General features: G+C 38.4%; 2 protein-coding genes across 3 annotated transcripts; one reads left to right on the forward strand and one right to left on the reverse strand.

Moving 5' to 3' along the window:
• Positions 1-5,657: 5,657 nt before the first annotated feature.
• LOC133553411 (tectonic-1-like) lies at positions 5,658-33,897 on the forward strand. Its single transcript, XM_061901573.1, has 14 exons — positions 5,658-5,977; positions 9,725-9,842; positions 10,709-10,842; positions 10,933-11,078; positions 11,187-11,289; positions 13,882-13,994; positions 24,590-24,610; positions 25,390-25,524; positions 25,601-25,726; positions 26,873-26,961; positions 27,034-27,165; positions 27,248-27,401; positions 28,322-28,453; positions 31,169-33,897. Exons 1-14 carry the CDS (start codon positions 5,722-5,724, stop codon positions 31,313-31,315), a joined length of 1,806 nt encoding a protein of 601 aa, XP_061757557.1. The 5' UTR covers positions 5,658-5,721; the 3' UTR covers positions 31,316-33,897.
• hvcn1 (hydrogen voltage-gated channel 1) lies at positions 29,360-44,076 on the reverse strand. 2 transcript variants are annotated; one of them, XM_061901574.1, is made up of 6 exons: positions 43,914-44,076; positions 39,914-39,983; positions 36,224-36,328; positions 35,928-36,159; positions 33,145-33,257; positions 29,360-32,077 (listed from the first exon to the last, which is right to left on the reverse strand). In XM_061901574.1, the coding sequence occupies exons 1-6, from the start codon at positions 44,039-44,041 to the stop codon at positions 32,021-32,023; spliced, it is 705 nt and encodes a 234-aa protein (XP_061757558.1). In that variant the 5' UTR covers positions 44,042-44,076; the 3' UTR covers positions 29,360-32,020. The 2 variants fall into 2 exon arrangements, with proteins under 2 accessions (XP_061757558.1, XP_061757559.1); XM_061901575.1 differs by having other exon boundaries at positions 39,914-40,096; positions 43,914-44,047.
• Between the last annotated feature and the right edge of the window lie 13,516 nt (positions 44,077-57,592).

Below are 57,592 nucleotides of genomic sequence, written 5' to 3' on the forward strand. Positions count from 1 at the left end.
ACTAGTAGAAAGTGTACTCTTCAATCACAAATTCATTAAATAATTTTTAATACATGTAATACTTCCCAATGTAATCATGTGTAGTTTATAATCCAGTCACTCACTTAACTTAATGTGTGTACTAATAATATTCAGAATAACATCCAAAGTTGTATGTTGTGGATACAACTTCAATGTTTATTTATGTTGGCAGAATAAAGAAACTATAAACCACGATAATTGTTGCTAATGATCATAGGATCTATTTAATCAACTATTTGCTAATTGATTCATGCGCCAATTAGTATTCTTTTCAGTGCCTCTGAAGAAAGCTGAATTTTTCCCGCTCTCTTACACACACACCCACGCGCAAGCACACACATACAAACACACACACGCATAGAGTCGTAAACGTGTGATGACCTGTGGAGTCAGTGGAGCTGAAGAACCTGACCCTCCTTTGGGACCACCTTGACTTTTCCTGGTGGTTAAGGCAATAGAAATGTGCTGCTTATTTTGAGAAAAAAAATTGCAGTATTACTTTTAGTAATACTGGTTGTTAATTCATACTACTAAAAATACTTAATGAAGTAACAGCATTCTTATCTGAAGCTTTGGAAGCAGGTACACATAGTACAGGGAGAGAGAATACAATATGCAGCATGTGAAGTAAATCTCTATGATTACAATTAAGACATTTAAAAGCAAATCATTATATGTGCTAAAATGAAATATATAATTTCAGTACCCATCTAGTATGCAGTGACTATGGGTACTGAATTTGGAACTGTATTGGTACCGACCAAAATCTGTCAGCACTACAGTGTAAGATAGATTTAAAATCAAAAGGTACCATATTTCAACACCTTTGTTGCACGTGATATCACATCCAGTCGCAGACTCGGCATCGGCTCAAGCATTTAGTGGGCAAACAGTCGTATTTGTAGTACACTGTCTTTAATTATTGTTGTATTTTTTCATGCCAACAAAGCATGCATGCTTGATACAAAATACTCAAATGTAACGCTTCACCTTTCAAATTGCGTTAACTTAATGGTTATTTACATTAGCTATGTCAAAACATGCTACTGATTAGCATTAGGGATTTTACAAGGTGATTTCAACAATCCAGAGAGGGACAAGCAGTAGAAAATAGATGGAGTGATGACATTGATGACAGTACATTTAAACAGCTGTTTTTTATTTAGAAAAATACTTACAGTATAAACACTGTTTAGGACTCAACAAAAAAACAAGACTGGCCCATTCAACTTAATGCCAAAGATTACTTACTGACTACGTCAATGCACATGGGACCAACTAAAATTAACTGTATACAGGTACTTGCAAATGATACTCAGAAGTGTAAGAAAACAAACTATAAAAATTGGACAGCAGAGCTTTAATGCTATTGGGTCACTGTTAAGTAATACATTAAAAATAGTAATAAACAAATTAATATTTATTATCACATTAACACACACAAAAGAGCAGAAAATGTGTGCCATATTGTCTCAAAAGTGAAAGCTAATCATCCTTGTGAATTTCTTGTTCCTTGTCCGTTTAGAAAAGACAACTATCATATATATATATATATATATATATATATTTTTTTTTTTTTTTTTTTTTCAAAAACTAGCATTCAATTTTAATGCTTTATACTTTTACTGGTATCATATTTCTAGTACAGTTAGAAATTACTCATAATTCATGTCCAGCCTGTTAAAGGATTGTGCATTTGATGTTTGAACATTCAGTGGGGACTTGATAACAACAAACTATTAACACTTCCCGGTGTCACGACTTGGACTTTGGGATGTTTAGTTTTTCCAACGCAAAGGATGATTGGCTCGAGCCAGGCGCGATTGTGAGTACATTTTTAATTATTACTACACAAGCAAACTACAACAAAGGCAAACAAATGGTGCGCACAATGGCGGAGAACAAACTTGACTAATGAAAACAAAAGACTAGCACAGAGGCTATAACTATAAACATGAAACCAAAACACTTGCTCAATGGCATAAATAACAATAAACTCTAAAAAAAAACTTACATCACATGGAACTAAGAACGAGACATGGATCTTTGCAAGGTGTGTAGCAGGTGGTAGGCATGAGAAGGAGGTGTAAGTAGGTAAAGTAGCCAGGACGAAGAACAGAAACAGAATGGCTTAAATAGTAGTGACATAATCAGTGATTGGACAGGTGCTGACATGACAGCTGAAACTAATGAGTTGGCATGGTAACGAAAACAAACCAGGAAGTGCAAACCAGGAAACAACTGTCCAAAAAGATAACCGAACATAACCAAAACAAAACATGACCCATAGGCGTGACACACGGTTGTACTTTTACTGTAGCAGCCTGACACTGTTGTTGTGTTGTTTTGGGGTACTGTGGTTTCACATGTTTGTGTGCTAACTGTGTAGTGATGAAATGAGAAAAGAAAGAATGGGGAAAAAAGTGCTCAAAATTGTATTCAAAATAATGAAGTATAATAAAAAGAAAATAAATGATTGCAATAATAATAAGTGTAAATAACCTTAAGTTTCAAAGCAATACTTCATTGACAATTAGTTAAAATACAAATATATATTTTAAAAAATCAGACAAGATAGTGTGTTTAGCAGTAGATAAAGTACCATATACCGGTATATATTTGTATACTGTATATACACACACACACATATATATATATATATATATATATATATATATATATATATATATATATATATACCTTTTGAACTTAACTGAACTATCTTTTGAATTATTTATTGTAAAGCAACACTAAATTGACCCTAGTTTGTGAATATTGTCTGTCCATGAATTGATTAACGTGGACCCCGACTTAAACAAGTTGAAAAACTTATTCGGGTGTTACCATTTAGTGGTCAATTGTACGGAATGTGTACTGTACTGTGCAATCTACTAATAAAAGTATCAATCAATAAATCAAACCATTTGTGCTGGCTCTGCGATAAGGTGGCGACTTGTCCAGGGTGTACTCCGCCTTCCGCTCGAATGCAGCTTGAATAGGCTGCAGCCACCCTCGCAACCCCGAGAGGGACACGATGTAGAAAATAGATTGATGGATGGAAATTAAGAATTACATTTACTCTCTGTAAGATCTTTAATCAAAATATGTTCATCTATTCAACCATACACAAGTAATATCAATGTTATCTGGAAATGTTCTAATGTACTTTTTTATTTTTTTAAATAGTAACAACCATTATTTATTCATTTATATTGAAATATATTCATGTTTTCTAGCATTAATATTTATTAAGACTAAAACATGTTTGTTATCATTTATTAATGACATTTCAGTTGTATGTTATTATATAATCAGGTAAGTAGATGTATAACCACTGCATTGAATACTACATCTTTCAGGAAATATACATTGTATATTTGTATTATGAACAAAAGAACATCAAAGTTCTTATGACATTTTTCTGTAAAATAATCAAGTATTTTAATTCTCATGTTTTTTGTTGTTTGTTGTCATTATTTCCAGCAGTCATGTGATGCAAAAACCATTGCAACATCATTAAATGACTCTGTGAACAAGATATGGATGTCAAATGACGGAGGTCATCTCAATAGACAGATTGTATTTTTCTTGTATATTTTTTATATATTGTCTTTTTAATATTATGTCTGCTCATTTTTTGAATGATCAAAAGTGTAAATGTTTATTTTCTTTCAAAGCATACATTTCGAATTCTGATTGAAGATTCTTCATTCAACATTACATGGCTATTAATCTCCAAACCCCATTTAGCGCCACCTATGCTGAGAAGAGCATTATCTTCTGCTGCCATCTTGTGGACAAAAGCAATAAAACAAAACTGATGCCTTTGCGCTCTCCTATCATTAAAATAATACATTTAAATTTGATCATCACGAGATTATAATAAATACGACTATTAAAGTTATTACCATTACAGACATTGTGATTACATACACAATAATTAGTCTTGTTAGTAAATACATAATAATGGTGGTACATGAAAACCTCCAAATATATTGTGCTCAAAAATAAAGTAAATATTAAAAACATAGCCTGGTTTATGAGGGATTATTGTGAAGGTAATATTTCGGTGTAATAACTGACAAGAAAGTAAATGTAAAATAATGTATTAGTATGTGTAGAATATTGACAAAAAGTTAACTTGAAAATATAAAAAATGATGAAGATCTAGAAGATCACAGGTACAAGCCCTAGAGAGGTGTTTAGGGCACGTCCGACCGGTCAGAGGCCACGGGGAAGACCCAGGACACGTTGGGAAGACTATGTCTCCCGGCTAGCCTGGGAACGCCTCGGGATCCCCCGGTAAGAGCTGGACGAAGTGGCTGGGGAGAGGCTCAGTCTGGGCTTCCCTGCTTAGGCTGCTGCCCCCGCGACCCGACCTCGGATAAGCGGAAGAAGATGGATGGATGGATGGATGAAGATCCAATGTGAGGTGGACGCAGGTAAACGACACAATGTTGGAAAATTCTGCTCCAAAAGTTTTTATTCAAAATTACTCAAAACACAAATTATAAATGGTGTTGTACTTATGAACATCTGAATATTCACACATGCAGTTTACAGAACCTTTTGGAAAACCCCAAGAAGGTTGATTGATTGATTGATTGAAACTTTTGTGAGTAGATTGCACAGTACAGGGGACGGCGTGGTGAAGTTGGTAGAGTGGCTGTGCCAGCAATCTGAGGGTTACTGGTTCAATCCCCACTAACTACCATCCTAGTCACGTCCGTTGTGTCCTTGGGCAAGACACTTCACCCTTGCTCCTGATGGGTTCTGGTGAGCAGCCTTGCATGACAGCTCCCGCCATCAGTGTGTGAATGGGTGAATTTGGAAATACTGTCAAAGCGCTTCGGGCTCTTTAGAAAGGGGTAGAAAAGCGCTCTACAAGTACAAACCATTTACAGTACATATTCCTTACAATTGACAACTAAATGGTGACACCCGAATAAGTTTTTCAACTTGTTTAAGTCGGGGTCCACGTAAATCAATTCATGGTACCTACTGCTCTAACTGCATTATTATTGTTTGCTTTTATACATACTAACAATTAGAAAACTAGAAAATATTTAAATTTGTCATGGATTATATGAAAGATTTTGTGAAGTGAAATGAATTATATTTATATAGCGCTTTTCTCAAGTGGCTCAAAGCGCTTTACATAGTGAAACCCAATATCTAAGTTACATTTAAACCAGTGTTGGTGGCACTGGGAGGAGGTGGGTAAAGTGTGTTGCCCCAAGGACACAACGGCATTGACTAGGATGGCGGAAGCGGGAATCGAACCTGCAATCCTCAAGTTGCTGGCACGGCCACTCTTCCAACCGAGCTATGCCACATGTATTATGTAACAGAGTTATATAATACATGTAATACAAAAAAAAAAAAGGCTAACAGTAAGAAGTTATACCACAGCAACACCCTTTAAGTAGCATAGAAAAATATATTTTTTTAAATTATATAACTCTGTTGTATAGATTATATAACAGAGTTATATAATCAATCAACAATAATAATGTATTTATTTTTTAAATGAACCGCTAATGTAAAGGTGTCATGGTTGCTTTTACACACACTCCATTACTGTAAGTCGCGGTAGTCATCTTGACACTCGTTGCAACCTACCGTAAAAGCAACGAAGAAGAAGAAGGAGGCGGAAAAGAGGAAAAGAGAGATTTAAACCATAGTAACGACTAAACAAACATGGCGGCTTGTGTTGCTATCATGTGGCTTCTACTATTTATATTATTTACTGCTGTTGCCTCAAATGAAAATACAACTTCTTACAACTTCAACCTCACGACAGTTTTCTCCGAGAATGAGACTTTTTATAATTTGACCTCGAACGTCACGGAAACCAGCACCATTCCTGACGCTCTGGTTGGAGAGTCGGTAACTAGTGTTGCTGGTTGGGATCCTCTGGCTGTCTCCGGGCGTCTACCAACCCCCGTCACGGATGGTAATGAAACATTTCAGTTCAACTTTTAACATGTAAACACACACAACACGGAATACATCCTCTTTGGGTCCCAAATTAACCTTGAGAAAGTCAGTGACTTCACTATAAAAGTGGGTGACATTGTTATCACCAGGAAAGATGAGGTCACCTACCTAAGTTCCATTCTAGAGGCTAATCTTTCCTGTGATAAAATGGCAACCAAAGTCATCAAAAAAGTCAACCAGCAAAGAAGATTTCTCGACAGAATCTCCTCTCTGGTCAACAAAAGCACCATGAAGATTCTAGCGGGAACTCTCATTCAACCCTTTTTCGATTACGCTTCCAACTCCTGGTACCCCAGCACCTTCAAAACCCTCAAATCTAGACTCCAAACATCCCAGTACAAGCTAGTCAGGTTACTTCTAGACCTCCACCCCAGATCACACCTCACTCCTACCCACTTCTACAAAGTGGGCTGGCTCAGGGTGGAGGCATACTTGCCAACCTCTAGACCAGTGGTCCCCAACCACCAGGCCGCGGACCAGTACCGGGCCGCGCCTCGATTGGTAACAGGCCGCAAAATAATTTTTTAATATATATATATATATATATATTTTTTTTTTTTATTAAATCAACATAAAAAACACAATATACATTTACAATTAGTGCACCAACCCAAAAAAACTCCTTTTTTCATGACAAAGAAAAGAAAAGAAAAAATAATCACACACACACCCCTCCCCACGACGGGCCACGGGACAAATTATCAAGTGTTGACCGGTCTGCAGCTACAAAATGGTTGGGGACCACTGCTCTAGACCTCAGATTTCGGGAGTTGGGGGTAGGGGAAGAAGAGGCGCGGTTGGGGCGTGGTTTGGGCGGGGGGCGGGGGTAAGAGGGGGGCGAGTATAATTCACCAACTTGAGTATTTCATATACATATTTCATATATATGAAATACTTGACTTTCAATTAATTCTAGCTATATATATTTATTTTATTATATATATAAATAAAATAAATAGTTGAATTTTAGACGGCACCTATCAAATACACAGTAATAAAAACACACTTGTTCTACTAACCGTACTGTGCTTGCTGGTTATTAAAAAAAAAAAAAAAACACTTACCTTTCACTATTTGAGTAACCTTTGTTCTGCCATTTGCGTGCCGTACTGGCGAGAGTCACTTGCCGTCAGGTGCACAACACCACGTAAATCGTTGGCCAATCAAAAAGCAACCCCATAACGCTATAACCAACATTCACCAGGAGATGGCAACAGACAACATAGAATCACTCTATTACAGACGGCGTCGCCATGGCTATAACTTCCTCGTTCTTCTGCTTCGTCTCCTTGTGTGTGCAGTTTTTTATTAAAAATCCGTAGAGGTTGTAACGTGATTGGGCAGGCAAGCGGTTTGTATAACAGGAAAGCGGACGTGAAAACAGGCTGTCCCCACTAATGTCCGCATGGAACTGGAGGGGGCGTGAATTTCGGGAGATTTCCGGGAGTAAAAATTTCTTCCGGGAGGTTTTCCGGAGAGGCGCTGAATTTTGGGAGTCTCTGAGAAATTCCGAGAGGGTTGACAAGTATGGGTGGAGGACAGAGTAAAACAACTCACACTGATCCTAGTCTAAAAAAATTGTTACACCTCCCTGATACCGTAATACATGTCAAACTACTTCCATAATGTAAATGACCGCCATAGCCACAACACTAGGGGGAACTCCACAAACCACGTTAAACCCAGATTCCGATCTAACAAAGGTCTTCACTTACTCTCCTTCTATGCCACATCAATATGGAATGCACTCCCAACAGGTAAAAAAGAAAGTGCATCTCTATCCTCCTTCAAAACCGCACTAAAAGAACACCTCCAGGCAACAACAACCCTTGACTAACACCCTCCCCCCACTACATCCCACCTCCCGGGATTGTAAATAATCAAATGTATATACTTGTTCTTATGCTTTCTGAGCTCAATATGTTCACCGCTTGCTGTACATATCTTACGAAGTCAGACCCTCACTGTTTCAATGTCCATTTCTCAGATGATATGATTGTTGATGACTGAAGCGCTGATATCAACCAAACCTAACCCCCCGCCCCAACCCCCTCCACATGCTACCCCCCGGATTGTAAATAATTCAATGTATATACTGATTAACTTGTGTGATGACTGTATCATGCTTATAGTATATATTTGTACCATGAATTGATTAACGTGGATCCTGACTTAAACAAGTTGAAAAACATATTCGGGTGTTACTATTTAGTGGTCAATTGTACGGAATAAGTACTGTACTGTGCAATCTATTAATAAAAGTCTCAATCAATCAAAACAAAATGACAGTAGTATTTGATTTGGCAAACTCAATATTCAATATTTGAAACAAGGAGTACAACTCTGGATAAGGAAAACTTTAACTTACATTGTGTGTTGGACTTACTAGCATAACTGTTTCATTGTTTTATACCACATGAATAACGTTTTAGGATATTTGTTTGAATAAGCACCCTCCGTGACCTTGAAGGGGACAATCGGTAGGAAATGGATGGATGATGCTTTCAGTTCGAAAATGTGGTGAGCTTTGTAGAAACCATTTTAACTAGATTTGCTCAAAGTACGGCTATGGAGCGCTGCCCTTTGCGGTCCACCACTCAAATAAAACAAGACACGACTTGCATTAGAACGTAATGAAAGAAGATTTGGGCCAAACAATTAACAAACTAAAATGGAAAAGGTATACACAAAATTTTAGCAACAGACCAGAATGGCCATCTGTGTGTATTCTCATGGTCCTGTCTTTTTAAGGCAGGTTAGAGTGTCTGTCCTGAGATCGGTGGGTCGTGAGTTCAAACCCCGGCTGAGTCATACCAAAGACAATGAAAATGGGACCCATGCAGTGAGCATCAAGGGTTACAATTGGGGGTTAAATCACCAAATGATTCACGTGCGCGGCCACCGCTGCTGCTCACTGCTCCCCTCACCTCCTACGGTGTGAACAAGGGGATGGGTCAAATGCAGAGGTTAATTTCACCACACCTAGTGTGTGTGTGTGACAATCATTGGTAATTTAACTTTTAAACTTTTAAGAACATGTGTACGGGATTTGGTCTCAATCAAACACCCAGTTAGAGTATTAGTAGTGCAGTACTGGTAGTAGTTGCACCCTGTGCAACTAAAGAAGCTAATGGGGTGGCTTTGCGCTATCAGGGCAGGCACCAATAAAATAAGTACAGTGTGCTCACAATCTCACAGCATGTTTTTGGTACATCTAATTTGTTCTAGTGTGTTTGATTATATGAATTAAATGTGAACAATATGAAACCTTCCGCCCGAATGCCGCTGAGATAGGCTCCAGCACCCCCCGCAACCCTGAAAGGGAAAAGCGGTAGAAAATAGATGGATGGATGGATTACATTTCTATTGTATGTGACACTGATATAAATCACCGTGTCACATGGGAATGCGTAAATCAAGTACATCCAGATACAGTTTATTTACAATAATAGTACATCCTTCTGAGAAACAGCATACTCTTGAGTTTATTGATTTGTTTTGTCACTATTCCACATTTCAGTCAAAAATAGCCTTGTTATGCAAAACACCCAAATATCGACTGCAGAGGATGTTAAAATAGAATAGAAAGTACTTTATTGATCGCTGGGGGAAATTCTCAGGATGTACTACAATACTACATGTGTGTTTAAAGTGTGTCTTTGTAGTAGTTCTGATTTCATGTTGATATGTTTGCATGTTCTAGTTGGCAGTGTGTGTTCCTGTGATGAACACGAGAATTTATGTGACATCAACTGTTGCTGTGACATAGAGTGTCATAAAGACGTGGCCTTGTTCACCGCCTGCTCACTTCCGACCATCAGGCAAGTGGTCATCTCATACGCCAGTAGTGTTTCCCCCTCTTTACACGCAACATGTGTGTGCTTGTACATGTTTGACCTTCAACAGTCACATTTGTGTGTGTGTGTATGTGCGTGCGTGCGTGCGTGCGTGTGCGCGTTTGTGTGTTTGTGTTAGAAGGAAGATTGGGCTGATAAAGTAATTAATACTCTTTGACAGTTTGTTCCACGGGACTAGAATGTACCTGTGGCGTTAGATTGCAGAGGTGGGTTGCTGTAGAATTATCTTCTAATTTGCATAATTGGCATGACACAAAAGTAGTGTTTGTGCATGAATAGAACTGAGTTATTTTTCTTGTGTCATAAGAAATGAATCATCATAAGAAACATAAAATGAATTTGACTTACAAGTGTTTCTTTCATTACACGTTTTGCCTACTCATTGGTGGTTTCTCAAATTGTCTACAAATATATTATTAATACTAACCTTTTTCACAATCATTGATAGCATATGTTTGCAAAGCTAATCAGTTGCCATTTATTTAACATGGTGAACTCCTCTACGTTATAAATGGTGGTTTGGGGCTAAACTCTCAACTCATGGTGTTGTTCTGGCCTGTGATTTATTGGCACATTTTCACTGTAGCAGCAAAAAGTTTGAACACTCCTGATCTCGTGTGACACTAATTGTAAATATTCTTTCAATCACTAAAACTTTATTTATAAGGCACTTTTCATACAAAAAATGCAACAAATAGTGCTTGTAGATAACAGATCTATGACTGAAAAAGGAAATGTTATATGAAGCATAGCAGTTTGTAAAAAAGTGCAAACAGGCCATGAAACATATCTGAGAAGATGTTTTAACTTTCTTTTTGTTTTGTTTCCAGTGGCAACAAGCATTTGTGCAGCGATGATTCAGCATCCTATTCTTTACATTACACCAAGGACGGATACTCCCAGCTACGGTCATCTGTCCACAAGGACACCTATTATCACACTTTCTGCATTCAGTCACAGAATCGTAAGAATACAACCATCTACATGTTTATGAAATTAATTATTGTACTTCCCATCCAAGTGTGTCAAGTTTCTTATTCATTGTTTTTCTTAGGAGTTGATGGATTTTCTTTTCTGGCTCCAGTTCTTCCAGTGGACACAAACTTTGACTTGCTCTTCAAACAATTTAAACGTTTTGTTTTTAGCTCACTGGAGGATAGCGCTCAGATCTCCACTGCTGTGACAGACAACTTTTATCAGGCAAGTATGTTTCAAGTATGTGTCAATGCTGAGCTTTTTCTGCCTTGACCTTTTACAGATTAATCCATATTGTTGAAGATTACATGATTTTTCATGTTCATGTTTCAGTACGGAGATGTAATTGTGAGCGCTAAAGAAGATGGACAAAGAGGAATACTTTGGCTGCCAGCTTCCAGTGTTACTGTTGATTGTGTTGACCACAGTCCTGCAGGCAAGTAATACTCTTCACACAATGTACATGTTCTCTCTCAACAAATCAAACATGATTCCATTTAATTTCAGTTATAATAACACCAGCACTATACTAAACAAAATATTGTTAAACTAATGGTGTCGTTGTCACTTATCACCAGCGATTGTTCCCTCTTATATTTTACAGTCGTAGTTGTGTTGGTTATTTGTTCCAAAGGTTCACCACAAACCGAATTGTGTGAAAACCCAATAGAAGAAATACTGGTAATCCAATTAATGGGTTCCAGAAAGACAATAATATGAAGCTAAAAATCTCTTATAGAGAATTGATAGTTTTACGTGCAGACATCAATGTGAAATATATATATAAATGATGAATTGAATCACTGTTCCTTTTATTGAACACTCATGTTGACAAACACGGCAATGAGAGGAGATGGAGGGATTTAAGAGGGAGCAACAGAGACGCCACCCGTGTACGAGTTATTTCTTGAATCCAGTAATGTTAGTTAACTTCTTTATAAAAGTGCTGGCTCTCACAACTTTCTTTGGTCTCATGGTAAATGATTTTTCAGTCATATTCAATAAAAAACAAAGTACAGAGACTGAATCACCGACACCTAGATAGATGGATTATCAAGCTAACACACACACACATGTAACTGTACAAGCATGTGCGTGTTTAGATGATACTGTATATTTTTACAAGGCAGCTTTTGGTCCAGTGGTAAAGTCTAGTATATATATATGCAAGGTAAAACAGGACTAAATAAGCTAAACACAGCATGGTTCATATTCTGGTTTGGTACAGAGCAGAGAAACAAATGAGTCTTCTATAATAATCATCCACCTATCCATTTTCTACCGCTTGTCCCTTTCGGGGTCGCGGAGGGTGCTGGAGCCTATCTCAGCTGCATTCGGGCGGAAGGTGGTGTACACCCCGACAATTCGCAACCTCTTTAATAATATTAATATTAATGTATGTTGTTTCTATAGCACTTTTAAGTGTTCAAAAACACTTCCAATGTAATCGTAATAACGAGGTAACATTACAAGAGTATATCAATATCAAATAACGCACATATATTGTAATATGATTGGTTTAGTATTAAAATCAGTTTTAAAGTGGTAGCTTTTGAAGGTTTTGACTTTGTGAAATGTGTGGATGGGTAAGAAAGAGTTCCAGAGGAAGGGGCAGGAATGAAAAGCTCAGTCCCCCGAGTTTCAGCTGTGGTTTAGTAGAACACGTGTTTCTAGGAGGTCATAATAAATAAAAAAGAGGGGGGGGGGTCTTGAACTGAATACACTGCAGAATATTGGGATAAGCGGTAGAAAATGGATGGATGGATGGTCTCAATCTCGCAAAACCCCCAATGCCAGCTTCTGCCAAAGGGAGTGAACCTTGGTCAATAATTCATCTTTCTTCTTATAGTCCATGAAACATTGGGTCCCGTGAGACCTTTCATGGCCATACAAGTCCTTCCAAAGGTGGGGGTGAATCCAAGAAAAAAAAAAAAAAATCCATATATAACATAACAAAGCCATCGAGAGATGCCCGAATAGAGCCATTGGTTGGGTTGATAAAAGGAAGTTGTGTATCTGTTTTAAACTATAGGATGACTATAGGGACGGCGTGGTGCAGTGGTAGAGTGGCCGTGCGCAACCCCAGGGTCCCTGGTTCAATCCCCACCTAGTACCAACCTGGTCACGTTCGTTGTGTCCTGAGCAAGACACTTCACCCTTGCTCCTGATGGGTGCTGGTTAGCGCTTTGCATGGCAGCTCCCGCCATCAGTGTGTGAATTTGTGTGTGAATGGGTAAATGTGGAAGTAGTGTCAAAGTGCTTTGAGTACCTCGAAGGTAGAAAAGCGCTATACAACCCATTTATTTATGTAATATTATTCAAAAGTTTGGGTTACAGATTAGAACACAGTCTTGCAGCGCCATCATGTTTCCAAAAATGAATAAGAGTGGAGTGGCTGGTTGGAAGACCGAAAAGACAGACAGCTTGTGTCTTGTTTAATCAAACAGTATGAGATTAAAACTATATCTCTAAGGTTCTCATAGTCATCATTGTCACCGACGTCCCACTGGGTCATTATTGTCACCGATGTCCCACTGGGTGTGAGTTTTCCTTGCCCTTATGTGGGCCTACCGAGGATGTCGTGGTGGTTTGTGCAGCCCTTTGAGACACTAGTGATTTAGGGCTATATAAGTAAACATTGATTGATTGATTGATTGATATGGAGTACATTTAAATGTATATTTGCTACAATAATCTAACAAATCACATATCGCCACAATGGGTCTTGGCCACCGTCTGTCTTGTCTTTTATTGTCTAATTTGGTGTATTTTATAAAGGGTGATGTTTTCATTGCTTTGTTATGGAGTTATATACTGTAGAGGTATTTGAAACAAATCCCTAAGAGTTATTTCAGTATCCTCCTCAGTTTGTTCCTGGGACCCAGAGAAGAACAAATTGTCCTTCATGCTCTGTGTCTGAATGGGTAGAATAGACTTTAGAATAGACTCATCATTTGTTATTACCTATCAAAATTTTACTGCAAGAAGATGGATTTAATTTTATGACTACTTTTCCTTGCTTTCACAGCATTTCTAGTGGACATGAGAAGTCACTGTTCTCGGCGAGTGGACCTGGAGAAAGACTGCATTTCTCTACCAGCCCTTAAAGCAGACACATATACTAAGATCAGTCTTTTTGCTGTAAGTACAAACTGCAGCAACATAATCACTCTGTGGTTGCTGTCAAAAACATGCACAAATACATGTGTATAGTGTTCCCTTAACTTATGATTACCCTAACCTACTTGTATTTTGAGATATAAGTTGTCTCTAGGCTTTTCGTTATGCTTTAAGTTGGGAACAAAATATAAATTACGAGGCCGCGGGCCGCTAGATCGTGTAGCAAATGCCACAGTAATTGTGGTAAGATTCGCCTAAAAAGATCAGGTTTTACTTGCTAGCATTAGCTCATTACTAGAGAATTTTCAACAAATGGAAACCAAACCTTTAGCAGCGGTCCATTTTCAACAACCTTCCAGCCGGCATCCTCCTGCTGAGGCTTGCTTTTTTACATGTGGGTCAGCTTAAAGGGGAACTCCACTATTTGTTGGAATAGTTCACAATCATTCTGAATTTTGATTTTTTTAATGCCTTCTAACTCGTAAGTTGGCACGGCTTAATTGTAGTCCACCTGTGGTAAATTCAGTTGGTTGGACATGATTTGGAAATGCACACACATTTCTATATATTAGGTCCCACACTTGACAGTGCACGGCGGAAACCAAGATTGAAGTAGAATAAATTGTCTGTAGACCTCTGAGACAGGATCGTCTCGGGGCACAAATCTGGGGAAGGGTACAGAAAAGTAACTGCTTCCTTGAAGATCTCAATTAGTACAGTCGCCAATGTCATCCCTAAATGAAAGAAGTTTGGAATCACCAAGACTCTTGCTTGAGCTGGCCGGCTGTCCAAACTGAGCGGTTGGATGAGAATGGCCTTAGTCAGGGAGGTGACCAAGAACCCGATAGTCACTCTGTCAGCGTAACAGCATTCCTCTGTGGAGAGAGGGGAACTTTACTGAAGGACAACCATCTCTGCAGCAATCCACCAATCAGGCCTGTATGATAGAGTGACCAGAGAGAAAGCATTCCCTTGTAAAAAATTGCCAAAATCCAACCTGAAAGAATCTTATACCATGAAAAACAGAAATCTCTTGTCTGATGAGACAAAGATTTAACTTTTTAGTGGGAATGCCAGGCGTAATTTTTGGAGGAAACCAGGCACCGCTAATCACCAGGCCGATACGATCTCTACAGTGAAACATTGCGGTGGCAACTTCATGCGGTGGGGATGTTTCTCAGCGACAGAAACTTGTAGACTAGTTAGGATAGACGGAAAGATAAATGCAGTAATGTACAGAGACACCCTAGATTAAAACCGACTCCAGAAGGCTCTTGAACTCATACTGGGGCAAAAGTTAATTTTTAGTAGGACAAAAACCCTAAGAAATGTATCAAAGGACTGGCTTCAGGACAACTATGTAAATGTCCTTTATTGGCCCAGACTTGAATCCAATTCAAGGTCTCTGGCGAGATCTGAAAATAACTGCGCACAGACGTGTCCCATTCAATCTGATGGAGCTTGAGAGGTGTTGCAAAGAGGAATGGGATAAACTGCCCAGAGATAGGTGTGCCAAGCTTGTGGCATTGTATTCAAAAGACTTGAGGCTGTGATTGCTGCCAAAGGTGCATCAACAAAGTACAAACCCTGTTTCCAAATGAGTTGGGAAATTGTGTTAGATGTAAATACAAACGGAATAAAATGATTTGCAAATCCTTTTCAACCCATATTCAATTGAATGAACTACAAAGAAAAGATATTTGATGTTCAAACTCATAAACTTTTTTTTTTTTTTGCAAATAATAATTATCTTAGAATTTCATGGCTGCAACACGTGCCAAAGTAGTTGGGAAAGGGCATGTTCACCACTGTGTTACATCACCTTTTTTTTAACAACACTTAATAAACGTTTGGGAACTGAGGAAACTAATTGTTGAAGCTTTGAAAGGGGAATTCTTTCCCATTCTTATTTTATGTAGAGCTTCAGTCGTTCAACAGTCTGGGCTCCCCGCTGTTGTATTTTACGCTTCATAACGCGCTACACATTTCTGATGGGAGACTGGTCTGGACTGCAGGCGGGCCAGAAAAGTACCCGCACTTTTTTTTACGAAGCCACGCTGTTGTAACACTTGCTGAAATAAGCGGAGGCGTTCATGATAACTTTGCTTGGATGACAACATATGTTGCTCCAAAATCTGTATGGACCTTTCAGCATTAATGGTGCCTTCACAGATGTGTAAGTTACCCATGCCTTGGGCACTAATACACCCCCATACCATCACAGATGCTGGCCTTTGAACTTTGCGCCTACAACAATCCGAATGGTTATTTTCCTCTTTGTTCTGGAGGACACCACATCCTCTGTTTCCAAATATACCGTATTTCTTTGAATTGCCGCCGGGGCGCTAATTAATTTAAAACCTCTTCTCATTCCTGCGCTTATCAAAAACATGCGGTAAAAGTAAGCATGCGCTAATTATTTTAAAACCTCTTCTCACTCTGGCACTTACCAAAGGTATGCAGTAAAAATTTTAGTGTGATTTAAGCTTGGACCTTAATTCCTACAGAAAAGCTCTTAATCTTTTTCCCTTTATGTGATTTCAAATTACCGGTATTGAAATCAGCCTTCTCCATTTTGAAAATGATGACAGGGGAAGTGTCACTCGTGACGTCACAAGTTTGACCAGGCGGTAATACTAAGCATGCGCTAATTATTTTGGGAAGCAAGTTTGACCCCGGAGTAATTCAAGGCAGGCGCATACTATATGCCCTGCGGCAATTCAAGGAAATACGGTAATTTGAAATGTGGACTCGTCAGACCACAGTTCACAGGGGCGGAATAGCTCGGTTGGTTCAGCGGCCGTGCCAGCTACTTGAGGGTTGCAGGTTCGATCCCCGCTTCCGCCATCCGAGTTACTGCCGTTGTGTCCTTGGGCAAGACACTTTACCCACCTGCTCCCAGTGCCACCCACACCGGTTTAAATGTAAAAATTTGTTATTGGGTTTCACTATGTAAAGCGCTTTGAGTCACTAGAGAAAAAAGCGCTATATAAATATAATTCACTTCACTTCACACCTTTCCACTTTGCATCAGTCCATCTTAGGTGAGCTCGGGCCCAGCGAAGCCGGCGGCGTTTCAGGATATTGTTGATAAATGGGTTTGGCTTTGCATAGTAGAGTCTTAACTTGCACTTACAGATGTAGCGACCAACTGTAGTTACTGACAGTGGTTTTATGAAGTGTTCCTGAGCCCATGTGATGATATCCTTTACACACTGATGTCGGTTTTTGATGCAGTACCGCCTGAGGGATCAAAAGTCCATAATATCATCGCTTACTTGCAGTGATTTTTCCAGATTCTCTGAACTTTTTGATGATTTTACCGACCGTAGATGGAAAAATCCCTAAATTCCTTGCATTAGCTTGTTGAGAAATGTTGTTCTAAAACTGTTCGACAATTTGCTCACCCCATCCTTGTTTGTGAATTACTTAGCATTTCATGGAAGCTGCTTTTATACCCAATCATGGCACCCAAATGTTCTCAATTAGCCTGCACACCTGTGGGATGTTCCATATAAGTGTTTGATGAGCATTCCTCAACTTTATCAGTATTTATTGCCACCTTTACCAACTTCTTTGTCACGTGTTGCTGGCATCAAATTCCAAAGTCAATGATTATTTGCACACAAAAAAATGTTTATCAGTTTGAACATCAAATATTTTGTCTTTGTAGCATATTCAATTGAATATGGGTTGAAAATTATTTGCAAATTATTGTATTCCGTTTATATGTACATCTAACACAATTTCCCAACTCATATGGAAACGGGGTTTGTATTTCGCAAAGGCTATGAATACTTATGTACATGTAATTTCAAAGTTTTTTTCTATTTGTGATAAATTTGCAAAACATTCTAATAAAAAAAGGTTTTCTCATTGTCATTATGTTACAATGTGTGCAGAATTTTAAGGACAAATTTGAATTCATTCTATCATGGAATTAGGCAGTAACACAACAAAATGTGGAAAGAGTGAAGCACTGGAAATACTTTCCAGATGAACAGTCATTTCAACAGAAATAGATCAAATTAGAGATGGCTAATTGATTAGTGGCCACTAAGCCGAAACACTATCTTGATCCTGTTTAGTTCTTTAAAAGGTTGACAACATAACAATGTCCTGCCAAAACACAAGGGAGAGCGAGCGTCTTTGTGAGCAAACACAACTCTGGTTGAACTAGTTATCTTCCTGAGCTAGAACTCTTCCACGTGTAACCTCACTCTTTTTTTATTCTACTGGCTGCTCCCAATCAGTCACAGCTCTACAGTCTGCAGTTTGTCGGTGATAATGTGAGGTTAGAATTTTTGGAGGTGCACTGTTCACATCAAAAGGGGAATAATAGCGGCATGACACTGTAAAAAATGTAATGTGTTAAAGCAGTGATGTCAAACGGGTTCAATCCAGACCGCAAGATGAGTTCGCAAAGAGTAAAAATGAGTTTAATTTATAAATGAAAGAAACTGCTGTTCTCAGTGTGTCCAGTGGATGTCTCTATAGCAATTATGTTCCGTACACAGTAAAGGCTCATGCACAGGCACTTGAATAACATCCTGAAAGTGTCTGCCACTCCACACCTGATATTAGACTTAGACTTAGACTTCCTTTTTATTGTCATTCAAATTTGAACTTTACTGCACAGATAAGAACAACATTTCGTTACATAAGCTCATGGTAGTGCAGGATAAAAAAAGCAATAAGGTGCATATATAATTAAATAAATATATATAAATAATATATAAATATATATATAAAATAAATAAATATATATAAATAAATAGATTACTGTACAGATAAATATATTGCACTTTTTTACATGCGTGCAGGATAAAAAAAAGCAATAAGGTGCATATATAATTAAATAAATATATATATATATAAAATAAATACATATATATAAATATATATGAATACATAAATAGATTACTGTACAGATAAATATATTCTCTTTTTCACATGCGTCCACATTTATGGATGTATGTTATATTGTCCAGCAGTGAAAACAGTCCTTGGTAGGGGTGGGAGGAGTCTTTGCAGATTTCTGAGCCCTGGTCAGGCAGCGTCTTTTTGCGATCTCCTGGATAGGAGGAAGAGGAGTCCTGATGATATTTTCCGCCGTCTTCACCACTCTTTGGAGAGACTTTCAGTCTGAGGCATTGCAGGCTCCAGTCCAGACAGAGATGCTGTTGGTCAGCAGGCTCTTTATAGTGCCTCTGTGGAATGTGGTGAAGATGAAGGGAGGGAGCTGTGCTTTTTTCATCCAACGCAAAAAGTGCATGCGCTGCTGAGCTCTTTTTACAAGAGCTCCGGTGTGTAGGGACCAGGTTATTTTGTCAGTTATGTGCACCCCCAGGAACTTGGTGTTGCTTACCATCTCCACTGCTGTACCGTTGATGTAGAGTGGAGCGTGGCTGTACTGGTGCTTCCTGAAGTCAACGATGATCTCCTTGGTCTTGTTGACATTCAGGACCAGGTTGTTGGTTCTGCACCAGTCAACCAGATGTTTCACATCCTCCCTGTAGTCCATGTCATTGTTGTCACAGATTAGGCCCACCACTGTCGTGTCGTCCACATACTTCACAATGTGGTTAGTAGTGGACCTGGCGCAGCGGTCAGGAGTCATCAACGTGAACAGCAGCGGACTCAGGACGCCGCCCTGGGGGGAGCCGGTGCTCAGGGAGATGGCACTGGAGGTGTTGTTGCCCACTCTCACAGATGGGGTCTGTCTGTGAGGAAGTCAAGCAGCCAGTTGCATAGGGGAGTACTGAATCCAGGGGGGGCCAGTTTGCTAACCAAGTGCTGCGGGATGACGGTGTCGAATGCTGAGTTGAAGTCCAGGAACAACATCCACATGTGTGTGTCCTTTCCTTCCAGATGTTCTAAGCTCAGGTGGAGTGCAGAGGAGATGGCGTCCTCTGTGGAGCGGTTAGGGCGATAAGCAAACTGGTATGGGTTGAATGTGGGGGGAAGTCTGGAGACAATATATTCCTTTACCAGCCTCTCGAAGCCCTTCATTATGATGGGGGTGAGTGCAACGGGGTGGTAATCATTGAGGGAGGAGATTAGGTTTTTTTTAGGCACTGGGATGATTGTGGCCGCCTTAAAGCATGATGGTACCACAGCCTGGGTCAGCGAGATTTTGAAGATGTCTGTGAGAACCCCAGTCAGCTGGTCTGCACATCCCTTAAGCACCTTGCCCGGAATGTCATCAGGTCCCGGTGCTTTCCGGGGGTTTACTCTCCTCAGGGTTTTCCAGGCATCCGCTATATTCAGGTTGAGCGGCTGCTCATCAGGGCGAGGGATGGATTTTCTCGCCAGAGTGGTGTTAAGTCCTTCAAACCTTGCAAAGTAGTTGTTAAGGTCATTTAGGAAGCTGATACTGTTGTCATAGGGACAGAGGGGCAGCTTTATAGTCCGTGATGACTTGTATGCCCTGCCACATTCGTCTAGTGTTTGTAGGGTTCTCGAAGAAGTCCTGCACTTTCTGACAGTGAACACGCTTTGCAACCTTAATGGCACGGTTCAGGTTAGCTCTAGCTGATTTTAATGCCACCATGTTGCCGGACTTGAAAGCCTTGTTCCGATCCTTCAGCATTGCACGTACCTCACTTTTCATCCAGTGTTTCTTGTTGGCCCGTGTGGGGATGTTCTTGATCACACTGACATCCTCCATGCACTTCTGAATGTATGCAGACACAGACTCTGCATACTCCTCCACACATATGGTGATTTTCAGGGGCGGCTGCTTGAAACATGTCCCAGTCTGTGGTTTCGAAGCAGTCTTGTAATGCTGACATTGCTCCCTCTGGCCAAGTCCTCACCTGCTTCCCTGTAGCTTGCTTCCTGATCAGCAGGGGCTTGTATGCAAGAATTAGCATCACAGATAGATGGTCTGAAGAGCCGAGGTGGGGGCGTGGTGCAGCTTTACAGTAGGGCAAAAAGTATTTAGTCAGCCACCGATTGTGCAAGTTCTCCCACTTAAAATGATGACAGAAGTCTGTAATTTTCATCATAGATACACTTCAACTGTGAGAGACAGAATGTGAAAAAAAATCCAGGAATTCACATTGTAGGAATTTTAAAGAATTTATTTGTAAATTATGGTGGAAAATAAGTATTTGGTCAACCATTCAAAGCTCTCACCGATGGAAGGTTTTGGCTCAAAATCTCACGATACATGGCCACATTCATTTTTTCTTTAACACGGATCAATCGTCCTGTCCCTTAGCAGAAAAACAGCCCCAAAGCATGATGTTTCCACCCCAACGCTTCACAGTAGGTATTGTGTTCTTGGGATTGCAACTAAGTATTCTTCTTCCTTCAAACATGACGAGTTGAGTTTATACCAAAAAGTTCTATTTTGGTTTCATCTGACCACATGACATTCTCCCAATCCTCTGCTGTATAATCCATGTGCTCTCTGGAAAACTTCAGACGGGCCTGGACATGCACTGGCTTAAGCAGGGGGACACGTCTGGCACTGCAGGATTTGATTCCCTGTCGGCGTAGTGTGTTACTGATGGTAACCTTTGTTACTTTGGTCCCAGCTCTCTGCAGGTCATTCACCAGGTCTCCCCGTGTGGTTCTGGGATTTTTGCTCACCGTTCTCATGATCATTTTGACCCCACGGGATGAGATCTTGCGTGTAGGGAGATTATCAGTGGTCTTGTATGTTTTCCATTTTCTGATAATTGCTCCCACAGTTGATTTTTTCACACCAAGCTGCTTGCCTATTGTAGATTTACTCTTCCCAGTCTGGTGCAGGTCTACAATTCTTTTCCTGGTGTCCTTCGACAGCTCTTTGGTCTTGGCCATAGTGGAGTTTGGAGTCTGACTGTTTGAGGCTGTGGACAGGTGTCTTTTATACAGGTAACGGGTTCAAACAAGTGCCATTAATACAGGTAACGAGTGGAGGACAGAAGAGCTTCTTAAAGAAGAAGTTACAGGTCTGTGAGAGCCAGAGATCTTCCTTGTGTGAAGTGACCAAATACTTATTTTCCACCATAATTTACAAATAAATTATTTAAAATTCCTACAATGTGAATTCCTGGATTTTTTTTTTCATTCTGTCTCCCACAGTTGAAGTGTACCTAAGGTGAAAATTACAGACCTTTGTCATCATTTTAAGTGGGAGAACTTGCACAATCGGTGGCTGACTAAATACGTTTTTGCCCCACTGTATATATTGATATTGATGCACTTGTGAAAGCTAAAAGGTGCCAGGATTCCGGAGTAAAATATACAATTGGTAACCCCACTTAAAACATTGCATGAGACACTGCACCTTAATAAATAGTTGTTTGAAAATTGTCTTCTGTAGAAATTTAAAGAAAGAGTGTGCGATTTACTGCAATACTGTTAGTTTCTAACGTTCATACGTTTGTTTTGTTGAAATTGTTCATGCATTGCACAGTTTTTATTTTCTATCAATACACAGTGATGCCTACAAGGCAGGGAGTAACTCAACCCTATTGAATAGTTTCTATCTCAGTTTGTTGAATTTTCACAGAATTAATATGTGGAAATGACAAATTGTTTATTTGATACCTAGAAGAGTTTTTATTCATCATTTATTTTGTATTTTGTTCAATCCCAGATAGCATGTGTTTTACAATTTAATGGCTTTGTAGATACGCAGAGACCAAGTCTAAATTCATTGCGTTCTTCATGCACCAATTTTTCCCTCACAATTTGTTGACTAACTTGAACTGTTTTGTTAAGAGGATGATATGTACATTTTCAGAATGTGCTTGTTTTATATTGGGCCACACAGAAACACAGAATATATTCTTAAAGGGACTGTTTGCAGCATTTACACAGATGCCGAGAGTGCTCCAACTTTCCAATATATTTTAGTCAGTATATCCCGCCCTCTTACGGCTTCTTGTACGTAATGACGTAAACACGTATATAGGTAACACATGCACGCGCGTTAGCTTAGTTAATAATAGCAATTTTGATAGCCAACATTAGCTGTCATTGAATGTATATTCTATCATAACAACAACATGGCTGCACAGTGTCTGTTGCTTCTCTTTAACTGCTTTTTTAAGTTTGCATGCACTCCGTGCACATACGTATTGACGACACCGGTTGAGTGTCTGCGGTAAACACAAATTATTTTATTCGGGCCAGTAAAAATGTTTATCACATAAACTTTGTAATTGTTAAAAGTATAGAAAATTGTCAAACAAATGTGTTCTGTTAAACCACCACTTGTAAAAGAAGCTTGCCTGTAGTGTTCTTGTTAGATAGTTTGCTTTGAAAAATGTTACTGTGAAGAAGTTGCAAACAGCCCCTTTAAATTGTCGTGGTTGAATTTTTAAGTTATCATGCCACGATTTTTCCAGTCCGGCCCTTGGGGGAACACATTTTCTTCCGTGACAGCTCTACCTCAGAACATTCACACCAATATTACTTTTGCCTTTTGCTGTTGTAACAGCACAACATGCAATTTTTTGTATTCTTCCCCAGTATTAGAAATAGATATTCACTGATACACACATCTATTCTTCTGCTTTTTTAATAATATTTTTGTAAAGTTGTAAAGACACTTTTATGGAACTATTAATACTGAACTTCAACCAAGAATGTACTTTATGACAAATAAAATAATCTAATCATTTACACTCTTTAAACACATACTGTTGTACTTGTCTACATCCTTTCACTTCACTTAAGAGAAACATAAAATAACATATTTCATATTATTATTATTTTTTTTAATCTGAGAATTACATTTATTAAATAATTACCTGCCAGCAGTTGCCATCTTTTTTACGTTTGATTAAAAATGTTTACACAAAAGCCAAGCATTTTTGTTGCATTTTGTTTCCTGACTGTAGCAAAGTGAACCAAATCAGGATCCAAGATAAAACTAAGGCTACAACTCTACTGAAGTTTGCAGTACAGGAGTATGCTGATGAATAATGAATAGTACTTTTTTGTGGTTTATCTTGTATTTCTATGTCTTGTAACTGTTGACTGTTTGCAACAGAATGTTTTACTTTCAAATGTTCACTTCTCAATAGTTGAGCTGTTGCAAACGTTGTTGCATCCATTTGACAACTATTTCTTTACGGTTGACTTCTCCTTTTGATGGATTCTGTTTCCTGTCACATTTACCGAGTCAATGAACAGTATTCATGCACACCCTAATGTGGGTGTTCATTAAATGAGCCACACCCTTCCTGATTACACACAATAAATGCTGGAATACAAAATACCTTGCAGATTACGTGCACAACGTGCATAATTATAAGTAGAAGATGTACTCACCTATGTACTAATTGTGCAGTCAGTGTACAAGATGTTAAAAAATGCACACCTATGCACAACTCTTACGTACAAACATTTGACTTGAGTACCCTATAGTTGTCATGCTTGTATTGTATCCATCTATTTATATTTATATGTACAAACTTTCAACACATGGCCAGTTTAACAAATGAGTGATCGTAATAATACACAACTTGAGCGCTGACATAGATTGGTTTAGTTGGTTTATTGCAACTACTGCAAGTTTTAACAAATACATACCATTTACAATGACTTAGTAATGTTTTTATGTGAGAAATAGTTTCACTCTTGCAACAATTGTATCTGTCTTGTCATTGCAGCACAAGAATGAGGGTGCCGAAGTAAGTACGCCTCCTTTGTGGTCAAAAGTTGATGCAAAGAATAACCTGCTACTGTCCTTAGTTTGGATAGATAACTGGATTCAAAATATGTGTGAAATGAATTATACTTTGTAAAAAATATACATTAATACAAGGTGTCCAACTGCAGATGGTTTTTGATTGGACCATGTTATAATCTACAAAAACAATTAAACATAGAGAGCATTCGAAGATTAGACTCCAAACAAAGAACTAATTGCCCATATCCCCACTGAATGGCACCCGCTAACCAAAATGGCTGACTTTCTGTTCGTCTTCCAGTTTACGTATGTTGTTCATGCTTCCTGTCTTAAGGACAATGAGTACCACTTGTTATGTCAATCAGCACTGATGCTTGGTATCTCTGTCTCTAAGGCAGGGGTGCTCAAACTTGTTTCACTGAGGACCGCATTTTGAAAAATCTAATGATCCGAGTGCCATTTTGAAATGTTTTATTTCAAAAAAAAATTCAATTTTTTAAAGCTATAAACATATTGCATGCCATCTTTGTGTTCAGATTTCTTTTTTATATTACTCCTGTTTGCTATTTTATCCACTTTTTACAATTTCAATAATAGTGTTTTTCGAATGTGCCAGGGGCCGTTAAAAATTATCTGTGGGCCGCAAATGGTCCCCAGGCTGCCCTTTGGACAACACCACTGTTTTAGGGCTGAATTACTAAAATGCATTTTTACATGCGTCCCTCAGTCAAAGAAGTTTGCATTTTCCAAACATGTCTGTGGTTTGTGTGTGATTGTTAGGTTGTACCTGTGGAGACATCTTCAGTTGTCTTGCAATCTTTAGCTGGCACTCAAAATGAAATCAACCTTAATGAAGAGGAAGACATTAATCCACATCTGATTGATCAGAACGTATGTGCTAATGTTGTCCTGAAGGTAAGAGCAACACTACGATTTGACCCTTACTGAATATACAGTATGTTGAAAAGGATGTACATGTTGTTTGTGTCAGGTTGCGTACATGGTGACGTACAGTGCTGCAGGTCAAGTAATGAAGGCTGCTGTGCAACTGCTCCTAGCACACCTTCATGCAACATCACTGTCTCTGGAGCAGGAGTTTACTCTCACATTTCTTCAGGTATCATCCACTTCATTCTTACCATTTACTATACTTACCTTTTACTTTTACTGTTTCCATGTCTGATACGAATACCAATACTACATTTTATGTCTGCTAAAATGATCAATACCAGTCAGATACATTAGCCCTTCTTTTTTGTTATAGTGATCATTTGTATCCATGTACTTTGACTTGGGAAAAAGACTCAATTTTCAAACATTTCTGCTTCTGTTAAAGAACTTAGTACATGACTGAAGTTGTGCTTTTTATTTGTTAAATATAGCATTTTTACTTGAAAGTAGAACACCTGCACAGTTAAGGAACTATCTACTTTGCCACATGTTTGTGTTCGACTTCACAGTACGGCACATAATGCTGAAGGAAACATAATGGTTTGGGCTTTTGGATCTTTTTATATATATTTTCCCAATATTTGATCCAGTAAATTTGGCCAGTATCAAATGGATACTGATTCTGAAAAAAAGACTGGGCCATTCAGTATTTGCACAAATAATTAATGCGAGACAACAAAACATCATGTTTATGTCCACCAGTTTGTTTCTTTTATTTACATATATTTGTTTAATTTATTCTAAATGCAAATTTAAGAACAGTTGTGAGCCAATTAGAACACATGCAGCTCTTTTCACATAAGCCTTGTCAATATTTGACAGCTATCAGTCATGTGCTCTGGCATTATTTAAGAACACATAAAGCATGTTTTGAATGTCCTTACATATATATTAGACACTCAAATTCAAGTCTGGACACACGGTCAAAAATGTATGATAGGTGGTAGTCGGAGGCAGCCACGCTTCTGTTAGTCTACCCCAGGGCAGCTGTGGATACAAAATGTAGCTTACCACCACCGGGTGTAAATGTGTAGTTAATTAAGTTAAAATTAAAGTACCAATGATTGTCACAGACACACTAGGTGTGTCAATGATGGGATCTCACTTCTTTGTGAGCGCTTTGAGTATCTAGTTGCTAGAAAAGCGCTATAAAAAAAAAAAAAAAAAAAGAAGGTACAAGCGGTAGAAAATGGATGGTTGGATGGATGGATGGATGGATGGATGGATGGACTTAATATTAATAATGCACCGGCTGATGATGCTGTATATTTCATGTGATAATTTCAGTTATTTGCTGTCCTCTCCTCCACAGGAGAAACATGAGAACATGGCCTACCAGAACAGTGGGAATCCAGGTTATTTGAAGGGACAGCCTCTTCTGTCTGGTCGAGCAACTTCTGAATATCCTTTATTGGCATGAGCAATCTTACAATTGTCCTAAAAAACTAGTGTTTCCTTGACAGTTGTGCCCACAGGAATTGTGAGAAACCTTGGAGATACACTGTCCATTCCTCAGAGCTCATCACACCACAACTGTTTGAGCAGTCCACAGCAGCGCTCTTCTGTCCTGTTTGGTGTGGAATCAACATCTGGCTGCACATTAAGGTAGGACGTCCGGGCCATAAAGCCTTTAGTGTCAAGATACTGGTATATGCAGTACATGTACAAGATGTGTGCTCTTCTACAGGCTGGAGGATGCAACCAACTGCTCTCTTGTTTCCCAAATCATTCTTGATGTTCTGCAAGGACAAAACTATCCCCAGTTTGTTGCCGCATTTGGAAACTCTCCATTAGAAAATGCACTTGACTGGGTACCCATCCAACACACCTACCATCTCAAGGTAAGCACACTTTGAAGCTGGCAGCATATCAGAGGCCCAAAAATAATATTATCAATAATAATCAACAAGTTCATAAAGTCATGGCCAAACATTTAGGGAGTGACATAAGTACCTTTGCTTCTCTTTGTAATCACAGCAAATATTGCTTATTTTTTCAGTATACAGTATAACAGACATGTAAAATGTTTGTTTAAAGAATGAATTTAAGTCACTCACAAAACGTTTGACCTAAGTTAGACTAATTAGTTCATTCAAACGTGATGATTCCCCTTTTCTCTCGTGGCCACCACTGGTCTGCATTCACACTGATTATTTGTGTTACATGTTATTCATATTGTGCAAGAAGGCTGATGTCATGAATGACTTACAAGAAGAACTACCACAAAAATTAAAAAACACATGTTTATATCACAAATCGTCACAGCTGAACAAGTGTGTCAATTATCATTAAGAGTTTGAGAGGAGCAATCACACTGCAATAATTCTATGACTGCTGCATTGTTTGTGTGCATATAATTGTGTCAGTCCTTAGACCACATCCTCCAATCGAGGAGTGAAGAGTAACATACTGTTTCAGTCAAACTTGCTGTGCTGGAGGTGTGGAATATGTTCCCAGGGCCAGTGCACCCTAAATTATTGTGATGGCTTCTCTTGCAAGTAATTATTAATAGTGTCAAGTTTGCACAACATACACATTTAGAATGGTTCCAAATAAGACTATGCATAGTCATAGAAATTGCAGTGTTACATCGGTATAGAAGTGATGGGCCCATTGAACAAGTATGGATGTGAATAATTGGTGTGATCACGTCAGTCCATCATGGTACTACTAATGGTTTACTTAGTGGCCCAAGAGCTTTGGAAAGTACTGTGCAGTATACAAGATACAGTTATGAGAGTGAATTTGATTTCATTTGCAGGATTCCCAGCTTTGCAGTATCCCCTTGTCACTTGATTTACAGATTGAATGGACTAAATATGGACTCTTGTTAAATCCACAAGCTCAGATTGTAGGCGTCAAACAAGTTATCCAAACCAACAGCAGCAGTTTGGTAAGTAATACTTTAAAAAATATTTACTCATACTTACACTATATAAAGCAGGGTTACATTTGGGCTGCTGTGTGTGTGTCCACGCATTTGCGTGTTAGCATGGTGAGGAGGATTGTGCGGATAATCAATACTCCAATCCAAACACAGGCAAGCGTGCAGCGAAGCCATCTGTATCGCAGTTGCTCCTCCATAGTTACATTATACAAACTCTTAGTTTAAAACAATAGAAACACTCCAAAATAAACCACAAAGTCAAAATAAAGACATTACATTAATTAAATTATGATTTCATTCTTCACTCATGATACGAAGAAGACATTACTAGAATAAGATTAGTACATACATATATATCTAAATAGTTCATTGAAATTGATAGGGAAACATACTACATGACTGTGTGAGTGTTGGCCATGTTTTAATACATTGTAGGAAATACAATAGAGAAAGGGAAATACTGGAAAGTAAGTTGGCGAAAGAAAATATTAGGTCAGTAGTGGAAGATATATTAGGATTGAATTCAGAACGCATAGGACATAAAGCAATATACACATTTAAAAAACACTGTGTAAAATAAAAGAATATAGGAGTAGGGATCCATCTCGGTCCACACTCCATTACAGTAGGTGGCGGTAATGCACACCAGAAAGTTGCTTGCCAACCGCCATAAAAACATAAGAAGGAGAAGAGGAAGAAGGAACACACATGATACAGAGAACAAATGATAAATTGTAAAAGTGTGGATACGAACATGACATGTCGTCATATTAATAGCATAAATAAGACTACACTGTAAATATCAGTTATCATATGCTTAACCATTACATATAAAAAAATACAGTAGTCTGTTTGTTTGCGTATCATTCGGTGGAATGTAGTGTCCAAACCAAAAAATCCACACTTTGGCGATTCAGTCTCTGTACTTTTTTTATTGAATTCAACTGCAAAATAATCCACCATGGGGTAATAGAAAGTTGTGAGTGCCAGCACTTTGATAAAAGAAGGCAAGGAACACTAATGTTGTCAATAATGAACCCGTAATAAAGAACAAAGGTGGCATCTGCGACCCCTTTGCTCCTCTCTCTTTGCCATCTTCTTGAATTAAAATAAAAGTGAGTGTTTAATTAAAGGCCTACCGAAATGCGATTTTCTTATTCAAACGGGGATAGTAGGTCCATTCTATGTGTCATACTTGATCATTTTGCGATATTGCCATATTTTTGCTGAAAGGATTTGGTAGAGAACATCGATGATAAAGTTCGCAACTTTTGGTGCTGATAAAAAAGCCTTGCCTGTACCGTAAGTAGCAGACGATATGCGCTTGACGTCACGGGTTGTGGAGCTCCTCACATCTGAACATTGTTTACAATCATGGCCACCAGCAGCGAGAGCAATTCGGAACGGGAAAGCGACAATTTCCCCATTAATTTGAGCGAGGATGAAATATTCGTGGATGTGGAAAGTGAGAGTGAAGGACTAGAAAAAAAAAAAGAATAGAGGGCAGTGGGAGCGATTCAGATAGGGAAGATCCTGTGAGAGGCGCCGTGGCAGCCATGGGGGTGGCAGGACCACTCGGCCAGGCTCAACCGCAACAAGGGATAGAGCCAAACCGCTTTGAACCTGACGGTGATGGTCAGGAGGACGCTGTTGATATTGATGCTGGAGTAGCACACGACATAGATCGCCTTCAGAATACAGAATGGTAAAAATGATCGCTGCATTATACACTGTACTTTGTGTGTGTGGTCCAATCCAACCGTGTTCCCTTGACATCTCTGTTTCATAGTAAAGCTTGACTGTCATCTTTCGGGAATGTAAACAATGAAACACCGGCTGTGTTTGTGTTGCTAAAGCCGACCGCAATACACCGCTTCCCACCTACGGCTTTTTTCTTTGATGTCTCCATTTTTCATTGAACAAATTGCAAAAGATTAACCAACACAGAAGTCCAGAATACTGTGGAATTTTGCGATGAAAACAGACAACTTAATAGCTGGGCACTATGCTGGCACAAAATGTCCTCTACAATCTATGACGTCACGCGCAGGGGTCATCATACCGAGACGTTTTCAGCAGGATTTTTCGGCACGAAATTTAAAATTGCACTTTAGTAAACTAACCCGGCCGTATTGGCATGTGTTGCATCATTGATATATAAACTATCAGACTGCGTGGTCGGTAGTAGTGGGTTTCAGTAGGCCTTTAAAGTAAAATTACATATAATTTTAATTTATACATTTCCTTCACCGCATGTAAAACTATCAATCCCTGGAAAATGTGTTTTGTCCTCATGTTTTGGGATTAATTGGATTTACATTGTTTTTATGGAAAAATATATTAGGTTTTTGTAAAATTTGTTTTTCGTCTGACTTTTTGGAACCATTGACTAAGAACAACAGGTACTACTGTATTAAGTTGAATGAATAATGTACACACGTTTTAAATGAAATTTATGTATAAATGACTTGTATTGTCATTAAGTAGTATATACAGTAAAACATACAATGAAGTCCATGCATGTGTGCACACAACACACACAGCTGCACTTACACTTGCACACTCGTAATGTAAATGTAAAGGAGTGATCGCACTACAGTCACTATGCTGCACGAGTGTGTGGTTGTGCATGTGTTTTGTGGATAGTCCCCTCAAACTTGTAAACCTAGGGGAAACATTGTCAGCACAAATTCTTAACATACATTTTGGTGCTTTTCATAGGTTCTGATGAACAGAGGCAAGAGTGTGGTGTTAATCAGGAGCTCAGTGAGCTTCTTTGAAGTTTCTGCTTCTGCTCTACCTGGTTACAGAGCCACGCCTACTATCAACGCCCAGCTGCCTATGGACTTCTTTTTTCCATTTGTTTGAATCAGTGATTGTCAACTTAAGATCCATCCATCCATCCATTTTCTACCGCTTATTCCCTTCAGGGTTGCGGGGGGCGCTGGAGCCTATCTCAACTACAATCGGGCGGAAGGCGGGGTACACCCTGGATAAGTCGCCACCTCATCGCAGGGCCAACACAGATAGACAGACCACATTTACACTCACATTCATACACTAGGGCCACTTTAGTGTTGCCAATTAACCTATCCCCAGGTGCATGTCTTTGGAGGTGGAAGGAAGCCGGAGTACCCAGAGGGAACCCACGCAGTCACGGGGAGAACATGCAAACTCCACACAAAAAGATCCAGAGCCCGGGATTGAACCCAGGACTACTCAGGACCGTAATTCATTTCTCCTTTTTAAAAATGGACGTTAGTACTGGGGGAAGCGTGGTAGCATTTGTGTTGCTACGGTAACTACTTTGCAACGCTTGTATCAACATGCTATACATCCATGTATCCTCAACAATGCAACCCTTACTGGAAAATATTTATACTGTTTTAAGAGTTTACAAAGTGGGAATAGTAATAATACCAGGAGTACAGTATCTAGTACTGGATACTGTAGCGTGTTCAGGTAACTAATACAGAGCAAGTGCATTAAGAAATAGGAATTTCAAATAGTCATGCATGATTAACTGATCCAACAAATAATCAAGGAATATATTGTTGTTGATAATAATAGTAGTCAGAAGTCGATGCCATGTCTCTTGAGCAGGGCTTGAAGCTTCTGGTTGTCTTGTTGCTAGGACACATGAAAGCAAACAAAAAAAGTTAGTATGAACTTTGATATCAGACATCAGTGCAGGACTAGAAAACATGAGTATGAACTTTGATAACAGGCATCAGTGCTTAACTCGAACACATGAATATGAAGCTGACTTTGAGTATTGTTGTAAAGTAGTTGTCATATATTCAAAGGAAGTGAAAGGGAAAGTAAGCCAGAAGCAGCAGCAGTGCAGAAGAAGTATGCGAGACACCATCCATGCCATCCATTCTCTACCGCTTGTCCCTCTCGGGTCATATGTTTCTTTATTGGAAAACACAACATGTGAGGAGACAAGGTTGCGTATAAAGTAAAAAGGTTTGAAAGGATTTGTTAACCATCGGGAGTGAAATTGAACCACACAAACTGAACGTTCAACTCATTGTCTAAGTTGCTAAACTACAAGATGGATAAAGCTAATGCACAATCTGCCGCAGGAATGCAAGTACCACACTTTGGATATGGAATGCCACTGTTATCACCGGTGAAGCATTTGAACATGGGAACTACAAACTGGTGTGCAAAATATAAAGTTTGGAGGGAGTCCTACAACATTTCTTAGAACACCAGTGGATCAGTAAACAGCCCAGATGCGGTAAGAAGTGTTACTACACTGCATAGAAACATTGGTGCACAGAATATTGGCACACCTGCCAGGTGTAAAAGGCACATTTGTGAAACTAAGACTGCTCTTGATAAATAATTAACACCACAAAGAAGTGTTCTGCTAAAAAGGCATAAGTTCAGACAAAGAAGGCAAATGCAAGACGGAACTGTTAATGCTTATGTTCATACACTGTGTGAATTGGCTGGATCATGTGGCTTTGCAGCATTAATTCGAAATCAGATTGTGGAGGGATGCAGATGATGGTAAACTCCTCCAAAAAGAGGGATTAACTTTAGAGAAAAGGTTAACAAAAAGGGCAAACTTTCAATCCTAAAAAAATTAACTTATTGATCCAACATAAAAAAATAAATCCCTCGGTAATTCACAATTCAAATTAGACATTAATTTTGAATTGTAGAAGAGAGTCGTGAAAACTTACGAGTTGATCAGCTTGTTTTTGCAGTTCTGTGACTCTTTGTACAAGATGGTCGTAACTTCCCTTCAGCTTGTGCATCTGCTGGTCTGCACGAGTTTTTACCGACACGAGAATCCCTGCAATTCATTACCACCAAATGTTAGAATGTGTTTTCATGTCATCAAACTTCAGACATACTATGTCAATGTCTCAAAAATGTACAAATAAATGAAGTTACAGTTTTGAACACACTGGCGAACAGATAAGTAGCATGTTTGATGTAGAAGAGCAGTGCTATGTCAGCATAATCTCCATCTGGCATAAGCAAACTATATCCTGCGGGCCAACTACAACTCGATTTTACATCTAAATAATTTTTTGGAAACTCAGAAATCTGTAATCAGTTTTCTAATGTTACTTTTTAATGTAGCATTATTATCATGCTTTGTAAAACTTTCCTGTGATATGTCACTGCAAAGCACACATATTTTCAGAAGGGTTATTTAGTAGTCCGATGACCCTTCTAATGACTTCTAATGAAAGTTGAAATGTTTCAAGGTAAAAAAAAAAAAAAACATCTGCTGCAAACAAATCTGTTTTTGAAGGAAGAAACCGAAAAATAAGAAAACATGATACATTTATTTGAACTGTTTGTATTATTGCTTTTTTTTGTTTAATTGCGTTTCATGTTTGACTGCAAACAGGAGGAGGATACACAGCTGATTCAAAGAGGAAATAAATCATCTGAATCCTAGTAAATAGGGATGTACTGACCAACATTTTTGGCCTACAACTCTGTTCCGATACTTTGACAATAGATTATAGAACTGAACATGTTTTATAGAGAGTAACTTAAGGTATCAGAATACATTTTTAAAAAGTAAATTTTTTTAAATTTAGAATTTGCTAGTATTCTTCTAAATAATTTGGGTTTTGTCCAAAGAATTACTCTTTGACCTATCAATTCAGTACAATTAACATACTGATATTAGATATTGATCGTATGGACATCTGGATCGATCACCCCTTTTTTTACATTGAAGCTTCATCGGTTAACTTCTTGTGTTGTCTTGCTTGGGGTGCGTGTGCTTGTCCATGTGTGCACGCGGCATTCTTAGCCATTCCTTTTCTTCTAGTAAATCAATTTATTTTATTTGAATCATGTTAAAACTTCACAAGCACACTTTTTTGATCAATTGATCTACAGTCCACAACGGGTGGGAAGAAGCCGTTTGTCTGGTATCCCCCTGTGTACATTAGCAGAATTCCAAAGAGAAAAAAAAAGAACCAACTGAACGTCACATGAGCAAGCACTTGGAAACTCCAGTCCTCCAGTTACAATGACGCTTGGAAGAAACTTAGTTTATTTCCCACTATGGTGGTGAGGATAACTTAATATCTTAAAAGGGGCTTCACTCTGTGAATCGACAAATTGGAACCAGTGTTCATGCAAGACATGCACCCTCCTGGAATTCACACAACTCTTACATGTGTGTAACAAGGAATATGGAAATGTAATTGTGTGTCCCTGAGCGTGCATCTCTTTGGAAGGAACCTTTCACGTGAGTACAATTTTTAGCCAAAGAAACAATGGGACAGTGCTGTGGTGAAGATTGCTGGGCCAAATCAGTTAAAAAAAATATCGGCCCCGATCCTATCACGGGATCGGATCATCTCTACTAGTAAGTAATAGGGCTGAAGCTATTGTTCATTCCAGTAATCCAATCCAATCCACTTTATTTATATAGCACATTTAAACAATAATGTTTCCAAAGTGCTGCACAGCCATGTTAAAAACAATATTATACTCCACCAATGACTGAATAAAAACAAAAAATAAATAAATATAAAACCAGTATAAAAAAACTATATAAAAATAAATAAGATTAAAAACAATTTTAAAAGGGTAAAAGCAATTAAAACAGTAAAATATAAATCAAAATGTATTAAAAAAAAACACAGAGGACCGACCACACAACTCACATAGTGTTGAAAGCCAAAGAATAAAAGTGGGTCTTAAGACGAGACTTAAAACACTCCACTGTGGAATCTATCAGTTTGTTTTATTAATCGAGTAATTGAATAAAACATGCTTTATAGCCTCAATGGGTATTTTAGAGAAAATAATTGAAATAGACAACCGTTTTTAGCTTTCCATAACCTTGATTCCTTTTTTTCAAATGCATGCACATCATCAACAATAGATTGCACTTTTAACATGTTTGCATTTATGAAAAATACAAACAACTCTGTTAGCTGCCATACAGATAACAGCACCCACACACCACCAGTCTTGTGTGTGCTATATTGCAGAAGCCATGCTATTTAAAGTTCTGGCCACTATTTCCATTACCCTCATCAATTCAATTAATCAAAGCAGGATAACAAATTGAAGCATTTTTCTAATAAAATAAATGGATTCAATCGATTCATCGTTATAGCCTTTGTAAGTATAAAGACTGCTCCAAAAATAAAATGCTACCCCAAAGTTCATATACTCTTTGTTCAATATTTTATAGTTCAAATTGTAAATGTTTTAATCAATTAAATTGTATAAAATGTGTGAATTAAGTACATTTTGAGTGTCTTATTTAGTTGGCCTGCCATGAATGGTCTGCAGTATTAATAAAATACAATCCATCCAAATTACAACCCACTGAGGCCGGCAGGAGAAAATGTTTAAATTGTTTGAATGTTGTGATGCAAGTTAAAAGCAGCAGACACAGTCTCACACTACAACAATGCTAATATGAGTGTAATCATCCATCCATCCATTTTTATCAGCAGTCCAATATTCCAGTACTGACCATTGATTATTCTAGCCACCCTCCACAGACGCAGCAGGATGAGCAGACCCATTCCGTCAAAGACGTCATCATGGAAGAGGAAGACGATGTCCAGAATAAAAGACAGCACCACCACCAAGCCATCAAACACCTCAAACTTATGTTGGAAGAACTCAAGGCGATATGCAAACAGCTTGCCAGCCAGCTCCACCATGAAGAATGTGAGAAGTGCCAGGCTCAGGTAGTGAAACACCTGCCAAGTCACTTAAGTCATGACATCACACACACTAGTGGATAGTGGAATGAAATACACTTACCTCTGTTGCAATGTGTCCATGTTGCAGCTGGATAATTGACAAATCTATGAGAAGTTCAGCCAGGACAAATATGGCATCCAACACCACTAAACACACCACCAGCACCTGTTGGTTGAAGTCCAACAATTTGCTGAATATATTCAATAACAACACAAATATTTAGGATCATTCAAACAAAATATTGGATTCAATTTACTTTGAATTTTTCTCATTAAAAAAATATATTCCTGTTTTTATAAGCAGTAGGTATATGACGGCACTCTACACATAAGCAGGTCTACAACTACGCTACTTGTACTTTAAACCTCACAAGCAAACAGTTGGTAATTGAGGCAAGGAGAAACCTCAAACTGAACCCAAACTCTGTGGGTTTGCCACAGAAACAGAGTAGAGAAACAGAAGCAGAGACAGATTACAGCATAGACGAGAACACATTCGGGAAATAAAGTATTACATTTATTGACATGTTGGAGAGGTTAACACCTAACAATGGTTTATTGTTGTTTAAATTATAATGAATGTTATGATTGTTTCTAATTACAGTATGTCTATGGATGTTTTCATTCGTCAAGGTCATTGTAATATCAGGACATTCAATCAACTGCAGCTACATCTAGTTCTAGATCTGACCAATGTAAGTCCATAAGCATGAACTGATGAAGCCTACTTGAATGAGAAGCAAAATGTCTTCTTAGACAAACCAAACAGTCCAGTTGTGATCGATTGAGTGCCCTGAGATTTCATTACAGTAGTTCGGTAACCAGTTTTACATGAACTAGTGCTGATAGAAGCTGTTAATTATCTTTCCATTGTAACATTTCAATTATTGTATAATTTTATTTTTCATGGTCATACACTGACTGGAGTGCTATAAGTCACTCAATGCACTATTGTTAACCACAAAATAGTGTACTTAGTAGGGGTGTGGGAAAAAATCGATTCGAATACGAATCGCGATTCTCACGTGGTGCAATCCAGAATCAATTCTCATTTTTTTACAAATCTATTTGTAATTTTTTTTGGTATTTTTTTTTATCAATCCAACAAACCACTACACAGCAATACCATAACATTGCAATCCAATTCCAAAACCAAACCTGACCCAGCAACACTCAGAACTGCAATAAACAGAGCAATTGAAAGGAGACACAAACACGACACAGAACAAACCAAAAGTAGTGAAACAAAAATTAATATTATTAACAACAGTATCAATATTAGTTATAATTTCAGCATAGCAGTGATTAAAATTCCCTCATTGACATTATCGTTAGACATTTCTAAAAAAAAAAAAAGAACAATAGTGTCACAGTGGCTTACACTTGCATCGCATCTCATAAGCTTGACAACACACTGTGTACAATGTTTTCACAAAGATAAAATAAGTCATATTTTTGGTTCGTTTAATAGTTAAAACAAATTTACATTATTGCAATCAGTTGATAAAACATTGTCCTTTACAATTATAAAAGCTTTTTTTTTTTAACTCTACTACTGGGGTAGATCCTGCTGAAATCCTATCTATTGAATGAATACAGAATTGTTTTGAATCGGAAAAATATCGTTTTTGAATTGAGAATCGCGTTGAATCGAAAAAAATCGATATATAATCGAATCACGGCCCCAAGAATCGATATTGAATCGAATCGTGGGACACCCAAAGATTCGCAGCCCTAGTACATAGTATACTATATTTACATATTTTACTGTACTGTATGTACAATACTATATGTATGTATTATACTGTTTGTGGTATTCTGCATGCAGTGATGGGCAGTAACAAGTGTTGCGTCAGACCAGTTCTTTCTCCCAGGGAATTTAAGTTACTGGTCCATCCCAAGTTTTTTTGATGACATATATGCTGAGTAAGAAGGACCATCGAGACAGAATTGGAATATTTTAAAATTTTACTAAAACTTTAAGAGAAGGACTTAGACCAATACATTCATACCAGCTTCTTAAGTTGTTCTAACATTCAAACGGGAAGAGACTACTTCTTGAATCTGCAAACAGCCCCCACCCTCCCCAAATGGGACATACAGGTTAGACAGGATGAGATAAGAAAAGGAGTACTAGGGACGGTGTGGCGCAGTGGTAGAGTGGCCGTGCGTAACCCGAGGGTCCCTAGTTCAATCCTCACCTAGTACCAACCTCGTCACGTCCGTTGTGTCCTGAGCAAGACACTTGCTCTTGATGGGTACTGGTTAGCGCCTTGCATGGCAGCTCCCTCCATCAGTGTGTGAATGTGTGTGTGAATGGGTAAATGTGGAAGTAGTGTCAAAGCACTTTGAGTACCTTGAAGGTAGAAAAGCGCTATACAAGTACAACTCATTTATCATTTACTTCTACTCCCTTCATTCCCAAGCTCAAGGTAACTAACAGTGCACAATCGGACATGAGATTAAAAAAATAGAAAGAGTACAAATGGAAAACACTAGTTATTTCAAATATGACGATAGAAAGAAATAACTCCTAAATATGTATATATATATATATCTACGTCACAAGCTACATATAGCGAAACTACGTAGTTTAACTACATTTTCAAGTAGGTTGGCGGTAGTGTCACGACTTTTTGAACGAGTAGCAATTCTGTAGCTTAGCTATTTATAGACCCATGTAGTGAGGTAGCTTACATCAAAGCAACAAGAAAAACAAAGAAATAAAGTAAATAGACTGTGAATCCAGGCCAAAAAAGTAGAGAAAATACAAAGTTAAAGTTAAAGTTGCAATGATTGTCACAATGACCTGGAATATTGAGAACATCCATACTTATAGATAAACAGACAATATGATTTGCCTGAGCGGCTAGGAGACAAAGAGAGTACCAAGCGGTAAAAATAATTGAGGAAGGACAGATTTAAAAAAATAATGATAATTTTTGGAATAGTCTGGAACACAATTGATTTACAGTATATTATGTATTTCGCCCGATTGCAGCTGAGAAGCAGTCAAAATTTTAGTAAAAAGTGTAAAGTTATACCTGGAAACTGTCAGAATTGTAGTAAATAAATACACAGTTATACCTGTAAGTGTTGTAAAAAGTATGTTATAATTGGAAGCAGTCAGAAGCGAAGTAAAAAGTACGTAGTAATACTTGGAAGCGGTCAGAAGTGTAGGAAAAGGTACACAGTAATACCTGGAAGCGGTTCAGAAGTGTAGGAAAAAGTACACAGTAATACCTGGAAGCGGTCAGATGTGTTGTAAAAAGTACACAGTAATACCTGGAAGCGGTCAGATGTGTTGTAAAAAGTACACAGTAATACCTGGAAGCGGTTTAGAAGTGTAGTAAAAAGTACACAGTAATACCTGGAAGCGGTCAGAAGTGTAGTAAAAAGTACACAGTAATACCTGGAAGCGGTTCAGAAGTGTAGGAAAATGTACACAGTAATACCTGGAAGCGGTCAGATGTGTTGTAAAAAGTACACCGTAATACCTGGAAGCGGTCAGAAGTGTAGTAAAAAGTACACAGTAATACCTGGAAGCGGTTCAGAAGTGTAGTAAAAAGTACACAGTAATACCTGGAAGCGGTCAGATGTGTTGTAAAAAGTACACCGTAATACCTGGAAGCGGTCAGATGTGTTGTAAAAAGTACACAGTAATACCTGGAAGCGGTTTAGAAGTGTAGTAAAAAGTACACAGTAATACCTGGAAGCGGTCAGAAGTGTAGTAAAAAGTACACAGTAATACCTGGAAGCGGTCAGAAGTGTAGAGTCTTTTTAGGGAGTCCCTGAAGGTGAGCGTTTCAGGCAGGTTGTTTCTAGAAGGTTCAAGATCATCAGAGGAGGTTAGCTGTTCTTCGTCCTCCCAGCTTACAGGCTGCTCATCACCTACTGTGGTGAAGAACCTCAAATACCGAGCCATTGCAGTTGTCTGCAGAAAAACGCTACATTAGCGAAATATTTACTACCTCATACAGACCCATCTGCTTTCTGCTTTTGAAGTAGTCATAGAAAAACATATATAGTACTTTCTACGTACAAACCCCGTTTCCATATGAGTTGGGAAATTGTGTTAGATGTAAATATAAACGGAATACAATGATTTGCAAATCCTTTTCAACCCATATTCAATTGAATGCACTACAAAGACAAGATATTTGATGTTCAAACTCATAAAGTTTTTTTTTTTTTTGCAAATAATAATTAACTTAGAATTTCATGGCTGTAACATGTGCCAAAGTAGTTGGGAAAGGGCATGTTCACCACTGTGTTACATCACCTTTTCTTTTAACAACACTCAATAAACCTTTGGGAACTAAGGAGACACATTTTTGAAGCTTTTCAGGTGGAATTCTTTCCCATTCTTGTTTTATGAACAGTTAAGTTTTTCAACAGTCCGGGGTCTTCGTTGTGGTATTTTAGGCTTCATAATGCACCACACATTTTCAATGGGAGACAGGTCTGGACTACAGTCAAGCCAGTCCAGTACCCGGACTCTTTTACTATGAAGCCACGCTGTTGTAACAAGTGACTTGGCATTGTCTTGCTGAAATAAGCAAGGGCGTCCATGATAACGTTGCTTGGATGGCAACATTTGTTGCTCCAAAACCTGTATGGACCTTTCAGCATTAACGGTGCCTTCACAGATGTGTAAGTTACCCATGCCTTGTGCACTAATGCACCCCCATACCATCACAGATGCTGGCTTTTCAACTTTGCACCTAGAACAGTCCTGATGGTTCTTTTCATCTTTGGTCTGGAGGACACGACGTTCACCTGTAACTTGCACTTACAGATGTAGCGACAAACTATAATTACTGACAGTGGTTTTCTGAAGTGTTCCATAGCCCATGTGGTGATATCCTTTACACACTGATGTCGCTTTTTGATGCAGTACCGCCTGAGGGAACGAAGGTCTGTTTTATGATCGCTTACGTGAAATGATTTCTCCAGATTCTCTGAATCTTTTGATGGTATTACGGACCGTAGATGGTGAAATTCCTAAATTTCTTGCAACAGCCCGTTGAGAAATGTTGTTCTTAAACTGTTTAAATATTTGCTCACGCATTTGTTCACAAAGTGGTGTCCGTTTCCCAATCCTTGTTTGTGAATGACTGAGCATTTCATGGAAGCTGTTTTTATACCCAATCATGGCACCCACCTGTTTCCCAATTAGCCTGCACACCTGTGGGATGTTCCAAATAAGTGTTTGATGAGAATTCCTCAACTTTTTCAGTATTTATTGCCACCTTTCCCAACTTCTTTGTCACGTGTTGCTGGCATTAAATTCTAAAGTTAATGATTATTTGCCCAAAAAAAAAGTGTTTATCAGTTTGAACATCAAATATGTTGTCTTTGTAGCATATTCAACTGAATATGGGATGAAAATGATTTGCAAATCATTGTATTCCGTTTATATTTACATCTAACACAATTTCCCAACTCATATGGAAACGGGGTTTGTATTTGTAAATCCATTGTGTCGTCATGAAAATATTTCATAATGCTTGACAATCTGACTTGACTTCTCCTTTTCATTTCTCATACTACTATTTGGCAAATACACCTAATATCGCTAGGAAATAATACACAGCGAGTACTTCATTCATATTAACTTTTTGCAGTTACTTAGAATACACAGCAAGTACTTTAAAGTCCCAAGAGCTTAACCTGTTTTTCACTGCGCCGCTGTTCTTACCCGTAATTATGTATTTATTTTTAACATGTTATTTAATGGTTGAATTGCATTTCAACTGCACCTAACAATAGTATTGTTAGCCACCGGTATTTTTGCCATGCTCTCAAATTTGGTAACAATAAAGTATCCTATTCTCTATTCTATTGTAACATATTGGCAGTAATTTGGAATACACAGCAAGTACTTCAAAGCAACATCATACAAACTCCATTTCCATATGAGTTAGGAAATTGTGGTAGATGTAAATATAAACGGAATACAATGATTTGCAAATCGTTTTCAACCCATTTTCAGTTGAATGCACTACAAAGACAAGATATTTGATGTTCAAACTTATAAACTTTATTTTTTTTTGCAAATTATAATTAACTTAGAATTTTATGGCTGCAACACGTTCCAAAGTAGTTGAGAAAGGGCATGTTCATCACTGTGTTACATCACCTTTTCTTTTAACAACACTCAATAAACGTTTGGGAACTGAGGAAACTAATTGTTGAAGCTTTGAAAGTGGAATGCTTTCCCATTCTTGTTTTATGTATAGCTTCAGTCGTTCAACAGTCCGGGGTCTCCGCTGTCGTATTTTACGCTTCATAATGCGCCACACATTTTCAATGGGAGACAGGTCTGGACTGAAGGCGGGCCAGGAAAGTACCTGCACTCTTTTACGAAGCCACGCTGCTGTAACACTTGTCTTGCTGAAATAAGCAGGGTCGTCCATGATAACGTTGCTTGGATGACAACATATGTTGCTCCAAAAGATGTATGGACCATTCAGCATTAATGGTGCCTTCACAGATGTGTAAGTTACCCATGCCTTGGGCACTAATACACCCCCATACCATCACAGATGCTGGCTTTTGAACTTTTACGCCTATAACAATCCGGATGGTTATTTTCCTCTTTGTTCTGGAGGACACCACGTCCTGTGTTTCCAAATGTAATTTGAAATGTGGACTCGTCAGACCACAGAATACCTTTCCACTTTGCATCAGTCCATTTTAGGTAAGCTCAGGCCCAGCAAAGCCGGCGGCGTTTCAGGATATTGTTGAGAAATGGGTTTGGCTTTGCATTGTAGAGTTTTAACTTGCACTTACAGATGTAGAGACCAACTGTAGTTACTAACAGTGCTTTTATGAAGTGTTCCTGAGCCCATGTGGTGATATCCTTTACACACTGATGTCGGTTTTTGATGCAGTACCGCCTGAGGGATGAAAAGTCCGTAATATCATCGCTTACGTGTTGCTGGCATCAAATTCTAACGTTAATGATTATTTGCAACAACAACAAAATGTTATCAGTTTGAACATCAAATATGTTGTCCTTGTAGCATATTCAACTGAATATGGGTTGAAAATGATTTGCAAATCATTGTATTCCATTTATATTTACATCTAACACAATTTCCCAACTAATATGGAAACAGGGTTTGTTTTTGCAGTACCTTAGTGTATCTAGTCCTAGATCTGACCTGTATAACATAATTTTTGCAAAAACTTGGGATACAGAGCAAGTACTTCATAACATCATCTTTGCACTACCTCAGAATACACAGCAAGTACTTTATAGTAATATAATATTTGCCGTAATCTAGAATACAGAGCAAGTACTATATAACATCATCTTTGCAGTAACTCAAAATACTGCAAGTACTATTTAACATCATATTTGCAGTAAATTAGAATACACAGCAAGTACTTCACAGCAACATCAACGTTGTAGTGATTTCAATACACAGTGAGTACTTCATAGCAATATTATATTTGCAGTTAATCAGAATACAGAGCAATATTTCATAGTACATTATGTTCGCAGTAGTGTTACTGTAAGATGTTAACATTTAGTACACACATCTTAGTACAAATAAACGTTGAATCTTCATTAAACAATTAAATACACAGTAAGTTCTACAAAGTTGTAGTATTATGTACTATTTAGTTGTAATAGTAAGAAGTAAAGGTTTAGCTGAGAAGCTAAAAAGAAAAAAAAAGAATATAATCATTTTTTTCGAAGTTTGCCAAAAAAAAGAGCAAGTTTGTTCAAAGTTTCTTACGTGGATATTAGTAGTGTAGTAGTATTTGTTGTCCAAAACAGAACTGCAATGCACACCGAAAAGAAAAAGAAGAAGGTCCTGAGTGAAAACAAAGTTGAAATCCAGAATGCACACATGAAAGAAATCATCTACGATCACTGATCCTTACTTCCTTCTGCACTTCCTTCCTTCTTCCCTTTCGTGCAGCCTAACAAAAAAACTATTTAAACCATGTTTTTTGAAAAATCAAATGTATTTAAAATACTTTATTAACACATTTTAGTCTGATTCTGAACTTTTTCTCCTAAAAAAAAACATTCTTTAAAAAAACATCCGATGTCTGTAATAACGTAAAACATTTTTTAAAACGGTATTTTTTATGTTATGTTTTTATAATGTTCAAAACATCCTTTTCTAAATTTTAATTATATTTAAGAACATATTTTTTCTACAAACTAAATATTTTCCAGATTTTTTTATAAGAATTGATGAAAGTATGTAACAAGAACAGTTGAATTGTGATGTTTGACACACTAGTAAAGTATTATTATGGTTACAATAATTTAAAAATGAACTTGAGAGTAAGAGCTCGCTTATCCATCCATCCATTTTCTGCTTATCTTTTTTTGTTATTTGGAAAGAGCCTGTGATAGTCACATGACTCTCATGTGACCATGTTTCCGTCACTTAGTACACAATTCAGCATTTTTCAAAATGTTTTTATAATCACCAAGTACTAGTCAAATATTTCCATAACGGTGAGGATTGTTATTTCAGAGCAATTTCATTTATACTTTTATAGCGGATTTGTTTGACTGTCATTTCTAAAATGTCCACAAGATGTCAGTGTTTCTCTTTATGAGAATATTTTCTTATTTTTTCGTTAGCTAACATATGATACACATATGCATGATATGACGCATTTTAGATGATATACATGACACATGATGTATGTATAGATCAGTGGTTCTTAACCTGGGTTCGATCGAACCCTAGGGGTTCGGTGAAAGTCAAAACACACCCTACTCATCGTGTAAATAAAAACTTCTCTCTATCGGCGTATTACAGATAACGGCAATAGCAGAAGTCAGACTGATTTGCAAATGTGTTATCTGTTGTGAGTTTATGCACTGTGTTGGTTTTGTTGTTTGAACAAGGTGATGTTCATGCACGGTTCATTTTGTGCACCAGTAAAAAACATGGTAACACTTTAGTATGGGGAACATATTCACCATCAATTAGTTGCTTATTAACATGAAAATTAGTAACATATTGGCTCTTAACTAGTCATTATTAAGTACTTATTAATGACTTATTTTGCATGGGATTATTATAACCCTAACTCTAACCAAATTACTCTAAATAAGTCTTTGTTACTTAGAATATGTTCCCCAAAAACATATTGCGTATTTTTCGGACTAACAGTCGCAGTTTCTTTCATAGTTTGGGGGGTTGCGACTTATACTCAGGAGCGACTTATGTGTGAAATGATTAACACATTACCGTAAAATATCAAATAATATTATTTAGCTCATTCACGTAAGAGACTAGACGTATAAGATTTCATGGGATTTATCGATTAGGAGTGACCGATTGTTTGGTAAACGTATAGCATGTTCTATATGCTATAGTTATTTGAATGACTCTTACCATAATATGTTACATTAACATACCAGACACCTTCTCAGTTGGTTATTTATGTGTCATATAACGTACACTTATTCAGCCTGTTGTTCACTATTCTTTATTTATTTTAAATTGCTTTTCAAATGTATATTCTTAGTGTTGGGTTTTATCAAATAAATTTCCCCCAAAAATGCGACTTATACTCCAGTGCGACTTATATATGTTTTTCCCCTTTGTTATGCATTTTCGGCGTGTGCGACTTATACTCCGGAGCGACTTATACTCCGAAAAATACGGTAACTTTGTCTTGAATTTGAAAAAAAAGGAGGCTTCGGTGAATGCGCATATGAAACTGGTGGGGTTCGGTACCTCCAACAAGGTTAAGGACCACTGGTATAGATCATACATCAATTATGTATATTAGCTAATATATGGCACACTATACATGATATGATGTGTTTTAGCAATACCATATGATTTATGATGTACGTTAGCTAATAGCATAATATTATGGGACGGCGTGGCGCAGTGGGAGGGTGGCGGCGCGCAACACGAGGGTCCCTGGTTCAATCCCCACCTAGTACCAACCTCGTCACGTCCGTTGTGTCCTGAGCAAGACACTTCACCCTTGCTCCTGATGGGTATTGTTGGCGCCTTGTATGGCAGCTCCCTCCATCAGTGTGTGAATGTGTGTGTGAATGGGTAAATGTGGAAGTCGTGTCAAAGTGCTTTGAGTACCTTGAAGGTAGAAAAGCGCTATACGAGTACAACTTATTTATCATTTTCAAAAAAAAATCATTATTTGTTTAGTTTATATATGATACAGGATGCTACCCGAACGCCTCCGAGGGAGGTGTTTACGGCACGTCCAACCAGTAGGAGGCCACGGGGAAGACCCAGGACATGTTGGGAAGACTATGTCTCCTGGCTGGCTTGGGAACGCCTCGGGATCCCCTGGAAGAGCTAGACGAAGTGGCTGGGGAGAGGGAAGTCGGGGCTTCTCTGCTTAGGCTGCTGCCCCTGTGACCCGACCTCGGATAAGCGGAAGAAGATGGATGGATGATACATGACTAGATGTATGTTAGGTAATCCATCCATCCATTTCCCACCGCTTATTCCCTCATATGATATATGATACATGAAAGCATACTGTTTGTTCAACTGTCTAAATCACCTGCAGGTGTGGAACCGTAAAGACACCTGCAGGGATAATAGGTAAGGGGGAGGATGACGTAAGCGAGATTCAGTCATGCAGGATTGATGAAAGGATGGATTTAAACATCACCACGTTGCCAGGTGTGATCTTTGAAAAGAAGACACAGTTTGAGTTATTTTTCTTGTCAATTTAGCATTCAGGACCACAACCAAAGAACACATACCATATTTTACTCATATGTAGTGCAACAAATATTCTTACACTACATCTTACCAAAGATTATTAGTATCAATAATAATTACATATTTTTATACATTTATCTCACACGCTGATTTAATAAAGGTTTTAGTGGTCTGTGTATAATTATTGTACTTTATTAGTTTCATTTATTAGCATCAGTTGATCCATTTGTAAATGTACTAGATGACTGAACTTTAATATTTGTCATTTTAGAAATAACAAGTCTTCATATAACCATCGTTGTTTTAACACAACTGTAGTTCTTTTAGATTTGATTTGATATATTTTTATTTCAAATATGCAAAAAAACAAGAGCAAGCCTGATCCAATACAGTGTTGTAGCCTTAACAGCCACTAAAACAACATGTTATATTACTTGGTAGTAGTTATGATTTGCATTGCATTTGCATTAACTTTACATGTCAAGTGTAATTTAATTAAATACAAGTTATTTATTTCAGATAATATGATATGTTATTCAGTATCAATTCTCCATGGTTTTATCTGTGTACTAATATGATTTTAACTCGTAGTCAACATACTGAACAAACTCATGTCAGATGTTCTGGAACCCAGCAGTCAGTTTCCCGTCTTTGGATGAATCAACTCAGACTTCAGGTTTGAACACAAAGTTTGTTGAACCTCCTACCTGGTAGGAAATAAGAACATGGAACTGTGGTGACAAAACAGGGCGAGACAATAACAACAGAAATATTACAGCAGACACAATAGGTACAAATATGGTGACAGTATTGAAAATGACTAATTAATGATAGAAATAAAACTTTCACTGTCTGCATTATACTTTTGAGTTAGTTAGTTAGTTAGTTGGTTATAGTTGTAAAAATCTAATGGTTGATTTTTGTTAACCTTTCAGGGAATGTCAGAAATTGGACAGAGGACAAGTGATTACATTTTGGGAGAGATTCAGATCATTTTACACTACAAGGCTCAACTTCTGTGTGTGTATGTGAGCCACCTCACCTCCACCCACAGACACAAAGATAGTGGATGACTGACAAGAGGCTTTCTTTCAGTCCGCTTTAGATAGCTCAAAGTTATTGGTGGGTGGATTTTGATGAAACTTTCAGGTAATGTCAGAAATGGGATAAGGATCAAGTAATTACATCTTGGGGCTGATACAGATCTCCTTCTGGATTCAGGACTCTTACTGTTAGGAGTGTAAAGGATCTGAATATAACACATATTGCGAGTATACACATGCCCCTAATGAAATTATATAGTGATACTCCCATCATATCTGCATGTTAACTTGAGGAATGGTGTGGCAAAGTTGGGAGAGTGGCCTTGCCAGCAATCTGAGGGTTCCTGGTTCAATCTCCACCTTCTACCATCCTAGTCACGTCTGTTGTGTCCTTAAGCAAGACACTTCACCTTTGCTCCTGATGGGTCCTGTTTAGCACCGTGCATGGCAGCTCCCACCATGTATGGGTGAATGTGGAAATAGTGTCAAAGCACTTTGAGTTCCTTAAAAAGGCAGAAAAGCACCATACATGTACAACCCATTTACCATTCTGACTATCATCTAGTTTTTACATCATATTATTTGGTATTTCTGTAAATGGTTAGTTTTAAAGTACACGCACATTACAGCCCTGACAAAAGGGTGGTAGGTATTTGCGATCAGTGTTCTGAAAAACTTTTTAAAAGTAATTAATTATAGTTACTTGTTACTTTACCAACAAATTAATTTAATTACAGAGTTACTTTTTATTAAATGTAATCAATTAATAGGCAAAATAATTTTTATACGTTACTTAAAAAACAACTGTAAATCTCTATAAGAGCCCAGTGTGCGCAGTCAGTGCTTTTAAAAGACGGGACATGTTGTGATGTCATCGAGGGTATCTACGAAGCTGTGTTTTTTTAGCTTTTGAAGTTAGCAGCTCTGACGCCAGCTCTTATGAATCTTTTCACCGGATTGTGTTGCCTCTGCTTAACAACGAGCTTGAATGTGCTTCGATGGCTGTCATATCTTCTTGTCAACAAACGGTGTATTGTGTGGATGGCCAGTTTGTCACTTTAATCATTGATTTGTTGTTCAATATTCCCCATTGTGTATGGGTGCATATGTTGTTGTCGGCTGTGTCAAAGTGTAATGCTGCCTCTTCCTATTTGTTATCAAGTTAATTTTAGTGCGGTGCTGCTGGTTGCTTTCACTCGTAAAAAAAAAAAACATATTTCCTGCAGGGAACTTACTGCACCTAGGATGCTGTCTTGTTGTCGACTTAAAACCAAATCAAAAGTAACGTGCCACTTACGTCAAGCCATCACTAATGCCGTTGTAACGGCCCTAAAAGTAATTAATTAGATTACTCGTTACTGGTAAAAGGAACAGCGTTACTAATGCAGTTGTTATATTACGCTGTTATTTTGAAAACTGTTTGTGAACAGAAATAATCATCAAGATGGCAACCGCACTCAGATGGGACAAAGACAACCAAACCCCCCCTTTGAAACAGTTTATCAGACTTTGTGGTGGAGGAGAACCCAAAGGTGGCAGGATATCTCCTTTTCCCTTCTTGGGGACAAGAGGGAAATGCCTTTCTCTGTTTTAAATAATCTGTGTGAAATAATCTGAAAACTGACGACATGGTGAACTTTATTAGAGATTGAATGAATACACGTAAGGGACAACGTTATCCTCCTCTTCAAGTGTTTTTTTAGATGCTAACTTGAGCACATTGTTTACATTTTCCACTCAGATGGTCCACTCCTGTCATCCACGCTGTGCAACATGTTTTATGCCTCTTTACAGCTTTTTTTCCTGCACGTCACCGCCATGCCGTAAACTCAACCATGTGCCACTGTGACAAATTCAGTGCCTACACTGTAACTGTAGTAAAATAATATTCACAGTAATAAGATTAGGAAAGATGTATCACCATATTACTATTTCTATCACATGAAGTTATAAAAAAATATTTATATTGTTGATAGAATAGATAACACACATAATCAGCATGCTAACATGGATGTTAGTACCACTCGACCTATAATAGTATGAAGATAACAATAATGCTCAATTGATGATAAATAATATGTTGTTGGTAGTACATATGTATGCATGTATGTGTGTATACATATCTTACCCACAATTCTTGAAAGTTAACTAACAAAACAAGCAAGATCCTTAAAAGAGTATCACATGACTTCCTGTGCCTTCCCATTTCAGCGTCCCCCATTGCCAAGAAGACTCGCCGACAAGGTAAACAATATTTTACTCGTTGCGTTATGTACTAACAATTGCTACTTGGGCGATGTTCATACTGCAGTGTATGAGGCCTAGTCTGATGTTTTGTTGAATCAGATCTTTTTATGTTGTCCTTTTGCATTACCAAAAATACCGTATATGAAACTTATATGTATGTCGTGAAGGGATTTCCATGGCCCCATTTGATTGGACTAAAATAGAATAAATCTTTATTGACCACCGAGGTGGAAAATTGTCTTTGGCTCACCAACACAGGCGACAGGCAGCACTAAAACACAAACAAAGTCATATATAAAATACATACCAGACACAGCTATAATGAAACTAAAGGCCCAAACAAGAATTGAAGGCCCTTAACTGATGTGACTCATCTGAAAACCAGAAGAAAAATCTTAAAGATTGGAACTTGGAATTTAAGAACATTTTATAAACCAGAAAAAGTGGAAAATGTAGGCAACAAAATGACGAGATCAAATGTTGACATACTGGGAATAAGATTATCAAGATGGACAGAGAACGGACATTACCAATTTGATGAGTATACGATGTACTACTCAGGTGATCAAAATGTAAATGTTACTGGAATTATGATGAAAAGACAATTGGCAAAATCAGTATCTAGATTTTGGGCTCTAGCATAAAGAACCTGTGGAGGACTGCTGCTTGCGGGTTATTTTAAATGGTAAATAAATGGTTGTACTTGTATGGCGCTTTTCTACCCATTTTTAATGAACCCAAAGCGGACCAATAACAATGCTGCAGATCCCAGGTGTCAGTTTGTGTAAGTCTTTTATTTTCTTGCTCTTTCGTGCAATGTGGTTTCTGCTTCTGCTCCTTCTGGTTTCGTCTCCCACTGTCAGCGCTCACTCCCCTCCCCCTCATGGTCTCCGACGCTGCTAATAAAGAGACAGGTGATTAGACAACTTGTTCCAGCTGAGAAATCTCCCCACCTGTCGTTGCTTCACAGCCGGCTTCTGCGCACGCCCAGCCCACAGGGGAGGCGTGGAGCACGCCCCTCCCACAGAACCCTAATGATCAAAATGAAGGCAGAGTCTTATACAAGTTTACATGCTAGTGATGATGAAGTAGAACAAATCTACGAATACATAAACAAATGCCTACAATATGCAAAACCAGATGAATTTATCATAGTAGAAGGCGATTTCAATGAACTCGTCGTGTTTGGAGGAAGAAGAATACTGAGTTGTATCCTAAGAACACCATACCTACTGTGAAGCATGGAGGTAGAAACATCATGCTTTGGGGCTGTTTTTCTGCTAAGGGGACAGGACGATTGATCCATGTTAAGGAAAGAATGAATGGGGCCATGTATCGTGACATTTTGAGCCAAAACCTTCCATCAGTGAGAGCTTTGAATGGTTGATCAAATACTTATTTTCCACCATAATTTACAAATAAATTCTTTGAAATTCCTACAATGTGAATTCCTGGATTTTTTTTCACATTCTGTCTCTCACTGTTGAAGTGTACCTATGATGAAAATTACAGACCCCTGTCATCATTTTAAGTGGGAGAACTTGCACAATCGGTGGCTGACTAAATACTTTTTTGCCCCACTGTATATATATATATATATATATACATATATATATGCACAAAACTCTTAATCAACGTTATGGAAAGGAAAAACATGTTCTTTGGGCACACAATCAGACTTAATCTGTTTTAAACTCAACTTCGAGAGGGGAAAGTAAAAGTGAAAAGGAAAATAGGCAGACCAAGACACAAATGCATTGATAACTTCACAACAACATGGAAGAATGAATGCTATCAGGACTGTAAGATAACACCTCAAAACCGGTACGCTACTGGCCAACCATGACCTCCAACCTTCAGTGAGAAGATGGAACGAGATGATGATGAACAGACACAATAAGAACAGAGGTGAGGTTCAAACAGGAATTAAATTAATGATAAGCCGATACAGTACAAAAGGGTATCAGTAAAACATAAAATTAATGAAGTTCAGGTCAAACGTGGATTTGTTCACTTTGTCACATAAAGAAAAGCAATGGTCTTTGGGCTGAAAAACTTTTTAAAAGGGCCTTTGGCCAATGGAGCTCTATAGCGCCTCCCTGACTTCATGAGCACAGAGGAGGTGAGTCGTCCGCCAGAATCCTCTAAGCTTTTCTCCTCATCCTGTCAGTGTATTTGTGTATTCCTGGGTAGAACTCCCGTCAGAGGAGCGCGGGGGGTTCATCATTTTTCTACTGTCATCTGGTGGCTAAAGTAGATGGTGCAAACCCCCAATTTGTCATGTTTCATGCTTCAGGTACCATCTACAAGCGGGGCCATATTAATGCCCTTCCTACTGTAATATGAAGGCGTGATGTGACGTGCATGAGCCCTGTGTTCACAGAAGTAAACATTGTGCAACTGCAGTCAACATTTATTATTTCACGTAGGGGATTAAGGATGATTGAGCAGTGTGAGAATTTTCGCCATGATAGTTTATGGCATGGGTAGGGAACCTATGGCTCTAGAGCCAGATGTGGCTCTTTTGATGACTGCATGTGGCTCTGGGATGAATCTGAGCTGACATTGCTTAACACGATAAGTAATGAATAATTCCACTTGTAATCATAGTGTTAAAAATAACATTCAAAATATAAAACATTCTCATGCATTTTAATGTTCAAGAAGTTGCGTTAATGGTAAGAAGTAATTTATTTATTATTGGTTAGTGTTGGGCTTGCCCTCCTGGGGGTTCTTCAGACCACCATGAGAGCCTGTTTTAGGGTTAAAATATTGTTGTATTTTTTAATTAGTCTCTCAGTTGCCTTCCAGCAATTGTCTTTTTCTCTTTCGTCCTCATTCGCCCTCTGTCTCCAGCCCCAACCCTGACTCTCCTCCTGGCTGCTGCTTATAACAGAGCGACAGGTGATTAGATAACAGGGCCCAGGTGGGCCATCTACACACCTGTCGCTGATTTCGAGGCCGGTCCTGGCAACATCCTGCTTTGCTGCAGGACCGCAGGCCACGCCCCCTCCACAGTTAACTTCAGAATAACAATGTTATTACAAAGAATAAGAGACCTATTATACTCTGGAAATGTTGGTCTTACTTAAAAATGCACGCGTTTAGCTGTGTTCAGTGTTAGAAAATATATTATATGGCTCTTAGGGAAATACATTTTAAAATATTTGGCTTCTTGGCTCTCTCAGCCAAAAAGGTTCCCGACCCCTGGTTTATGGCACACTCGTGATGTTTGTACAGAGGAGCGTGTTGGTGAGGAAGCAGGGCGGTGCGGGACATTGACATAAGTTCTTCTATACTTTAATCAGTCCAAAACATCTTTTCACCGCAGTGTTTTTCGGATCCTTCGTCCATCATTGATGTTTGATATTTACATGGAATTGTTTTTTTCACAACTCCCTAGCGTTCAAATCCAGTTAGGCAGAATATGGGGCGGCATGGCGTAGTGGGTAGAGCGGCCAAGCCAAAAACCTTAAGGGGTTGCAGGTTCGCTTCCCACCTATTGACATCCAAAATCGCTGCCGTTGTGTCCTTGGGCAGGACACTTCACCCTCGCCCCCGGTGCCGCTCACACTGGTGAATGAATGATGAATGAATGATTGGTGGTGGTCGGAGGGGCCGTAGGCGCAAACTGGCAGCCACGCTTCCGTCAGTCTACCCCAGGGCAGCTGTGGCTACAGATGTAGTTTACCACCACCAGGTGTGAATGAATGATGGGTTCCCACTTCTCTGTGAGCGCTTTGAGTATCTAACAATAGAAAAGCGCGATATAAATCTAATCCATTATTATCATTACTATTATATCTTGGTTGTTTCTTGTTTCTATCCATCCATCCATTTTCTAACGCTTGTCCCTTTTGGTGTCGCGGGGGGGCACTGGAGCCTATCCCAGCAGCATTCGGGCGGAAGGCGTTGTACACCTTGGACAAGTCGCCACCTCATTGCAAGGCCAACACATCTTTTATTTATTTATTACGTTTTATAATTTTAGGTGAGATATTCTGTAGTCCTGGGTTCAATCCCAGGCTCGGGATCTTTCTGTGTGGAGTTTGCATGTTCTCCCCCGTGAATGCGTGGGTTCCCTTCGGGTACTCCGGCTTCCTCCCACTTCCAAAGACATGCACCTGGGGATAGGTTGATTGGCAACACTAAATTGGCCCCAGTGTGTGAATGTGAGTGTGAATGTTTTCTGTCTATCTGTGTTGGCCCTGCGATGAGATGGCGACTTGTCCAGGGTGCACCCCGCCTTCCGCCGGATTGTAGCTGAGATAGGCGCCAGTGCCCGTGCCCCCCGCGGCCCCAAAAGGGAATAAGCGGTAGGAAAATGGATGGATGGATATTCTGCACTTCTTTTCATGTATATTTTACTATTGTATTGTATTCATCCTTTTCCCATCATGTAAATGTGACACTATGTGCCCCTATTTTTGTTTCAAATTGTTTTTTATTTCTGTACAGCACTTTGACCAACTGGGGTTGTTTTTAAATGTGCTATATAAATAAATAAACTGAACTTACACACAAGTCACATAAATGGCATCACCTTGTTGTAGTTGTAATGTGCGTATTTGTCAAGCAGAGAGGACAGTGTGACAGAAAGTTAGGTTTAATAGATCATGCAGAACAAAGTGCTGGAGATAAGAAGACACACACAGTCAGTCATGTGATGATACAGTCACATATTATCATGTAGTTTCTTTGCACTTATCTGGAATCATTGAACATTTTGTCAAGCGAATACCAGGCCCGTCCACACGGGAACCTTTGTGGGGTTTTATTTCTAATGTGTCACGCGTCAGGTCGACAATACTCACGTCCACACGGGAACACATCACTGGGTGAAAACGATGTTATACATAAGCCACACCTACATGTGGAATTGTAAACACACAACATCACCGAAGATTACAACAAAACTATCGCAGATCAATCGGTGTTTCCTGTCTCTCAGCTTCGTGTTCTTGTCTGCTGATCCGTCATTTCCTTTGTGTACAGTGTAAGTAGTCAATAAACACAGAAAATATAAAGACAAGCTTGCAAAACCTGGTCCTCTACAAGAAAATAATAAGAAAAATTAATATATGAAGGTCAGCATTGGCCGTATTGGGACCCAATACGACCCAATAAAGTTTCCTCCACAATGTTTACCAATAGACTGCTAAGTTTAGAACAAATATTTCCAGAAACAACCGTTTGTAACTGAGTAGCAACAAGGGTCGCACAATATAGACAATATGCGATATATCCATCCGTCCATCCATTTTCTACCGCTTGTCCCTCTTGGGGTCGCGGGGGGTCGCTGGAGCCGATCTCAGCTGCATTCGGGCAGTAGGCGGGGTACACCCTAGACAAGTCGCCACCTCATCGCAGGGCCAACACAGATAGACAGACAACATTCACACTCACATTCACACACTAGGGCCAATTTAGTGTTGCCAATCAACCTATCCCCAGGTGCATGTCTTTGGAGGTGGGAGGAAGCCCATGCAGTCTCGGGGAGAACCCGAGCCCGGTATTGAACTCAGGACTACTCAGGACCTTCGTATTGTGAGGCAGATGCACTAAAACAGTGGTCACCAACGCGGTGCCCGTGGGCACCAGGTCGCCCGTAAGGACCAGATGAGTCGCCCGCTGGCCTGTTCTAAAAATAGCTCAAGTAGCAGCACTTACCAGTGAGCTGCATCTATTTTTTAATTTTTGTTTATTTACTAGCAAGCTCGTCTAACTTTACTCAACATTTTTAATTCTAAGAGAGACAAAACTCTAATAGAATTTGAAAATCCAAGAAAATATTTTAAAGCCTTGGTCCTCACTTGTTTAAACAAATTCATTAATTTTTTTACTTTGCTTCTTATAACTTTCAGAAAGACAATTTTAGAGAAAAAAATTCAACCTTAAAAATGATTTTAGGATTTTTAAACACGTATACCTTTTTACCTTTTAAATCACTTCCTCTTCTTTCCTGACAATCAATGTTCAAGTAAATTTTCTCTTTTTTATTGTAAAGAATAATAAATACATTTTAATTTAATTCTTCATTTTAGCTTCTGTTTTTTCGACAAAGAATATTTGTGAAATATTTATTCAAACTTATTATGATTAAAATTCAAAAAAAATATTCTGGCAAATCTAGGACATTTGTAGAATCAAATGTAAATCTTATTTCAAAGTGTTTTGAATTTCTTAAAAAAAAATTGTTCTGGAAAATCTAGAAGAAATAATGATTTGTCTTTGTTAGAAATATAGCTTGGTCCAACTTGTTATATATTCTAACAAAGTGCAGATTGGATTTTAACGTATTTAAAACATGTCATCAAAATTCTAAAATTAATCTTAATCAGGAAAAAGTACTAATGATGTTCCATAAATTCTTTTTTTTAGTTTTTTCAAAAAGATTCGAATTAGCTAGTTTTTCTCTTCTTTTTTTCGGTTGAATTTTGAATTTTAAAGAGTCGAAATTGAAGATAAACTATGTGTCAAAATTAAATGTTAATTTTGTCCCTGTTTCCTCCTCTTTTAAACCGTTCAATTAAGTGTTTTTTTCATCATTTATTCTTTACAAAAAACCTTCCGTAAAAGGAAAAAAAATGTACGACGGAATGACAGACAGAAATACCCATTTTTTTTAATATATATATATATATATATAATTTTATTTATTAAAGGTAAATTGAGCAACTTGGCTATTTCTGGCAATTTTTTTAAGTGTGTATCAAACTTGAAGCCCCTCGCATTAATCAGTACCCAAGAAGTAGCTCTTGTTTTCAAAAAGTTTGGTGACCCCTGCACTAAACCCTCTCTTACCGTGCTGCCCCAATATGCGATATAAGTGATATCAATTTGGCCAATGATAGCGCCGCGCTGACATTCCTAACCCACGTCCCTCATGGACACCTGCCTATTGTTGAGTTCTATTTTGGACGAAGATCACAGTCGTCTCCATAGCGACCCGCATTGTGATATCGCAACGTCGACACTTTGCGGACTGAGGCACCAAAATTGTGATTTCAGACAAAGCGACTTCTTAGGCTTATGGACACTATAACACAACCACACACACACACACACACACACACACACACACACACACACACACACACACACCCTGCCCCCATTCCAAGCCTTCGCCGCTTCCCCCCTCTGTGCAGCACACTGACCACGGAGTTGTGCCGCTTCTGGCTGCTTTTGTTATTGTTTTCAAACTCAGTAAATACGTTTTTAGACACAGGAGAGCTTTAATGGCTACAACCAACTGATTTAAATAAAGGCCAATAATAGGGAATATTTCAAATATTTAATTATGGGCCTGCTGCAATGCAAGCACCCATTCACATGCTGCTAAGCAGCCCATATTATTCCTCATACTTCAAACTTTATTTTAGTACTTCTATTTTATTCTGCTGAGAGCAATACGAGACGTATATGTTATACCATCGGAAAGGTCTT

The sequence above is a fragment of the Nerophis ophidion genome, linkage group LG05 (assembly GCF_033978795.1).
Source record: "Nerophis ophidion isolate RoL-2023_Sa linkage group LG05, RoL_Noph_v1.0, whole genome shotgun sequence".
NCBI lineage: Eukaryota > Metazoa > Chordata > Actinopteri > Syngnathiformes > Syngnathidae > Nerophis > Nerophis ophidion.

Excerpts from the sequence above, each read along its gene's own strand:
- LOC133553411 (XM_061901573.1), top strand. The coding sequence starts at position 5,722 with ATGGCGGCTTGTGTTGCTATCATGTGGCTTCTACTATTTATATTATTT. Across the intron at positions 5,978-9,724 it reads ACCAACCCCCGTCACGGATG|TTGGCAGTGTGTGTTCCTGT; the intron begins GTAATGAAACAT and ends TGCATGTTCTAG. Across the intron at positions 27,166-27,247 it reads ACATCTGGCTGCACATTAAG|GCTGGAGGATGCAACCAACT; the intron begins GTAGGACGTCCG and ends GCTCTTCTACAG.
- hvcn1 (XM_061901574.1), bottom strand. The coding sequence starts at position 44,041 with ATGATTTCTTTCATGTGTGCATTCTGGATTTCAACTTTGTTTTCACTC. Across the intron at positions 33,258-35,927 it reads GGTGGCTAGAATAATCAATG|GGATTCTCGTGTCGGTAAAA; the intron begins GTCAGTACTGGA and ends AATGAATTGCAG. Across the intron at positions 32,078-33,144 it reads AAAAACAAGCTGATCAACTC|CAACAAGACAACCAGAAGCT; the intron begins GTAAGTTTTCAC and ends CATGTGTCCTAG.